Source organism: Adiantum capillus-veneris, chromosome 22, assembly GCF_014529385.1.
Source record: "Adiantum capillus-veneris isolate H3 chromosome 22, ASM1452938v2, whole genome shotgun sequence".
Classification (NCBI taxonomy): Eukaryota; Viridiplantae; Streptophyta; class Polypodiopsida; order Polypodiales; family Pteridaceae; genus Adiantum; species Adiantum capillus-veneris.
This window is the reverse complement of record NC_140952.1, coordinates 48,152,988-48,225,076: the sequence shown is the minus strand read 5'-3', so window position 1 is coordinate 48,225,076 and position 72,089 is coordinate 48,152,988. Positions and strand designations below refer to the sequence as shown.

Genomic DNA, 72,089 nt, shown 5'->3' with positions numbered 1-72,089 from the left:
TTAGTTTGAATGAAGCACCATAAACTCTTGCAATGGATAATAAATCATCTCATTCAAGAAATTAGTCCCGTGATTGCTCACTATCTCAATCCGAAGCCCATATCTTGTGAAGGTGTCCTCATACAAGAACTGCGCTGTCATTTTGGCATCGTTATTTTGTGTTGTCTTTGCTTCTATCCATTTCGTCAAATAATTTGTGGCCACTTTGATGTATTGGGCATGCGTTAAATATAGTGGTGGTGGTGAGATAGGCCCAACAAAGTCTATTCCCCATTTGGCAAAAACCCTTGCTCCCATCATTGGTCGCAACAGCATCTCATCACGTCGCATTGGTACTTTTGTTCATTGGCAAGCATCACATTGTTTGACATAGTGCTCTGCCTCCATGAACAAAGTAGGCCACCAGATTCCTACAAGGAATATTGCTTTTGCGTTTTTATCGCCCAAAAAGTGGCCTCCTGCTGGTCCGCGGCATATATTCTCAAATTTTCATTTCTCTTCAATACAGGTTATTTTCAATGATAACATAGTTCTCCGCTTCTCATTGGATTGAGCATAGTTTGGCTCTACTCAAGTTTGTTGGCAAAACTCCTTATATATAATCCACAATGTACTTTCCCCATTTGGGTGCTTCTACTATCCAAAACAGTATAGTATGTTTGATTGGTATCTGAATTGCACAAGTATTACGTAACTAACAAAGTCATGGATGCTTTTCTACATATGAGGCCAACAAACCACAAGTCTCATCACCCTCTAGTATATTGGTGTTTTTGCATTGTGAAACCCCGTTGTTTTTACGTGAGCTTTCCTCAAATAAAATTCTCTCTTGGATGGCTCTATGCATAGCCTAAACATTCCATCATTTTTTTTCTTATATAGCCGTCCGGCTAGTAGCACCAATGAGAGAGATTTCTCAATGATTAAAGGTTGATGTTCAATCTGTAGAGAACCAATGGTGAGCAATGGTAGCACATGTTCTCTCCACCTCGGTACCATCTAAATGTTGAAAAGATACAAATCAGGCAAGTCTTCATCAACCCCCAAAGACGCTTCTCCGTGTATCATTTGTGGTAAATGGTCTTCCCTCTTATGTGAGTAGTCCCTTTCTTGACCACTACACTGAAATCAAACTCTAGCAATATTATGAACCATCGAACGATGCAGCATGTAATGCATGGTTTGTTCACTAAATACAATAGTGCCTGTTGACCTTTAAAGAATACAAATTTGTTTGCGAGAAGGTAATGTCTAAACTTTTTGACTAAATAGATCATTCCCAACCTTTTGGTTCTGTGGTTGTGTAATTTTGCTCCGCACTATTCAGCTATCTATTGGAGTAACAGATTGGGAAATCCATATTGTTCTTTCCACGTTGAGCTAAGATGTATCCAATAGCGTAGGTCGACGCATCTATATGAACATGGAAGATCTTGTTCCAATCAAGAGCCTTCAAAATTGGATCGAAAACAAATCTCTGCGTCAATTGTTGAAATGCTTTCTCACATTCCTCATTCCACTTGAATTTTTTGATGAGAGCATAGAGAGGTTTTGCAACAATCGTGTACATGTAAATAAACCTTTGATAATAGTTGCAATGGCCCATAAAGGCTTGTACCTCTCTAACTTTGGTTGGTTTTGGAAGAGAAACAATCACTTAAATCTTTTCAAGATCTGTAGAAATGTCATTTTTGGACACAATATACCCCAGAATCTTGCCTTGTCTTACCATGAAGACACATTTTTCAGGATTTAGGTAGATGCAATAAGTTTTGCAATTCTCAAAGATCTTTTTCAAGTGTTCTGCATGTTCGTCCCTTCAAAAAGAATGCACACACAGGTCATCCATATAAATCTCTAAGAATTATCTTGTGTCACTCATCAATCTTTGGAATGTGGTAGGTGCATTGGTTAGCCAAATGGCATCAACCCGATAAGCAAATATGTCCCACTCTATGGCAAAAATTGTTTTGTGTTACTCCTCTAGCTTAATGGCAAGCTGGTTATAGCCAAAAAAAAAGCCATCAAGAAAGCTATAAGCTTCCTTACCCGTGACTCTCTCTCAATCATATGATCTGTGACGGGTAAGGGATACTTTTCTCTGATTGTGGTTTCTTGCATTGGTTGCTCAACCACAATACGTCAGTCTTGAATTGTGTATTTTTTGAAAAGAGAGGGTGCATCACACTTTTCAGTATGAAACCCTCTTACTCTCCATTTCTGTTCTCTAGACCTCTTTCAGTGTTCATTTCAACTTTTGGTATTCGCATTTTTGTTTGGTTTTGGATATCTTCATTGATGTTTCGATCGTGTCCTTTGTTTTCTTCTGCTCAGCTTTTTTGAATTTGCTTGTAAAGTTGTCTGTGTCAAAGGTTTTTTGGTTATTTTGTCTTGAACACGGTCATCTACTCCCATGAGCATATGATATCTCTTTTATCTCCTTATTTTTTGGTTCGGGGAAATCATAGAAGATCCGTTCATCCGGTTTGGTGCATTTTTATATTTTGAGACACTCGAAAGCTCGTCAACATCGTTTCCAAAATCATCACTTCTTGAATCGTGGAATTTTCCCTCGTTGTCATCACTTAGATCTTGAACAAAAACTTCTTCCACTATTCGTTTACAATCAATTGTTTCAATGGTCCCTGTTGTTTTTGTCTTATCTTCTGGTTATTTTTGTCTTGCCTTCTGGAGTCAAGATAGCATTCACCACCTAGAAGGGCATGATGTCGGAACCGTATTTGTTGCAAAATGTTGTGGTGGTCACCTCATTTACACAAACATCTAGAGTCGCCAGTACTTTCTCCCATCCAAGGGTTAAGACGGCTCCTTTGGAAAAATGGCTCTTTCACGTAATAGTTATCTTATGTTGAGCGCTCTAGAACGCAATCCTCCCTTTTCAGGCTTCTGCACTTCGACACTTCGCACATCCAAATATGTGCATCTTTCATTAACCAAGCATGCAACTGTCCTCCTGAATTTGTAGTTACACCAATGTCTTCTATAGGGGTTCGGTTTACATCTCTATAACTATGATCTTTCATGCTAACTTTGGTTGTGATACCCTTATGCCACAAATGGACAAGGTCGTAGCCCCAATCCTGCACCATTTTGGGTTGACGCATAAATGGTCACCTCAAAATAACTTCAAAGTTGTTGCCTTTTTCAAAATCAACCGCAACAAAGATATGTTCGTACTCTATTCCACAAGAGGACACAATGACTTGTTCCAACATTCCTAAGGGTCTCTCCACATACCCGTCTGCTAGCTGCAACTTCATGTGCGTTTTCCTGAGAGCTAGTCTTTCCCATTTCTCCCAGATTCCCTTTGTAGCAATGGCTACTTCGGCTCCACTGTCAAGTATTTCTATTTTCTTCACCCCCTTGTACTCTAGCGGTAAGGTGGTGTTCCCTTCCTCACCTTTGCAATAATTACCCACCTTATTCACTAGTACAAGCTCTGCTTTGGGCTTCTCTAGTTGATTTGTTTCCATAATTTCACTTACAAGCCTATCTTTCGAGTGGATTTTTAGCCCCATTTTTCTAAGTTTCTGTTCATTTGTCTCCACAAATGTGGTTTGAGTTTTAAAATCTTAGTGAGAGTAATGGTGCATCTTAGAGGAGAAAACAATCAAATCATGTAGTCTCTTTGTCTCCGTCGTCTATGGAATTAGATTCCTTGAGAAGGTACGATTCTCACTTCAAATTTTATCTCATGTTCCCCTATAAAGGATGGTAAAGTCGTTATGGTTGCTGGTTTACTCTCCAAAGATACTTTTGTCCCTACATCACCATACAATGGGTAAATATCCCCTAGGTAAATTTCATGATTCATGTTTACCTCAGGGATTGGTGGTGACAACAACGTAGCACTTTTGTCCTTTCTGTTTCTGATTGTCCCACATAGTGATTCTGGCCACGGCTCGTCCACTTCAGGAATTGGCGGCATCTCAAGAAATTTAGTCTCATACATTGCAATCTTTGTTCCAAAGTTTGGTGGCTCTTCATCTTCGCCTCGTAGGCTTGCAACATAGCATCTAAATGCTCGTTTACCTTTTCCACTAAGACTAATCCACCTGATACAATCTTTGACACTTTTGACCCCCTTGCATTTTCTTTGCTATCATGTTCACGTATGAGCTGTTCCTTTGTTTGGTTAATTTTGTTTCCAAGGTTGTCTTTTCCCTTAGCCTCTTTGCTTTCATTTTGTTTCGTTTGGCTTTCCAAGATTTTTGATGAGTCGCAACTGACCCATTTTCAAATTTGGTTTGTTTTGGAAGTTTCAACTCATTCGGCACTTGCTGATTTTTTGTTGCTCCCTGATCTTGAGTTCTAGTCACAACCTTGACTGGAATGGCTCTAACTTGGATCCACTTGAGCACGGTAAAATTCCAATGACATTGACGGTTGCTTTTCCCAGATTGTCAGGATTCTTAGCACAATGTTGAAGTAAGTGATCCTTCCCACACCCCTCACAGAATCCAAAGATTTTTTTTCATTGATCCTTGTTAGGACAGCCTCGTGCTCAATGGTCATCTCCATATTCAAAGCATGGGCCTTTCGGCTGGGCAGTTAGGGGTGCCCCATTGGCTAGCCTGTCCTAGGTGGGTATCCTCTAAGCTTATATTTTTTATTTCTATGAACATAAGCGTATTTTAATCCATCGTGAATTGATTTCTAGCAGTTTGATTCACATATGAAGGTTCAATATCTTCGTTGTGGCGCTAGCCCAAAATGAACTATCTTTAGTAGCATAAGCTACACCCTCCGGTAGTTTTGCATCGGTAGTTTCGCATGGGTTTCTGTAGGTTCCTTATAGTCAATAGTTGGTAGCATCATTGGCTGACTTATGAGTGACTTTGTCGGCTGTGCATACCGCACAATGATCCTATTTTCATGAGGCAAGGGTGGCTACTGGCCCAACATAGGTTGCGGTTTTTTCCCTCCTTGTACTCCGTTATTGGGTCCAATCTGATATCTTGAAGGTAGGTGCAATTTTTGAACCGTTGGAGGTCCATATGGCCTTTCCCTCACATGATTTTGGTTGTAAAAGCACTCAATAGTATCATGATTGGTGTATTTCTATTCAATGGCACACCACTTTAACACTCTTGGAGCATTGACTGTTGGTGGTTTTTGTAGTCTCAAATTGGGATTTTGTCGGTATGTTTAATTCATTCTTCGGATCACTTGTTCAATGACTTAATCCCCGTTCTGTGTGATTGAAGTAGGAGCACTACGTTTTGTGGTTGACTCACTGGCTGTAGAAAAGACACTGCTTGTGTTTGTATCTATGTCCTCTGTTACCTCTCCGTACGTCTTACAGTTATCAACTAGATACAATGCTTCCTTAGTGACCAGTTCAAATGTTGTGCATACTTGAGGGGTAAGTCTTTTTTCAGAGTTTTGTTTCTCAAGCCCTCCATAAAGAGAACTGATAAGCTATCATCTTGTGGTAACTCTTGCACTGGACATCTTTCGATATATTACTTGAAGCAAAGCAAAGCTTCCTTCACATTTTCATTCTTCTAGTCTTCTTCTTCTCTTTGATCAGCTTTTCACTTCAAAACGTCATGGATCTTTTGCATGAATGATCCTGCAAAATCTGTCTCAGCAACTGCTTTTTTGAAATTTTTATTGATTAATCTTTTCAAGCCGGTCCTCCTTGAGTTTTTTGAGCTTTCTATCAAGCTCTGTATCATCTTCATCTTTTGATAGAGCTTACGAGGGCCGCTTTTCAAAAAAATTCTGAGTTTTTTCTACACCTCTCTTGGTATGCACCTGATGGCAAGGCTTCAAGGCTTCGCAGAGGAGGAGGGACCTGATGCATGAGAATCACACAAAAAAAATATATGAATAGTTTGTACATAGCTATGGTTTTGACACATCTGGATATCAAAAATAAGGAGAGGTAGGAACAAGCCGTATGAAAACAAAGCAAAATCACTAGATGTTGATTATACCTAACGGTCACTACCTGACGATCACTACAGGTGAAGAATAAGAGTCAATAGTGAAAGAGAGGAGAATCTATGCATTATTGAGTTGGAGTCAACAAAATGTTATTAAATTCAAGCATAATTCACTTGTGAACACAAGGCTTGCACATAGAGTCGAGAGGGGACCACTTGGAAGACTTTTGGAAGGGAAAAGACGTACACTTATTTTTGTGGGTTTTTTCTCTATTTTGTCCATTCTGATTGAAAAAAGTTTTCAACAGCAAAGTTGTAGGCGTTGAGCTGTTTTTTTTTCCCTATTTTTTATATAATTTTTGCAGCTACGGTTTGGGAGATATGGCCGAAATGGTGGAGCCTATCTGTCCACATGGGAAGAAGTCATGATTATCCAACTCTACACACACAATTTCTTATAGGTTTCTCACCATTATTGCTCTATTTTCTCGTATTTAATCAAGATTCTATCAAATATTATAAGGAAGCTCTTGGACTCAAGCTATGGAAGGTGGCATGGAGACAAAGCTCGCCATGATGAAGGCGATTAGGAGGAAATTGATCAATAAGCAGGGCACACAGATCTCTCTCATTGGGAGAATGCCTCTAGCTGAGTTTACTTTGGATAACTTCTCTTTCTCATAATCTCTTTCCTAATCACTCTCTTGGACTATAAAAGCAAGCAATCAACACACTCAATCTTGGTGACATACCTTGTGTCGTTTGGGATACACTTCATTGTGAGTATGATTTATGCTTGTTCTTTCCATTTTGCTTATGTTAAGGTGTGCGGATTCACCACCATACACACACTCTCTCTCCCTCTCAAATTCATCATCTTGCTACTTGCATCTTAAAGTGTGTGGATTCGCCACCTCTGGTATGAGAAGTGAGAATACTTGCATGTCTCCCTTACCTCACTATCTTCCTTACTACATGCACGAATAGCAAACCCATTCTCACTCACTCACCATTCCTCTCATCTTGTTTTCAGACCACCCCATCCCACACTTGGGTGTGGATCTGGAAATTGTTTTCCATGGCATGTTTGATTGTGTATATTGATAGCCATTTTTTGGCTCTTCGTAATTACTATAGTGAGCTACCTCACCCTACCAAAATCACCCAAACATTGTGGCTATCCGTACCTTTTCATTGTACATAGGCGTGTATGAGTTAGGGAACTTTTTCCATATCTCCTTAAAAAACCCTCACTTAGGTAATCACTGCACTAGTTGAACCAAAAAAATAAAATATATTATGACACATTTGTGTGTAAATATTTCATTGTATATATGTAATGAATTTTTATAACTATTTTGGTATTTATTTAAATATTTCTACTTAGGTGTGCGTTATTTGCTTATGTATGCTATGTACATTGATTCACCGCGTTACCACAATTTTTCTTACCATTATGCATACTCTTTATTCCATATAGATATATTTTCATGCAAGCTTCTCTTATTTTTGGTGTGAATCCACTCCAAGGAAAAACCTCAAAAATACCTTCCACCATCAGTCATTGCCTTTCACTAAATTCCTATTTCCTACAGGTATTCTTTTTTACCTCCTATAAATAGATATACATCGATAAAAACAAATGAGGACCCTCCTCATTTGGTTCCTTATATTTTCATATATTTATTATATATATATATATAACTTACACTATTTTAAATTCCATAAATTATTTATATATACTAGCCTGTTTGTTTTCATCATATCTTTATATTATATTTATTCATAATCCAGAACCATGCATATTTTCAAACCCCTAAGAATCAATTACGTCATGCTCTAATACAAGGAGGGGCTCACCTTTGGAGCCATATGCAAATTCAACAAAAGAGGAGTCACTGAAGACTTTTTTGTGAAGAAAAGTAGGCATTTTGGTGAGATTTTTTATATCCATCTCCACTCCGAATTTGAAGCGGTGATTAGAAGACAAACTATGTACCAACATCTGAATAATCACCTCAAAATTTTTGATAATTTTTGGAGCTACCATCAGTGAGGTATGATTTTTTTATTGGACCTTAGTCTGCCCAGTTTTCTCACAAGTAGTCCATAGTCTTCTCTCACCTCTTTCTCCACACACACACGCACTCATTCCTCTTTCTCCACACACACACACACGTACTCATTCCTCTCAATCCCTCACTCAAACCTCCACCTTCCATGGTTTCTCTCACCTTCACCATTAACCTCCCCTCTTACTTTCATAGCACCCTTATAAGCTCTACATGTACGTATACCATCTCTATGCCTCTCTCTATTACTTTGAAAGTACAATTCCATCTTACCCCTTCTCTATATACATAAAATTCAGTATGTAAACCATGCTCAACCTCTGCAAATTGAGAGATCTCATTTTCATCGCGATAATCAACCTTGGCGACGGTGGCATAAAGAAGAGAAGAAGAAGAAGAGGATCGATAAGTCATTTTGAGAACCTACACAACTCCAAAACTTCTTCAAGCTTCACCAACACAAGGATTTCCTCACTTCATTCAATCATCTTACTTCAACCATCCATCTCATTCTACCCATTGTAAATATATCATTAACGTTTTAGTGATTACTAACACTAACTACTAACATAGTAACATAGTAACACAAAATAGCCATTGACCTAACCATAAAAGACACCTCACCTCAAGACGTGTGCATAGTAACTCACTCTCTCTCTCTCTCTCTCTCTCTCTCTCTCTCTCTCTCTCTCTCTCTCTCTCTCTCTCTCTCTCTCTCTCTCTCTTAAAACTCTACTTTCACCTTATCTACTATCAATAATGCTCTCTTTTGAATCCACATCCATGACTCAAACAGACAAAGAAGGCCCGCAATGTTTTGATATTCAGAAAAAATCATAATCCTGATTTGTTAGCTTGTAAATTAGGATTTTCAATAATCTTAATGAGAGGTCTCCAACCTATAAATAGACCCCTCTCCTTCTTGTAAACAACCTCCAATATCTCACATAGCACCCCAACACTCTATACGTGAGGAGAGACTTACACGTAGCAACCACTTTGTGAGCTTCACTTTTGGTGTGAGAGAAGCTTTCAAGCTACACGTTGCAAGGGAGAGAGTGTGAGTTCAAAATCTCAAAACCACTATTGTATATGTTCCTCCATCATTAATAAATTGAGATTCGGTGCATCAAAGGCATGATTCGATGTTCAAATCTTCGTCCTTCCACTTGTGCAATACGGTTTGGTAAATCCAAGGTGACTTGTGTATTTTAAGTTTCTATCATTTGGTCTTGTTTGAGAAAATGTTTAAGTGTGTTTTCATTGTCAATTTTGTGTCCATTGTAAGAGGGTATTGTGGTGTCCATTGTAAGAGGGTATTGTGGTGAAGGTCTCCCACCCCTAAGACTGTGTGTGTGTGTGTTGGCAATGTTTAGCATTCACTAAGCATTGAGTAGTTTTGTACAAGCTCTACGATAGCATCATAACGAACCATCTCCATTTGCAAGTCATAAACAAGGTATTACGCAAGTTTCATCCCTCTCTTTCTCTTCCCTTTGTTATAGCTCTCTCTGCTCCATTTGGTGTGTGTTTTGATGTGAGATTGCTTGTGTATGTTTTGTGTCGCATCTTCTTGGTTGTGACAAAATCTCTTTTGCGTCCTAGTTTGCATCCCATAACTAGGTGGTGCCCCTATCTTGTTTGGGTTTGGCTGTGGGTTTGTTGTTGTGTTGTGCTTGTGGTTGTCCCAACCCCAATTGAGCAGCACGGGAGCCTTGAGAGGTGTTTAGAGGTCGCCTCTCTTGTTGCTCGCCTCGGACCACCTCAATATGTATGCGTCCTAGCCACATATCTTGCTAGGTGGTGCCCCTATTGTGTACCTCCCATGATGAGCCTATCGTGCATAGTATTGTTGTAGAGGCCATCGGGTCTGTTTTTCACTTCCGCCTCTCATTTGGTGCCCCCACTGATGAGGTCTTTCCAAAGACCTTTAGTCAACAAAGAGTAGTGATGCATGCCATCAATCATGGACGAGTGGCTACAAGATTTTTCAAATTGGAGGACTGAAGAAGAGGAGAGTAGAAGCACTCAAGGGGCGCTCAAGGCCTTCATCGAAGTGCTACTGCCAGGTTATAGCATCGTCGATATCCAAGAGGTAAGCTCCCCATCTCGCATTGCTAGTGCTAATCGCAAATCAAGAGCATCAAGAGAGAGGGCTATGAAATGTCATCACTACTGTCAGCCAAAGCATGATGTCAATGAGTGCCGACAGGGAAGGTGAAGAAAGAACCAGAAGAGTCGTTAACTACATCAACCACAAAGTCCAAGCCACAAAGCTTAAAGCAAGTGGGTCTACGCTCTCTCTAGGCCTAGAGAGTTCAAGTCAAGTACGACCACCCAAGCGTCGTTGCCGCAAGCATTTGGTGGAAGCAAGTGGGTCTACGCTCTCTCTAGGCCTAGAGAGTTCAAGTCAAGTACGACCACCCAAGCGTCGTTGCCGCATGCAAAATGGAAAGCCGATTGAGGTAAACTCTTCTCGCCCAGTCTGTTTTGAGCCCAATATAGAGGATTATGTAGACTTCAAAAAGAGATAGAGGCTTGAAGGTGTAACCTTGTCAACACTTAAGGTATGCAACTCTAGTGGTCAAAGTCTTGCCCTACACCCAACATGGATAATAACAATAGGCCAAAAGTCTTTCCTTTCTGTTTCTTGCAACACATGCATGTAAACCTGTACATTGATAGGAAGATATTCTACTAGCAAAAGATTGTTTTCCTATTTGGAGAAGAGATGCTTGATGAAATCTTTAGATCCCCACGTCCCATCATCTTGCCCATTTTTTATTACCACCACTCTTTTGATGTAAGCATCTTTATTCTATTCTAGCCTTGTGCTCTTCTTAGCTCCTACTCAAGTTTTTCACCCATGTATAAACATTTATAAATCACTACGTCATTCCCAAAAAAACAAAAAAAAGTAATTGTCTGCTCATTGATTTACTACTATGGCAAGTGTCTCTTTTCCCACATTCAGTGGCAAGAAGGGAGAAGACATCACCACTCATTTTTTGGATAACTTTGACATCGCTTGTGTGGTTTCCACAACAAGGATGAAGACGCCTCACGGCTACAAATCTTTCCTCTATTGATGAAAGTAGAGGCCAAGTTTTTCTACAATGCTTTGTCCCAAGCTACCAAGGATGCATGGGACTTACTAGTGCTGCCTTTGTGGAGAGGTTTAGTGGAGGCACAACCTCAGAAAAGTTATGGCAACTGCTGACAGAGTTATAGTAGAGTATGCCGCTTATGAATCCAATTTTGTGGATTTGTGGGAGCGATGGGTTGCCTCACTGGAGGAAGGTGAAGGAGCGCCTAATTTCTTTTAAAAAGACCATTTCATTGTTGGCATGTGGTCGCCGCTTAAAGAGAAGGTGAAGGGGAGATTCCCTGCAACGTATGAGTTGGCAGTGGAAGTAGCCCGCCTTAAAGACAAGAAGCTGTGCATGCAAGCAAGAGTCAACGAGTCAGAGGAATCAAGCTCAGTCCGACTAACCCCAGTGACTGCAACAGTCGCTCAGAGAACCCAATAACAAGAGGCATCAGAAGAGCAGCAAGACCTGTTGAGTCTCATCACTACTCAACTTGAGAATCTATATGTTCATTTGGTGCAACAAGGGCATGCACACAACCGCAATCAAGAGCAAGGGAGAGGACAACAAAGGCAAAACCATGAACATCACTGCTACAATTGTGGGGAGGATGGCCATGGTATGTATTACTGTCCATATCCAAGGAGGCAGAATTTCAACGGAGGAGCCAGACAAAACCAGGTTTCACCACCGAGGGCAAGACCACCACCAACGAGGACACCACAACAAGCACCACCCGTGCAAATCCTACAACCACCCATTCAACCACATCCACCACCACCACCATAACCTCTCATTCCACCCTTACCCCCACCACCAATCGGCAACCAGGCAGTAAGTGCCATCAGTCTTGAAGGTAAGTGAAAGGAGAAAGTGGAGGAGGATATCAAGGGAGTGGCGAAAGGTAAGACCAAGGTTAAAGGAGTAGATGCCATGGGGGTAAAGCGCACTAGGTAGGGTGAATCTTCCCAAAAGGAAGAAAATATGAAAACTAAAGGGAGATCTAGCAAAAAGCTGTCCCAAGTCACAAAGTAAAATTGACATTGTAGATTTCTCTTTGGGTGAATGTTCTAAACCATATGATTTGGTTCAAGATGTTTCTGTGCAGGGCCCAAAAATCACCTGGCCCCAGTTACTCCACCTAGCACCTAGGGTGAGGAGACAATGGACAAAGATGGTTAGCACGAGACAACCAAAGCCAAAGATAGTTGGGGCTATCTCGGGAGGAATCTAGATGACATTCTACCAGTGATGGATGCTCACATCAAAGGGTAGCACACCTCCAATATCTACATCGATGGTGGCGCACAAGTATGCGTCATGAGTGAAAAAATGATGCACCGTTTGGGTTTAGAGGTGAGTAGGCTGGCACCATGCCGAGCCAAAATAGAAAATAATGTAAAAGTTCAATGTGTTGGTGTTATAAATGCAGTTAGGATAAAGACGTTCAACACTGAGGTAGAAGTGGACATTTTTGTCATGCCACACAAGGGGGAGGGATATCCTATCATTCTAGGGAGGCCTTGGCTTATGGATATAAGAGATAATAAAGACTGGGACACCGGCATAATCTAGATGAAGGATGCAAAAGGGAAGCCAATACTTTATGACATAGAGGCAGGTGGGCAACGCGACATGGATCTAGAAACTTCCGGGGATGAGTTTTCTGGTAGTGACTCTTCAACCGCTTCAGAGAAGGAGTCAACAGTGGCTAAAGAAAGTGACAGTAGCATTGAGCTGATGGGGGTCATTCTCAAGGACCCTAAGAGGATGGAGCAATCTGATGCATCATCATCAAACCAAGGGGAGACACCAGGTATACAACCTCTAGTAGAAGCAAGTAAGCTACATCGAATGCTCTCTAATGAATTGTGTGGGAAGGAGTGTGAAGATTATATTTTGATGCTAAGTAATTTTACCACATTGTTCATTGATGAATATGATAAAATCATTGGCATGACAGTAGTTCAGCATCACATTAAGCTCAAGAAGGGAAGTAAACCTGTAGTGCACAAGATCGGGCGGCTAGGAGTAATTCAACAAGACACCCTGCTCAAAGAGGTGAGGAAACTACTAGAAGTAGGTTTCATCTATCCTGTTGAAGACTCAGAGTGGGTTTCTCCAGTGGTAGTCACACCAAAGAAAAATGATAAGTGGAGGGTTTGTGTTTATTACAAGCCCCTTAATGCAGTCACAAAGAGGGACCATTTTCCTCTTGATTTCCAAGATGAAATTCTCAATGAGGTAGCAAGACATGAGCGCTACACGGTATGTGATGGCTACTCAGGCTACTTCCAAATTAGCATCATTGAAGAAGATCAAAAGAAGACAACCTTTATCACACCATGAGGATGTTTTCTTACAGAGTTGTGCCTTTTGGTCTCACTAATGCTCTGGCCACTTTTCAGTGCAATGTGACATTTGTTTTTCAGCCATTCTTTGGAATATCAATCCGTGTTGTTATTGATGACTTTTGTATCTCTAGCTCCCGCTGTCTTCATTTGGAGAAATTTTATGAAGGTCTAGCTAGGCTGCAAGCTTTGGGTGGACAACTCAACATGGAGAAATGTCACATTGTGAAAGAAAGGTTACTCTTCTTGGCCATGTGAGCTCTGCCAAGGGCATTGAAGCTGACCCAAGCAAGGTTCAAGCCTTGGTGGCTTTTCCCTCTCCCACCACAACAAAGCAGTTGGTCTCTTTTCTTCAAAAGGTGAGGTATTTGAGTAGGTTCATTCACCTGCTCTCTCAAGTGGTTGTCCCTTTACAACAAGTTACCCATCAAGAGATCTTCACTTGGAGTGAATAAAATGAACAGCAGTTCAATGAGGTAAAACAAATTCTAGTCTCACTTCCCACCATTGCACCTCCAAAGTGGAATGAGCCGTTTTATGTAAACCCTAGTGTGGGCAATGACACACTTGGGGCGGTATTGATGCAAAAGGATCCTCAAACTTCTTTCATGCGTCCTATCTACTTCTCTAGTCACAAGATGACTCCATCAAAAAAAGGATACATGGTAGTGGAGCACATGGTGCTGGCATTAGTGTTTGCTACCACCAAATTTCTCTCTTATTTATTGTTTAGACCATTCATAATCTTAACAATGGAAGAAGTATTTCCTTATGTAATGCAGCACATGGATGTTTCTTCTAGGATTTCCAAATGGCTCACAAGGTTGCAAGAGTTTGACTACAAAATGCAAGTGGAGAGCTCCACAAGAGCCAGTCTAAGAGGCATTCTCACTCATCATCGCCACTATGAAAATAAGCTGCAAAACAAGACCAATGACAAGGAAGTAACACCTGTGTTGGAATTCCCTAAGATAAGAGAGGGCTCACTCTCTTTTCTTTGATGGAGCCTATTAGAGGACAGTGAACAAAGTTGCAATGGGCATTGTCATCTTCAATGAACAAAGGGAAAAGGTATTATCCATTGGGCATCTCTTGGATTCCCACTCCAACAATGAGGCAAAATATGCAGCCTTAACTCTTGGGTTAGAGTGGTGTGTGACACAAGGTATTCAACGGTTAAATGTATTTGGTGATGCCATGCTTTTAATAGAACAAATACAACGAGATTGGGCTTGTAAAAAATCATAGCGTGCTAGGCCATTTGCGCAAGGTTAAGAAACTTTTAGGGAAGTTTCAAGTTGTACAATTACATCATGTCCCTCGAGCAAAAAATCAAGAAGCAAATGCTCTAGCTAGAGAGAATCTACAAGATGTTCCAGTGGTGGGTGCATCAAGTTAAAGTTGTCTCTCTTCCAAGGTAGAGATGTTATGCCTGACATCATGAGTTTCTTGGACACAAGAGACTGTCCTAAAGATCTTACTAAGGGCCAAAAGCAGTGTCTTGTATGCAAGGCAACAAAATAGTGCTTTATCAATGATGACCTCTACTGCAAGGGTAAGGATCAAATTCTTAGGCGTGTACCTCTCTCTAGAGAAACCACAGAAATAATTTCAAGTTGCCATGATGGTGTTTGTGGAGGGCACTTTGCACTTGACATCACCAGTAGGAAGGTTCTACAAGGTGCGTTTGTGTGGCCTAGTTCACAGAGAGATGTGCATCACTGGTGCAAAACATGCAAAGAGTGTCAGAAGGTTGGGGATAGGAGGCTCACATATGAGCCACAGACTCCTATAATCTCTTTATGGACCATTCGAGAAATGGGAAATTGGTGTCATTGGGCCTTCGCCAAGGAGCCAATCAGGTAAATTGTATATCATCATGGGTGTGGACTACATGACCAGATGGGCTGAAGCAGTTGCTACCACTCGGATTACAGCTAAGGAAGTGGCTACCACTCGGATTACAGCAATTGCTACCACTCGGATTACAGCTAAGGAAGTGGCTAAGTTTGTATTTGAAAACATTTGTTGTCGTTTTTGGTACTCCTCTTGAAATAATTTCTGACAAGGGACCAGATTTTAGAGGAGACCTAGTAGGAGAGTTGATGGAGAAGCTGGGTATCTCACAACGACACTCAACTCCCTACTACACACAATGCAACGGTTTGGTGGAGAAGGTAAATGGCATGATCTGCAAGATCATCACTAAACATATAAACAATCACAAAAGTGATTGGGACAAGCATCTTATGGCTGTACTTTGGGCTAATCGCACTTCATTTCGCACATCCATTGGGTTCACGCCATATCACTTGGTGTATGGTAAGGAGACCATTTTACCCATTGAAGTACAATTGGCTAGTCTGAGGGTGCTAGCTAGGCAGATGGAACGCCCTAATGCTCATCTTCACAACCACATTCTTGATCTAGAGAGGCTTCAACTAGACAGAGAAGATGCTATCAACTATTATGCAGCACAGGCAGAGTAACGTTGACTTACCTTCAACAAGGGACTTAGGGCAAAAGGTCTCAAGAAAGGTATGTTGGTCCGAAGGTATGATAACAGGTTTGACACTAGGAAGGATAAAAAGTTTTCACCCAGATGGGAGGGGCCATTCGTCATTAGAAAGCACTACAACAATGGCAATTACCGATTGGTGGATGCAGATGGTAGGCTCCACAAAACACGTGTCAATGGATGGAGGCTGAAGAAGTAATTTTTGAGGTTTGATCAAGCACCCATAATGGAAATCCTTGAGGAGAGAGACTCCTCCACCTCAACTGAAGAAGAATCAAGTACAGAGCTACAAACAAAAATGCATCTAGTTTCAAGGAGAGGGCTAATGAGGGCTGCTTTTCAAATTTTTTCTCCACCTCTTTCTTCATAAGCACTTGATGGCAAGGCTTTAAGGCTTCACAGAGGAGGAGGGACGTGATGCATGAAAATCACCAAAAAAAAAATGTATATTTTGTACATAGTTATGGTTTTCACACATTTGGATCTCGAAAATAAGGAGAGGTAGGAACAAACCCTATGAAAAAAAAAACACTGGATACTGATTCTACCTAACAGTCACTACCTAACATCACTATAGGTGAAGAACAAGAGTCAATAGTGAAAGGGAGGAGAATCTTATGCATTATTGAGTCGGAGTCAACAAAATGTTATCAAATTCAAGCATAATTCACTTGTGGACACAAGGCTTGCACATAGAGTCAAGAGGGGACCACCTGGAAGACTTTTGGAAGGAAAAAGATGAACACATGTTTTTGTGGGATTTTTCTCTATTTTTTTCATTCCAAATTGGAAAAAATTTTCAACAGCAAAGTTGTAGGCGTTGAGCTGTTCTTTCTGCCCATATTTTTTATATAATTTTTGCAGCTACGGTTTGGGAGATATGGCCAAAATGGTGGAGCCTATCTGTCCACATGGGAAGAAGTCATTATCCAACTCCACACACACATTTTCTTATAGGTTTCTCACCATTATTGCTCTATTTTTTGTACTTTATCAAGATTTTATCAAATATTATAAGGAAGCTCTTGGACTCAACCTATGGAAGGTGGCATGGAGACAAAGCTCGCCATGATGAAAGCGATTAGGAGGAAATTGGTCAATAAGCAGGGCACACGGAGCTCTCTCATTGGGAGAATGCCTCTAGCTTAGTTTACTTTGGATAACTCCTCTTGCTCATAATCTATTTCCTAATCACTCTCGTGGACTATAAAAGAAGGCCTCCTCTTTTGTAAACGGATACCACACACACACACACACACACACACACACACTACCGCATATGCACACTATCCCATACCCACACACACACACACCCTTGTGCTATATGCTAGTAGCATGAACCCTAATCACATAATCACAACACCATCACCATCACCATGCACAAAATGAGCACCATATCTCCACACACTTGTAATGACAGATTGAAGACACGATTTCAAGAAGAAGAATGATGGCTACACTCATGATATTCCCTTGCCATCAACTCCCATCCCTCCATTATGCTTCATACGGTCTTGTCCCCTTCTCATCTTCTTTCCCTATGCTACCTATTGTATTCATCTTTTGCAAGCAATCAACGCACTCCATCTTGGTGCCATACCTTGTGTCATTTAGGATACACTTCATTGTGAGTATGGTTTATGCTTGTTCTTTCCATTTTGATTATGTTAAGGTATGCGGATTTGTCACCATACACACACTCTCTCTCCCTCTCATATTCCTATCATCTTGCTACTTGCATCTTAAGGTGTGTGGATTTTCCACCTCTAGTATGATAAGTGAGCATACTTGCATGTCTCCCTTACCTCATTATCTTCCTTACTACATGCACGAGTAGCAAACCCATTCTCACTCACTCACCATTCCTCTCATCTTGTTTTTTTACCACCCCATCCCACACTTGGGCGTGGATCTTGAAATTGTTTTCCATGGCATGTTATATGTATGCGTCCTAGCCACATATCTTGCTAGGTGGTGCCCCTATTGTGTACCTCCCATGATGAGACCATCGTGCATAGTCTTGGTGTAGAGGCCACCGGGTCTGTTTTGCACTTCCGTCTCACTTCCTCCACTTTCTTATTTTTGTCGGCTAGCTTTGTCAATCGTTCCTCTTAGAGTCCCTATGCTTCTTCCGTTGATCTTTGAAATTGTGTCTTGGAAATGTGTTTCGTTGGTTGTGTTTTCCTTCGGACCAAGGGGACGGTAATATCTTCCTCGTCTTCAGTAGATTGATATTCTAAAGGTATGTCAAATGTCACATGAAGCAACTCCTTCGTGGGGGCGTCAAAACACCGTTGGGCAAAAGAAAAAGTGGGACACGTCTAAAGCTTTATAGCCCAAAAGCATTAAAAAACTTCAACCTTAGCACGAAAATGTAAGACAAGGGGAACTAGAACCTAAGAGTCCACCACCCAACCACCCACTATATAGCATAGCCCCTGGCCCTTTGCCCTAGCTGGACTCCCTTTCCACACTGCCTAGCCCAGCCCTTCCCTTGTCTAGTCCGTCGGCCTTGCCGGTGTCCTGACATTACTCCCCCCTTGGAGAAACCTTTAACCTGTTGGAGTTTTTCGGTTGCCAACCCCACCATAACTGGTGACCTAGGTTGAAACCCATACATGAGCATGAAAGGACTAAAGCCTGTTGTGACATGCTTAGCACTGTTGTAAGCAAACTTGAGAATAGGTAAGTATTCTTCCCAGTTTGACTGTTTTTTGCTGACGTATGCTCTTAGCATATCCTCTAGCACCCGGTTAACTCGTTCCGTCTGACCATCTGTTTCTGGACGATCAGCTGTACGGAGGTTCAGTTGTGTACCCAATCGTTTAAACATAGCTCTCCAAAAGTGGCTATTTAAACTTGGCATCATGATCACTGACAATGTTACTTGAAAAACCATACAGTTTGTATAGATTGTCCACAAATAACTTGTCTAGTTCTGGTGTCTTAACCGTTGATTTGGTCGGAATAAACTTACATAGTTTAGTCAACCTGTCTACGACCACCCATACCAAGTCATGACCTCGTACAGTGGTTGGTAAACCTACAATAAAATCCATAGAGATGCTTTCCCATTTTCCATTGGAAATCTCCAAAGGATGTAAGAGTCCTCCTGCTTTCAGGCGCTCTGCTTTGTTAACTTGACATTTGTTGTGGGTTAGGTCAACACATGAACATCATACACAGCAAGAATAACCATCTACTCCACCATACTTCATTAACAACAATTCAGACACAGTAAACATGACTACTCAAAAATATCAGAGTAAGCAGAGACAATACACTGAATAGTTGTTGCACTACACCATCATCATCACATTCATATCAGAGAACAGATACCTCTTGCGCAGATACATTCCCCACTTATATAGATAAATCCGACTTAACTACCCAGTCACAAGACATTCAGCAGACTGCAACTGAAAGACAGTTACATCCGACTTAGCAAAATACAGCTCAGTAAATATCCGATAAGTCAAAATCCGACTTAGCTATTCAGAGTCAGTTTCTAACATGTGCCTCTCAACACATGGCACGCCCCGGTGGTAGATTTCGCAGAAATCTGACCCGGATCCACAGATCCCTTGATCAGGAATCCACCCTCTGCTGCACAGCTTCTTCCTTACTCTGGTCCTCAGCATTCACTTTATGATCCACCAGCTCTGCTTCCTTTACTGCATCTGACTCTACTGCATCAGCTTTTCCCATTTCCACCTCTTGTGCTCTATCTGCAATCACAGTATCAATCTGCTCTTCTGCCACTTTCTCCTCAGCTACATCCTGCATCAAAAAACTATTAGTAAAATTCTCCTCTTTCTTTTCTGCCTCTGCAAGCTGCTGTCTCTTATTCTCTTCCATCTGCTGAACCTGCTGCTTCAAACAGTCTCTCTCCTTTTGCAATTCCTCCACTTCCTTCAACAATTGTGCTTCTACCTCATGCACTAACCCTGCCTTTAGCACCTCATATGGATACTTAATGACAAATCTCATTCTTTCCTTGGTCTTTTGCCACATCTCCTGTGCAACCAAAGCTAACTGCTGCTTGAGAATAGACACTTCTCCTTCTTTCATTAATACTGCACTCAAGCTAATTTCCTCCGGTGCCAACATCTGTTGCTCTAGTATCTGCAAAGGTTCCAATCTCAACCTCTGCATCTCCACAGTGACCTGTAACTCTGCATTCCTCTTTGCCATGTCTTCCAACTCCAAAGCAACCGCTGCCTCCACTTTCTCAGTCCATTGCTTAAACTCCCCCAATGATCTCTTCACTTTTGCTAACTCCATCTTCTGTTTCCCCACTGTTTCCTCCATATCCTGCTCATATTTTACTTTCATCATAGCTATCTGCTCTTCAAACTCTTTCACCTGTGACACCTGTCCTTTAAACTCCATCAACTTTTCTGCATTCCTTTCAGCTTGCATACTCTGAACCTTCAGCATATTATTCTGCTGCCTCACAAATTCCTGCACCTGCTGCAGCATCTGAACTACTTTGTCACTGTCCAATTTCCCAGTATCTACTGATACTCCAGAGACTTCCTCAGCACTAAAGTCTAATCTGGAAAACACTCTGCTGACTGGTTCAGACTTCTTCCTCTTGTTGGATAATGTGAAAGCCTTACCAAGCTTTATTGGTGTTTCCTCTGCTTTTACCTGCATTGGTGAATCAACATCCATGGTGCCAAATTCTGCAAACTGCATTTTTGCTGTGATTTCTTCAAAGGCCTCTCCTGGAGTATATTTGGCTTTCACCAAATCCTCATAAGCCTCCATATGCTTAGCATTAAACTTCACAAATCCTGTCTTTTCAGAATGCACCATGATGGGATGCTCAATCTGAACTGGCTGCTGCTTCTCCTGCACCAGTTTTTCTGCTTTCACAGGCCACCTTGCTTCACCATTCTGTACTCTCTGTGCAAAAAAAAACAATGCTGACAAGTAACCACATAACCTACTATTTGCCTGTGTCTTCCTCTTGTCTGAAGAATGAATCTCTGCTGCCAACTTTTCATACACCCAGTGAGCCCAGCTCACTTCTCCTCCCTGCTCTGCATAGCTTAATGGTGCAAAGTTTTCTTTTGACATATAATCAAACTTCACAATAAAGCATAGCCTCTCCAAGTACCACTTAAGCTGCTCTCTCCTAGCATATGCCACATTCTTTAACATGTAATACTGCCTGCCTCCTTCTCTTGGACCAAACTCCTTTTTCAGTGCTTCCTCTGAACACTTTGGAATAGGTGTATTAGGATGCAAAGGCAGCTTGAACACCTCAGACACCAACTCCACATTGAGTACCACATGCGGTGACACTCTCCCCTTAGTCTTCCTAAGTATTTCCAACTGAGACTTTGCATATACGTTATTTCTACATTCTTCCCAAGGCAGAATCGCAAACTCATACAATCCTACCTGCTGCAACCATATGGCGTTGCGCTCTGCCTGACAATCTATGTCAACTTTGAAGTCCATAAAAGGGTCCATTAATGCTTGCATCACCTTACCTTCTGACACAGGAGTCGGCGTTGGCGTTTCCTCTTCTGCAGAGTCACTGTTTTCGTCTGCACTGCTAACGTCAAGCCGCATAGGCAAAGCTTTGCTTCTCAACCGTCGCCCCGAACCTTCGGTCTGCTCCTCATCAGGCTGTGGTTGCATGGCCATCAATTGCTTTGCTTTCGGCATGGCAGGACTGAATAAAGCTTCTTCAAGCGAAAACCCGAATGCTCCGCGCTGCTGCATGTGTACTGAACTTTTGTTGCATGTATGATTATACTCGCTGCACCATGCACACATATCTCCACCCAGTATCCTTGAAGTGCTACGAAACTTCTTTTCAGCACATTCTCCGAAGTTATTAATCGGGCCTAATAATTTCTTATTAAAAATTCCGACTTGGTCAGTTCCGACACAGGTACTCTTCCAACATCTACAATGTTGAATCGGATGTGCACTTTGGAACTGCCTACTTCCTCCAACCTGTGAATTATATGGGATACTATGAAAAGACCTCCTCAAATCCATGCAAGCCAGCATTTTTCCTTTTCCTTTTGCTGATTCTGAATCTCCTGACTGTAGGGGTATTACAGTCATACAGGCTACACTTGGCCAGTCCAAATGAGGTGGCTTTCCCTGAAATTTCTTCATCCTGAAACCATTAACTGCCTTTTTCACTCTTGTACCAAACACATCAGCTATGATGAATGTCCCTTGTCCTTTATCCTGCACAATCTGATATGGTCCCTGATATCTCAATGACAATTTACCAGGATGTGGTCCCAGCTTAGAGTTGTACAACATTACCCAATCTCCAACCTGAAAGATCTTGAACTTCACATTCTTGGTCACCCATGCTTGTCTTCTTCTTTGTATGACTTCAGTAATGTAAGAGCTTACCAACCTATCCTCCTCCAGCTGCATCAGATATTTGTTCCTGTGTAGTACTGACCACTTTGGAGACTGCTTCTCTGCTGAGACTCTTAAACTTGGTACCACAAACTCCATAGGCACCACAGCTTCCAGCCCATACACCAGCTTGAATGGTGTCATACCAGTAGTGACTTTGAAAGCTGTTCTAAAGGACCATAAGGCAGAATCCAACTTATCATCCCAATCCTTCTGATTCTCTGTCACAATCTTTTTCAAAATCCTTACCAGTGTTTTGTTGGAGCTCTCAGCCTGACCATTAGCCTGTGGATGATATGTTGTAGACTTCTTGTGCATAATCATATGTGTCCTTGTTAGCTCTGAAATTACTTCATTCAGAAAATGAGTTCCTCTGTCACTTACCAGCTCCACTGGACACCCAAACCTGGTCATAATGTTATGATAAAGAAATCTGGCCACACTTGAAGCTTTATTATCCTTCAATGCTACTGCTTCTACCCACTTAGTGCAATAATCTGTAGCCACTAAAATGTATCTGCATCCCCTCTTGGAAGTTGGTTTGACAGGTCCTACAAAGTCCAAACCCCACTTTTGAAAAGGTTCCAAAGGCAAAATAGGATGATCCCCCATCCTATCCCTGTTTGAATCAGGTTGACCTGTTTTCTGACAAATTACACATCTTTTGGCATAATCATGTGCATCCTTTAAAACTGTGGGCCACCATAATCCAGCCTGCAAAATCTTCTTCCCTGTAATATCTCCAGAGAAATGCCCTCCTGCTGTGCCTGAATGTGCTTCCTGCAAGACTGCACTTTGCTCAAATTCTGGCACACATCTTCTTATCACTTGATCAATGCCTTTCTTATATAGTGCCCCTGCAATAACTAAATAGGGTCTGGTTTTCAGTGCAAATTTTCTTCTCTGATCAGCATTGAACTCCCTTGGTATAGTTCCATCAGTCAAAAACATCAGCAATTGATCATACCAAGACTCAGTCACAGTAGTCTGCACATCAAACAGCTGAGCATCAGGAAGTGCATCATCTACCCCAATAGGTGCTTCACCTGTTTCAATCCTGCTTAGATAATCTGCAATTACATGCTCCTTCCCAGGAGTATGCTCAATCTGAAAGTCAAACTCCTGCAACAACAACATCCATCTTGCAAGCCTTCCAGTAAGAAGTGGCTTCTTGATCAAATACAACAAGGCCTGATGATCAACATGAAAAACTATCTTGTTCCCCAACAAGTAATGCCTGAACTTATTCAATGCATATACCATCCCTAAAGCTTCTCTTTCTGTCACAGGATAGTTTCTTTCTGCACCTGTGAGAACCCTGCTTGCATAATACACAGGTCTGAACCATCCCTTCTCCTTCTCCTGCATCAGTACAGCTCCTATTGCTATATCCGACGCATCAACAAACACATGAAAAGGCAATGACCAATCAGGTGGCTGCAAAATTGGTGCTACTGATATCATTTTCTTCAACATCTGAAATGATTTCTGCTGAGGTTCATCCCATACAAATGCCACATCCTTCTTTGTTAATTGAGTTAATGGCAAGCATACATTAGACAAATACCTCAAATATCTGGAGTGCCACTTTGTCTGTCCAACAAACCTCATTAACTCTTTAACATTGGTAGGAACTGGTGCTGCTTGAATGGCTTCTATTTTCTTGACATCTATAGCCATTCCTGCTTCTGACACCACATGTCCTAAAAGTATTCCACTCCTCACAGCAATTACACTTTTATAAGGATTCAGAGCCATCCTGAATTGTCTGCATCTTTCAAAACAGAGCTTCAGATGTAGCAGATGTTTATCCTTCTTTCCAAACACTGAGAAATCATCCACAAAGACTCTCATAAAGTCCTGTAAGTAAGGTTCAAACACCTTATGAGCAACAAAATTAAATGAAGGTGGTCCATTGGTTAACCCAAAACTCATCACTGTGTATGCAAAGGCTCCCCATTCAGTTATAAAAGCTGTTTTATGCTGATCCGACTCAGCAACACTAATCTGATTATAACCAGAAAAACCATCCAAAAAGCTGTACATTTCATGACCAGCTACTGCATCCAACACAGCATCACAAAATGGCATAGGAAAGGGATCAGTAATGGTTGCTGCATTCAATTTTCTATAATCCACACATACTCTTAAAGCTCCATTTTTCTTTGGCACAACCAGTATAGGAGACAACCATGATACTTCATGTACAGGTTTAATGAATCCTACTGCCAGGAGCTTATCAAGCTCCTCCTTCACCTGTTTGGCAAAGTTAGGATTCATTCTATATCTTTGCTGCACAATTGGTTTTGCACCCTCTTTCAAATTAATCCTATGCTGATGTAGTGCTGGGTCAATGCCTCTCACCTGAGAATAATCCCAAGCAAACACATCCTTATAATCAACCAATAATTGCAACAGCTGTGCCAGAAATTCCCCTTGAATGTGTGCACTCACTCTGACCATTCTTGGTTCTGCCTCTGTTCCGAAATTCAGCTCCTGAAGCTCCTCCTTTTCTACCTTGCTTGATGCCCCAAACTTCTTTTCATAAATTTTCTCAGCCATATCCCTGGCCTCCTTTTCTTCCTGCTGAATCTGTTCCTTATCAGACATAGCATATTTCTGGTCCACCAACTGTAACAGTTCCTTACCCTGCACTGTCTGTCCTGGTGCTAAACCTGTATCTGGCTCATCCTGTTCCTTACCTTGCTGTAACATGCTTTCCACATCTACTTCAAACACAGGTACAACAGTTGGATTGGCCTTCAAGAACTCTTCCTCTTGGTCATCTGTGACCTCATCAGCAAAATTAATAGTCTGAGCAAACAGTGGTTTCTCACTTAATGGAACCATCTTCCTTCCCCTCATAGGTATGGTTACTTTCTTTTTCCCTTTTTTCAATATGACAACATTTTCTCCCCAGTCCTGTCTTACTTTAGCCAATCTGAACCAAGGCCTTCCTAATAGCATTTCATATGCAGCTGCTGAGTCTGACATTCTGAGTACCACAAAATTAACAAAAAAGGATAATCCTGACACCTGAATTTCCTGTGCTTTGAGAATTCCCAAAGGTTGTACCCTAGATTGGTCTGCCATTTTCACCTGAAAAGGTGCTGGAGCCATAGCTCCCAACTCCATTCTTTTGTACACTGCCTCTGGTAAAATATTCACCCCAGAGCCTCCATCCAATAACACATCATCAAAATTTTCTCCAAGAAAGTGTACTTTAATAACTGGTACCACAAAGTCCACATCTGCTGGATCAATTCTATTTGCTGCTGCTGGAGAAAACTGCCTGTCCATTATGCCAAGTCCATTCAGGTTCTGCAGCTTTCTGAACAATCTGTCTTTGAAAGCTGGAACCAATTGCAACAACTGATCCAAAGATAATTGAAGAGGTGAGCTAATAAGTATTTCAAACCAATCCTTATCCTGTTTATTTTCCACCTCCTTGCTCCCATTATTCTGCTCTTCCTTTTCTTTTGGGTCATCCTCAATATCCACCTGCTTTGCCTGGTGTTTGGCAATCCTTTTTGTAACCTGGTCTCTTACCCCTTTTTGCTCCTTCCAATCCAAAGGTGCTTTATCCTTAGACCTAGTCACTGCTAGAACTTCAACATGATCCTCCTGCACACATTGGTTACAGTCACAAGCCCATTGATGTTCCTCTTCATTCCTTTGCTGCTCCTGTTCTTGGTCAGTATCTTGAATCTGCTTATCCTGAGAAAACACATCAAACAAGATTACATTTGCCTGAGCTGCTGGCTGATTTTGTTGCTGCTGCTGTTGCTGATTTTCAGGTTGATTGGGCTAATTATATCTCACAATGGGCATTCCCCTTTCTTCCCTATGCTTCACCCATAAAGCACAATTGGGACCTACCCAGTGATCTGGTGCACCACAGTACACACAAGGTCTCCTATTATTATTGTTCTCCTGCTCTCTCCAAGGAGGTCTAGGAGGTCTTGCCCTCTGAAATGGTGGTCTTCCCCTAAATGGTACTGCTTGATTTGCTCCAATTTCTGGTCTTCCTCTTCCTATGTTAGGTGCTGTCTGCCCTCTATTCTTTGGATTATACCAACAGCTAGCAGTACTATGTCCATCCCTTTCACAAATGTGACAATACACTTTTTCTTTAGGTGCTACAACAGAATAACCAAACTTTTTAAGTTTGCCTACCAAATCTTGCTCAATACTCTGCTTTTGCTTGACTTTCTTCTTCTTACTGCTCTGTTTCTTCTTTCTTTTTTCTGTTTCCTCATCACTGTCTGATGGTGAATCTGAATCTGAGTTCCCACTGGAATCTGTGTCTTCAGATGCTTCTTCTGAATCTGAGTCACTGTCTTCTTTTCGTTTTGCTTTGGTCATGCCAAGTCTCTTCTCCACCCTTGCAGCAGCAGTAACAAGGTCATCCAGACCTCTAGCAATATCAATGCTAGCTACTGCTCCCTTTAAGCTGCTTCTCAATCCTTTCAAAAAATAACCTGCTAACATTTCATTAGTGGGTCTTTCATTCCCCTGCAATCTTTCTACTAAAATTCTGAACTTCTGTGCATAGTCTTCAACCAGCATCTTATTTTGCTTAATGTCTCTGAGTTTTCTCAGGACATCAGTCGGAGTCTTCTCCTTTCTAAATCTCTGCAGAAATGCCTGCTTCAAAGCATTATAAGTAGCAAAATGTGCAATGCCATATTGGCTGAACCAACTCATGGCCTTTCCTTCCAATGTGGCAGCAAACTGTTCCATCTTCACTCCATCAGCATACATCACCTGATAGCCACTTGCCTGCCACTTAGTTTCAAACTGTGCCACATGACAGTCAGCATCTTCCTTACTCCCTGCTCTAAACTTGGCTGCCTTGACCTTTGGGTTGGGTGGTGGTTGAGCCATTGGAATGGGTTGTGGTGGTCTCCTAGGTCTTTGCCTGGTAGCCCCCTGAAGTGGGTCAAACTGGATCCTTCTCCTGGTGGTTCTTCTTGCCAGGAATAAAGCTCCAATAAATTGCCTCACTCTCTCTTCTCCTGCTGCTCCTGATCCTACCCCTCCTTGGTCTACAGGTTGCTGCCCCTGAGCATCGGGTGATTGCTGATTGTCATGATCATAGTTAAATGGATCAATGTTTCCAGCCTGTGCTTGAGCCCTTGTGTAGTACACTCTTCCTACTCTCCTGTCTCCCTCTGACATGCATCATTACTTGAAAATAAACGTTAACCCAGCAGGATCGCCAAATGTGTTGTGGGTTAGGTCAACACATGAACATCATACACAGCAAGAATAACCATCTACTCCACCATACTTCATTAACAACAATTCAGACACAGTAAACATGACTACTCAAAAATATCAGAGTAAGCAGAGACAATACACTGAATAGTTGTTGCACTGCACCATCATCATCACATTCATATCAGAGAACAGATACCTCTTGCGCAGATACATTCCCCACTTATATAGATAAATCCGACTTAACTACCCAGTCACAAGACATTCAGCAGACTGCAACTGAAAGACAGTTACATCCGACTTAGCAAAATACAGCTCAGTAAATATCCGATAAGTCAAAATCCGACTTAGCTATTCAGAGTCAGTTTCTAACATGTGCCTCTCAACAACATTTTTGGCAATGCAAGACATAAGCTTGAACAAAGCCATGTATACCTGGCCAGTAAAAAATATCGTCGTACGAGAGCATAAGTTTTTCTAATCCTTGGGTGCCCTGCACTTGGACTATCATGACATTCATAAAGAATTTGGCACAGAATGTCTGTGTCCATCGGTACACAAACTCTCCCCTTATGGAGTAGGTACCCATTGTCAATGGTGAAATGCTTCCATCGCTCTAGTTCATCACTTGATAAAGGAGAACTAGGTGTGGAGGTTAAATGTACACTATCATCATTGGAGTGAGAAGGATCTCTCTTTTGAACATGGCTCCACACTTTGGAATATGCTTCATCCTGCTCATATTTGCCTTTGAGAGAATCTAAAAATTCACTACGAAGTTCGTGAACAAGAGCGAATTGATCTCTGGCATTCGACTTAGAGCGTCCGCCACTACATTGTACTGGCCTTTGCGATACCTTAACTTGGTGTCATATTCCTGAAGAATCTCGGCCCACCTGGCTTTTCGACCCTTCAAATCCGTTTGTTGTGTAAACCATTTGATGCTTTCATGGTCAAACACAATCTCAAATTGATCACGATATAGATAATGCCGCCATGTTTTTAAGGCAGACACTATTGCATAGAGTTCGCGTTTGTAAGCAGAATAGTTCTGTTGAGCTGCATCAAGCTTCTTGCTTTCAAATGCAATCGGTCGTCCGTCTTGTAACAGGACTGCTCCAATAGCACGGTCACTGGCATCCGTTTCCAAAACGAATGGTTTCAAAGGATCTACAATAGCCAGTATAGGAGTTGTAGCTAATGCATCCTTGAGCGTATCGAAACTGTGCTGTTGAGCGGATCCCCACTGAAAAGCTTTACCTTTGCCTTTTAGTTGATCCGTCATGGGAACAGCAATTTGAGCATAGTTTTTAACGAACCTTCGATAAAAACCTGCAAATCCCCAAAAAAATCTGTAATTCTTCTGGTATCCACTTTGGATTGATCCATATATAACCCGTTAGCTGAAATAACATGCCCTAAATAGTGAATTTCATCTTTTAGAAAATCACATTTAGATTCCTTGGCATATAATTTGTTTGTGCGTAACAACTCAAACACATGCCTAAGATGTTGTAAGTGTTCTTCTTCGGAAGCACTATAGACTAGGATGTCATCAAGGAAAACAATGACAAATTTGCCCAAATATGGATTCAAGACACTATCCATAAGTGTCATGAATGTTGCGGGTGCATTGGTTAACCCAAAGGGCATCACCAAGAACTCGTAGTATCCAAACCGTGTTCAGAATGTAGTTTTGGGTATATCGGCAAGTCGAATACAAACTTGGTGATATCCTAACCACAAGTCTATTTTCGTAAAAATGCGAGCATGAGTGAGCTTGTCAAACAACTCATATACTCTGGGCAATGGATATTTGTTCTTAACTGTAACCGCATTTAAGCCACAGTAGTCTACGCACATGCGCATACTGCCGTCTTTTTTCTTCACTAAAAGGATAGGCGAAGCCCATGGTGAAGAACTGGGTTGTATAAACCCTCTACTAAGGTAGTCAACAAGCTGACATTCCACCTCAGCAACTTCTGAATAACTCATACGATAAGGTGGTTTACTAACAGGTTTACAGCCTGCAGCCACGTCAATGCTATGTTGCACGGATCATGTCGACAGTAATCCAAATGGCAAATCATTAGGAAATACATCTTGAAATTCCTTTAATAATTTCTGTTGACTAGCAACGTTTACTTGTTTAGAATTAGCACTTGGTGGAACAAAGAAGAGAGAAGCATGCGGCGTTGAGGAATGTTCAACAGACTCAATGTTAGAAACAAAATGAGACAGTGAGTAACACAAGAAAACCTGATCTATTTCATTATCAAAAACGAGCTGCATAAGCTCAGCGGTACAAATCAGTGGTGATGAAGGTATATCTTTTTCTCCTAACAACAACACATGTGCGCCATGGGATTCAAACATCAAGCTGTTATGCTCATAGCTACGCTTCAGTGATGGTCCTAAGCTATGCAGCCACTCCCTACCAAGAACCACATCAACCTTTTCCATATTCATAACCTGAAAATCCAAGCATGTGGAGTACCCTTGTATTTCCAATGGAGCAGCTCAGCATTGAGTATCCCAGATTTCAGTATCATGTCCATTCATCATTGCTACCTTGTAGCGGTGGGTACTCAGAGTTTAAGGCAATTTGTGTCACAAAGTGATGACGTGACGGACAACACAAACCCTAATTTCTGCCAAAAACCCTAAAATTCTTGGAAACCCTAATTTATGCCAAAAACAATAATTTTCGAAAATCGCGGAGGCTGAAAAAAAAAATTTGGAAAATGATGAGCGACGCGAATTTTGCTTTTTTTATAAAAAAAAGAGAAAAGACTCTCTAAGAGAGAGAGAGAACTGATGCTTTTTATTTTAAAATCTTTTGGGGCTCTGCTTTTGGGCATCCCTTGTAATCTTTAAATTAGTGGTGAGGGCCTCACTTCTCAGAGCATCTGGACGCAGTCTGAGAGTGAAACCCTAGCCACTCTCTTGTACTTTGATTTGATTAATATAATAAGAAATACCGAAAGGGGCGCCAGTCTTTGGGGCCAATATCTCTAGGCACGGAACTCCGCCAGGCCAGTGCAAATCTATTGTGATCTCTGAATTGTTTTGAAGTGGTTATTTGGTGCTGTCGCGGCTGATTCTTGACTTGGAGTGTCCAAGTCTGTTACAGTGGTATCAGAGCACGGCCGATTTCTCTTCTATGGGAAATCCGATCCCCGAATTTTTTTTCCACGGCACCTATGGCTTCAGGCAATGATCAGTCGACTCCCTCTGCATCTGGAGATGCCGGCTAGGATCACAACGAAGATTCAGACAGAGAGTATGGCCCGCCTCGGCCTACTCAGGCGGAGCAAAGAGAGATGGAGCGTCGTCGATTGATCGGCGATGCAACAAAGATGATGCTCAATTTTGCCAAGGACCCAAAGATGGCAAAATATATGAACCAGACCTCTTTGGAAGAGGTACAGATGGAGTGGCAAAGAACCACAACACCACTCCCGAAACCCGCTCTCAAGAAACCTTCTGCCTCCAAGAAATATACGGAGAAGGAACTAGAGAACGTGGTTAATGCACGGATTGCTCAGCTTTTCGACGTGTAAAAGAAAGGCAAAAAGCAGAAGAAAGGCACTGACTTTCCGGGATATTTGGGTCGTCGGTTGACATTCGACAAGGCAAAGAAACAGAAGAAGCGTGTTCGATTTGAAGGAGTATCCAGTTCTTCTTCTTCTTCTTCTTCTGACAGTTCTTCTAGCTCTTCAGATTCGAGCGAAGAAGACAGAAAAAGCAAAAAGCGAAGCAAGACACAAAGCTTCGGAAAGGGCAAGAAAAAGGCACAGAAGGCTACATCTCGCCCAGAGACTGACAGTTCTACTGAGGACTTGTCTACAGACAGCTCAAATTCTGATCATGGAAACTTTTATGCGAACAAGAAGAATTTTACAAAGCCAACCAGTATGACTTTCTCAAAGATGAAAGCAAGAAAGTCCGAGAGTTTAAGGAAGGTGACCACTCGATCAAGTTTGATACTTTTCAGGATACTCAGATGCTTCGAAGGCTTTGTCTTTTATACAGCAGTTTGACATCGCTTTCGCGGGAGGAGGCTATTCAGAGAACTCCAAGATTCGGAGAGCTATCTCTTACCTTAAGGAGAATGCTCGTACTTGGTGGTCCACGCTTCTTTTAAACAAGAGTGCGCCAGTTAAATGGCTGAAATTTGAAAAGCTTTTTATTTCTTCTTAGTTGACTCAAGAGTTTGAGCGAGATATACGAGCTGCTTGGAACCATCTCCAGATGACCAAGAGCGATACAGTGAATTCTTATTGTGAAAGATTCTTGAGCTCTTTTCTACCCGCCTCTTCATTCAAGAAGATCTCGTTCAGAGAACAGATTGAGCGGTTTACCTTGGGTCTACCTACAGAGATCCGAGATCACTGCTTGGAACAGAAGTCAGCTTCTATTCAGGTGTTGACGAGTCATGCGAAGCGGGGCTTTGCCATTCACTCTAGCAGTCTGACCTACCTCACAGATGAGGCCATGACACAACGAGCCGAACAGACTTCTGGGAATAAAAGTAGAAAGACAAAGAGCAACCCAGAGAAAAAGGATGCACGACCCAAGCTTACTCCTGAGGAGAGAGCTCGCTTCATCAGAGAGGGGAAGTGCTTTGGATGCGGGGAACATGCACATATCTCCGCGAAGTGTCCTAAAAAGGCACAGAAAGAACAAAATGATAAAGACGACGACAGGTCTGAGAGTTAGAGAGCAGCTGAGGAATGTGGTAGAAAAGGCAGATAGAAAAGCAGAATTGGTACCACATGGCGTGGGACTTGCACCGAATCAAATGAATGAAAGTACAAACTTTGCCGCTTTTTAAGGAAAAGTGAAGGATCAGGAAGCTCTTTTGAAGGAGCCAAGGCCAACTTCTTTTCACTTGGAATTGGCAGCTCGATTTGGAATTACGCTCGACAGACTGACGCCACAGGTAGAGGTAGTTCGACTGGCACCCGGATGGGATGTTGCCATTACACCGAGCATTGGCAAACTTTGTTTACAATGACAGGGGTGTTCAGGGCACGCAGGTGACGTTCTACTCAGGATCCCTTGGTACCACAAGAACTACGCCGTGGTTGACTACCGGGCCGAGAAAGCGACTTTGATAAATGAAGGGCTTAGAGATTGTACTTGATGAACTTCAGTTTCTTACTCATTCTTTTGGGAGAGAACTGAACGTTGGATAAAGGTTGAATATGTTTTGACCTGATCAAAAGAACGCCAAGATTTTTCTCCACACTCATGCCGATTGCTTTTCAAAGGGCCTGAAGATCACACCATTGATCTGATACCTGGAAGGACGCCACCGAATCGGCCAACTTGTCGTGTAAGCCAAGTACAGAATGAAAAGATTATGAACCCAGTGAAAGACCTCTTGGAAAAGGGTCTTGTCCAGCATAGTACTTCACCATATTGCTCTCCAGTGTTGTTGGTTTTGAAGAAAGACGGATCTTGGAGAATGTGCATCGATTATAGCGCTCTCAACGAAATCACCATCAAGAACAGATTTTCGATTCCTAGGAACGATGATATACTCGACAGGTTACAGGGATCCTCGTGCTTTAGCAGGATTGACTTGAAGAGTGGATATCATTAGATCAGGATAGCACCAGGAGATGTCTACAAGACACATTTTCGGACGACTTTTGGGTTATTTGAGTTTTTGGTGATGCCTTTCGGCTTAACCAATGCTCTTGCGACATTTAACCAGATGATGGACAGGATTTTTCGAGAGTACAGGCTATTTGTTGGCACTTTCTTTGACGACATCATTGTTTTCTCCAAGAATGAGGCAGAACACAGAGATTATCTGCTTCAAGTCTTTCAGGCATTACGAGATCACACGTTAGTGATTAATGCAAAGAAAAGTGAATTTTTCCTACCAGAGATACATTTTTGGGACACATTGTGTCAAGAGTAGCAGGAGTGCAAATGGACCCGGCCAAGATAGAGACTATCCGTGATTGGCCCGATTTGAGGAATGTCCATGGAGTTAGAAGCTTCTTGGAGCTGTGTTCGTACTACAGGCGGTTCATACAAAAGTTTTCAGAGGTTGCTTTCCCTTTGCATACCTTGACACAGAAAGGAGTACCTTTTTCGTGGGGACCCACAGAGGTGACTGCCTTTTGGACATTGAAAGAGAAATTGACTACGATACCTATTTTGACTTTGCCGGACTTGCAGAAGTCATTTGAAGTATATTGTGATGCTTGTGGTCGTAGTCTGCGTGCGGTCTTGATGCAAGAAGGCCATGTCATAGCTTACGAGAGCCGTTTGTTCTCTAGGCCGGAGATGACAGCACAGATCTATGAGAAAGAGCTTTTGGCAGTTATCCATGCTCTTACTCAGTGGCGGCATTACCTACTCGGAGCGGATTTTACTGTCTTTACAGACCATCAGAGTTTGCGCTACTTCTTGTCACAGAAGTAGCTTTCGGAAAAGCAGATGCGGTGGGCGAACATCTTGTCACAGTTCCACTTCCAGATTGTCCATGTGAGGGACATAAGAATGTGGTGGCAGATGCTTTGTCTCGGTAGCCGTTGGTTCTGGCTATTTCCGCGATACATCATAGGAGCTTCCAGGATATGGTCGATCAGTATGCCACAGATACAGATTTTGCAGACATTTTCACATGGATACGGGATGGGGAGACAGTAGCTGGATACTCCCCTTCGGGAAGGCTACTTGATGAAAAAGACTATGTTGTGCGTTACACAGCCGTTGAGGGATGAGGTTATGACTGAATGCCATTGTCCACCTTTTACGGGTCACCGCGGCATTGCTACCACCATGAAGGGGGTAGAGAGATACTTCTTTGGGCCGAGACTCACAAAGGATGTGGAAGAGTTTGTGCGCAGTTGCTTGGTATGCTAGAAGGTCAAGTTTGACAGGCATAAGGCACAGGGATTGTTACAGCCTTTACCCATACCCACCCACCCCTTGGAAAGTATTGCAATGGATTTCATTTTTGATCTCCCAAGAACACAGAATGATCACGATGATTTTCCGATTACATGGCACTTCTGAGACGATTGTCTCCGACAGAGACCCCAGATTTATGAGTTTGTTTTGGAGGGCAATTTGGGAGAACATTGGCACGTAGTTGCAGTTCTCGTCATCGTTCCACTTGCAGACTGACGCGCAATTTGAAATTGCCAATTCAGTGATTTTAGATTTATTGAAGTCTTGTATCTCGGATCAAAAGACTCAATGGGAAAATAACTTACATCTGATGGAATTTGCCTACAATAACACGATACACTCTTCGACGGGGAAGACGCCATGTGAGATTGTTGAAAGTGCTGCGAAGGTTCCATCCTTCCTAAGCACGAAAGATTAGATATTTGAAGCGGATGAATATTCGCGAGATTTGGATACGGCTTTTGCCAAGGTTCGCAAGACTTTGCAGAGTCTCAAGAACGACAGAAAAAGGCAACGGATCGCCATCGTCGCGACTTGAAATTGAACGAGGATGATTGGGTGCTCTTACTTTTGAGAAGGCACGCCTACGAAAGAAAAAGGGAAAGGAGAGGCTTTTTCCAAAGCTTAGTATGCGATACTACGGACCTTTCCAGATCACTGACAAGATAAATGATGTCTCCTTCCGATTGAAACTGCCAGATACTTGGAGGATTCATAATGCATTGCATGTGAGTCTCTTGAAACTTGTTAAGGGTGATGTGTCTGATGATGGGGAGCCTGATGAGCAACCCAAAGTGGAAGAAAACGAGGAGATCCTTGTTCCTGAACAGATTTTGGCACATAACGATACGAAGAAAGGTAAAGTCCGAAGGCGGTTCTTGGTTAAGTTCAAGAACTTTCCTGCATTTGATGCGAAGTGGATGGAGGAGGAGAACCTAGCAGATACTCCTCGGATTGTGAAACTTTACCTCGATGTTTTGGTTTAGCATAGTCTACTCCAAACCGAACCCAGAAACTCAGCTTGGCCGGAGATCTGGTGCAGTGGGATGCACAAGAGGGGAGTCACTCCGCTCCCTTGTCAACAGATGCCTCGATTTTGATACTAAAGTCACTGATGTCTCTTTGAGCTTTAGGGATATTGAGAGCTGACAGTATTCTGCTGGATGACTTTATGAAATGGAATTCCTCATAATGATACTGATTTGTTCTTGACTTCTTGTGAGTGCAGGAACTGATAGCCGAAATGACTGCAGCATTTTGGTCTGATTGATCTCGAATAGACATGGTTGCAATAGGGGTTAGTCAATCAGACATCGTTGAGGTCCCGATTGGACCTAGATGTGATTGCTAGCTACATTGCCGATAAATCATGGTCTAAGATCCGAATGAATGTTGAATGTCGTGTGATGTCCTGTGATGTCTGGTGATGTCTTGTGATGTCGTGTGATGTGACTGTCAATTTTGTACATGTGCTAGATGTGTGTTCCTAGTACGTAGGTACTAACAATCAGTGTCTGCTAAGACGGTTTATGGCTTTTGTCGGTTTTGCAGGCGTAATCGCGGTCGATTACAATGCTTTCACGAGGGGGTATGTCACAAAGTGATGACGTGGCAAACAGCAAAAACCCTAATTTCTACCAGAAACCCTAAAATTCTTGCAAACCCTAATTTCTGCCAAAAACCCTAATTTTCGAAAATCGCGGAGTCTGAAAAAAAATTATTTATTGTTTTTGAAAAATGATGAGCGATTTTTTTGGAATGTTGCTTTTTTTTATTAAAAAATGAGAAAAGACTCTGAGAGAGAGAGAGAGAGAGAGAGAGAGAGAGAGAGAGAGAGAGAGAGAGAACTGATGCTTTTTATTTTAAAAGCTTTTGGGGCTCTGCTTTTGGGCATCCCTTGTAATCTTTAAGTGGTGAGGGTCTCACTTCTCAGAGCATCTGGACGCAGAGTCTGAGAGTGAAACCCTAGCCACTCTCTTGTACTTTGATTTGATTAATATAAAAAGAAATACCGAAAGGGGCGCCAGTCTTTGGGGCCAATATCTCTAGGCACGGAACTCCGCCGAGCCAGTGCAAATCTATTGTGATCTGTGAATTGTTTTGAAGTGGTTATTTGGTGTTGTCGCGGTTGATTCTCGACTTGGAGTGTCCAAGTCTGTTACAATTTGAGTTTTTTCACCAATCCGTAATTGATGAAATTGTGAGTAGCATCATCATCTACCAAGATACGCACCTTATGCCCTTGCAGATATCCGTGCATACGTACTAACTCATGTGGTCCAAAGGTTGGTTGCCGCATGGAAGCTGTAAGACAACATTCATGCACCACCTCAATGTATGTTACTTCCACTGTAGAGAATCGTGAGGAAGATTCAAGAGGCAGTTGCACCGTGTGCACTACTTTCTCCTTGCCCTGAGCAGCAGATTTCCGCTTGGGACAATCCTTTTTGCCATGGCCTCTTCCTAAACATTGAAAACATAATTTTTCTTTCTTGGCTTTATCAAAGTCCTCAGAGGAGAGAGGACCCTTGGACCCCTTGGGTTTTTTAGATGCATCCGAATTGGCAACTATAAATTTTCTTTTATTGTGCCCATACTGAGTGCGTGTATTACCATGTGTATTAGCAAGCACGTGACTATATGTGTTTTCTTTTCATCTGGATCATCATGAATATGTGCTTTCACTATGGCTTCCTCAAGTGTTTTAGGGTCTTGGGTCTTGACATACTTCTTAAGCCCGGGTGTCCGACCTCATCATGAATATGTGCTTTCACTATGGCTTCCTGAAGTGTTTTAGGGTCTTGGGTCTTGACATACTTCTTAAGCTCGGGTGTCAGACCTCGTACGAACCCCCGTACTTGTTAAAAGGTATCTAAGCCTTCCAACTTGAGGATAACATCCCGATAGTGAAAGATATATTCAAGTAGTGATGGGTATTGTCGCATGGAACATGTGTCCCAAGCCGTCCAATTCTGATCGACCTCGTTTGTAAGCAAAAATTCTTTGCTAAATATTGCTTCAAAAACTGTCTAACTCTGTGGTATGATGTTCTTCTCCTTGAGAGACATCTACCATTTGTAGACCTTGCCTTCCAGAGTTAAGCTCGTTTGAAGAGTTCTGACTGCGTCCGGAGTACGCCGTAAGGTGTGAATTCCATCCCACTTGCTGAGAAAGATATTCACTGCATCCTTATTGCGGTCTCGATCTTCTCCCTTAAAAATCGATGGTTTGGTGTTTTTCAACAATTCATCCACCTCTTATGCAGTGAGAGTATGTAACGTATCAGCATTTGGGCCTTGCCCTAGATTAGAAGTGCCCTGCCCTTGTGTAGAAACATGCTCATGCATGTGCGTGTCAGTAGGACTCTTGGACTGCTGTTGGATTATTTGAATTTCTAATGTGGATAGTTTAGTAACATTTTCATTTAAAGCTTTAAAATTTTCATCCAAGATTGTCATGCGTGTTTGAAGTGCACGAAATTCTTGAATATTGAGCAATTCGTAAGTATCATCACTTGCCGTAGCGTCGCGGGTACTCTCCTCGAGAGGACCTGACCACGGACCATCATTGGCAAGATCAAGCGTACTTTGCCCAAAATCGAATGTCATATTGATATCCGAATCCATGGCGACAGTGCGGCGCAAGTAGTAGTCAGAAAAAATACCTGATATTGAGAGCACTCCCAAAGTGTAATTAGCCTTGCTAATTCCGTCAAAATCGATAGTATCCCGATGGAGAGTGATTCGAATTGTCCTCCGTATATAGAATTCCACAAGTTCTTGATAGTCGAATCAATTAGACTTGAAAGCGTTAATTGATTTTTCCAAAAAAAAAAAATTGTACTTGAACTCCGTCGAAGTGTTCTTGAAATCTCTGAGTTTCTACGTAACACGCAGAAAATTTGGCTCGAAATTTGTGTCGGCCTTGTCGATGCTATGCCGCACCTTCCAGCCTTGCCGAATCCGCACGTGGAGTAGGGGGGTGGGGTACCCCACTGTGGGTACCGCCCCTTATGTTTTAAATTTTGTGTATGGCCACTAACCCCTAAGGGGGTTGGGCGCCCTCAAATGGGAAAAAGAATGCCACAGTTGGCTATGGCCGCTTCAAAGCAGCGCGGAGAAGGTCGCCCCCGCCGTGGAGCTCATTGTGTTGAGGTACGAACTCCGGCCCAGTGACGTGAAGTCCTACCCTGCTCAGCGCGCAGCCACAGAGCCCGCAAACAGTGCTTTTGGTGCAAGTCCGCGTCGGCGGCTCCTCTATGCAAGGGGGGTTGCCCACGGCGTGCTTGCATTGTCGTCGTCCTCACAGGAGGGATGCTCCACGCGCCCTTGACCCCGACATGCACAAAAGCATGCACAATTGTGTGGCTCCCCTCCTCCACGGCTTGAAGCGATGGCTAGTCCACAAGGCTTGTAGCCATCGCTTTTCATTTTCATTCAATAAAGCTCTTGAGCAAGCTACTGCATCGACCACGACAACACCACCACCAATGATGATGTGGGTAGCAAAGTCAGAAGACGAAGAAGTAGGAGTGGAGAAGGACAAACAATAAAGTTGTGGCAATGAAGGTTTTTTACAGACTCTTAGACTAGAGCTGTGTGCTGGACTCCTAGATTGGAGTTGTGCTCTTGGGTTGGAGTGTGTATCATCAATTGTCTCTTGGAGTGGAGATGGTCCCTAGATTGGAGATAGTCTTCTTGATTGAGAATAGTGGTCAACTATTTTTTATTTTCATAGTTCAAACCCCAAGGAGAGGTTTGTTGGGGATTGTGAGCTTTGTCCTATCTTGGTGTGTATCTCGTGTTTCCTACCAAGATGCATATGTGGCACAAAACCATGTGGTAGGGTGTGAAAAAGGTATTGAAGGGTGTAGGTACCCATGGGGGTCATTACTAGTGGTTGTGGACTTACCTAACGTTGGTTAATGGTCTCTTAAAGTGGCATGATAAGTCACTCACGAGTTTGCAACTTGCATGGGTTGATTTGGAGCCTTTGTATGGTATCATCAACGATGCCAAATGAGATGCTTAGGCCAACTCTATATAATGAACCCTTTGTACACACTCTCAGGTTAAATCAATCATTCTAGATTTGCACCTACATTTTACTCTATCTCCATTGTGTAATAAACTGTCATTGGCATGTTAACACCATGAATGCTAGTCTTAACGATCCACCCTAACTCTACAACATGATGTGTGTATGTATATGCAACCATCTACAAGAGTGTGGACAAGTTACTACATAGGTTACACCGACACCCGGTTGAACCCAAAACCTTGGGCCAAATACATCCACCCATCTTGAGAAATTGATGTTCTTCCAGCAATCACTGACCACACTGGCCAAGCTCAAAGCCGTGGACAAGTTACTACATAGGTTACACCGACACCCGGTTGAACCCAAAACCTTGGGCCAAATACATCCACCCATCTTGAGAAATTGATGTTCTTCCAGCAATCACTGACCACACTGGCCAAGCTCAAGGCCAAACATAAAGGGGTGTGGCACACCGTCATACAAACCATCTTGTTCTCAGCCAATACACCAAACATGAAGTAAAACGGTAGACAATGCTCTTCACACGGGGCAAAAGAGATTGTTTCATAAGCAACAGAATGCAATCATAATATCATACAATAAATGTGTCATGCACCGTCAATTTCCCAAGGTGGTAGTTGTTACTAAAGTACAAAAGGGCAGGTCTCTCAAGACAGTCGAAGAGCATGTTGTGCGAATGCCAAGAAGACCCCACATGCCATAGACACAACACAAGGCTGATTCTGTAGCTCGATAACCCCATCATTCCACAATATCATAAGATAGAGAGAAGAAGAGGCAAGGCAACAACAATGAAGTTGTACTTCTACTCATCCTCGTCAGATTCGTCTGATTCCGGAAGGTGTAGCAACGCACATGTGCCATTCACATGGCCGTTCAGGCAAACAGAATAGTCTATGTTTTCATTGTAAGCAGCCAGCCTTGTACTTGCACTCTTGGGAATCATCTGCGCACGCTTCATGTTCCATACCCCTGCTTTGCAATAAGGACAGTTCTCACCCTCGCTTATTGGCACTCTCTCTATAATGAGAAGCTTCTTGGTTTCAGATTTGTCAAAACTTCTGAATACTCCTCGGAACAAACCGACGTCCTCTGGACTATTATCATGTTCACATGGATCAGACACATACAGAATATCTCTTCGACACTCTGGTATCAGAAAAAAACGACCTGATGTGCGCGAAAATCTGGTCTTACGCACAAAATGACCGGCAACTGCCTGCATTGGGTAGTTGCAGGATAAAGCCAATTGATAGCAGCCAGTACAATAAAGGAAAAGCTTACCAAGTGCCCGCCATCCACCATCAATCTGCCTGTTTTTGGCGCCAGCAAGAAGGTCAGACACCATCCTTGGCGCACGAGATCGACAGAACTCCCGCCAAAGATGGCGATCGGAAATTGCCCCGGTCTTCTTGCATAAACATGACAAGAAACTGATGGAAAAAGGGTTCCAGTTGGCGTGTCTAGCAACTAATGAAAGCACACGTTCATCACACAGATCTGTGTAACCTGCAGACGAGTTACCATTGCTGCAGCCAATGCGATTATCTATCACAGGGGCCTCTGTGTAGGTCTTCTTATTACCGCCATTGCAGTGATAAACAGCATTAGGCACATCCTCCACCATTTTAATACAACACAAAGCTTGAATTCTGCTGGCTAATGATTCTAGTGTATAAACTTCCACCCTTTTGATGCAAAAGTTTTGCACTATTGTGATAAGGTCAGATGAGAAAAAACCTGCCTGCAGTTTTATCGATGAAGCACCAACTTTTGGTGTACAATGTCATGTACACAAGGCAAGCTAGAGTACCAACGTGCTCAAACCTCCTATTGGCAGCAATGCCAAATGCAATAACCAAAGATGTTAAATTCTGATGCCAATCCAAGGTATAAAATAAGGGTCAATTCTGACAGAAGAAATTCTGTTAGAGCCAAAACACCTCAACTATCTTAACCTTTGTTCCGCCATGGCTGCTACGATTCACGGAAACTCCGATGATGACACAACTAAAATATAGATACCTGCAACAACAAGAAAATATCCTTTAATGCTCTGCCTGGAAAGAATTCAACAGAAACACCAATTCTACATCCACACTTTATACTACAGCAGATGGAGGCTAAATAAACAAGTCGATGACACATGCAAGCTTCGTACAAAAGCATAGACTCAATAGCTATAGCTCACTGCATAGACCTTAAACAAGCAAGTTCTGCGTCATTTATGGCACATTCATCATGAATTACAACAAAGCATCTTAAGCCCACCAGTAATCCATCAGTAGATTTGTACCTAAAAATAGTTAAACCTACAAAACATACTTCGCAAATGTTCGTAACATAGAAAAACCACAATTGTACTCTCAAACAAAAGCATTTTGCACCATTAAACACTTTGCATCATATATTACGCTTCAAAAAACCCAAAAAAGATAATTTGTTATAGCAACATGAATCCACAAACGATTCTGAATCATGGAGTGCACCTCAGAAACCCTAAACAAAGCAGTTTGCATCAATTCATGAGCAAAACCCCAAAACAATGGTTTCTGCTGTGGAAATGAAACCCTTTCTTTACAGAATCTTTTGCACTTACGCTTGTTCTGCAAGTCCTTTCAGAAGTTCTGAATTGCCCCGAGAAGCTGCTACACACAGATTATTTCACTCACCATGCGGCTTGTTGGAGAGACCTCTTCCTGCCCAGAAACCTCTCTTGTGATTATGTTCATGTTCATATTGTTTCATGGGTGCAGATTTGCGAATCACGGCACCATCAGAGATTAATACATTGGGAGCAAGATCCTTCAGATGCCTTCTTCATCCATTGCGGATGTTAGCCATATGGGAAAAGGGGTTGTTTTGGGCCAATACTCAGCAGAGGGATGTATGTGCGTCTTGCACTTTTGCAAAAGAGAGAGATGCCAACCCGTACATGACCAGGAAAAATCGTGAGGCGGCATCTGGTTATAACTCTCCATGTAATTCTCTCATAATAGGTTATGTCGAGAACAAGATGTTCCAGGAGGCGATCTTATCATACGCAACAGTGAGAAAAGATGAGTCTCATTTCCTTGGTGAACTTACTTTCATGGCCCTATTCATAGCTTGCACTCTCACTAAGGACTTTGCGGGAAACAAACATTTTCATTGGATGTGCGTTACTTCACATGTATGCCAAGATTGGCTTGCTTGCAGAGGTGTTTGTAAATCTTCCAGATCCTAATTCAGTGTCCTGGAACACACTTATTGCAGGTTACGTTGAACATGGGCATGCTGAAAAAGCACTTCATTGCTTTCATAAATGCAGATGTTGGGTGTACTCCAAATGCAGTAACGTTTGTTTGTACAATAATAGCATGTTGTTGTATGGGAGCCATAGACAAGGGCAAAGAGATACATGCTGAAGTTGCCAAACATGGGTTTGGACAAAATCTCTTTACTGGGAACACCTTGATTGACATGTATGCTAAACGTGGCATACTTGTAAAAGCAAAAAAGGTGTTTGACAATCTTCCAAATAGAGACACAGTCTCCTGGAAAGCACTGATTGCAGGTTATGCTGAACATGGGCTTCATGAGGTAGCCTTGAGCTCTTTCAAGCAAATGAAAACAGAGTATTCTGTTAAACATTTTTACTTATGCTTGTGCTTTGAAAGCATGTGCTGCCTCAGGATCCATGCATAAGTGTGAAGAAACTTATTGTGATGTTGCAAGAAGAGGCTTACAAAATGGCCTTCATGTTGGCAGCATCTTGGTCATATGTATGCCTAGTGTAATTTCCTTTCAAAAGCGCAGGAAGTATTTGCTTCCAACTTGGGACACAATTTCATGGAATGCTCTTATAGGAGGATATGCAGAACATGAATGTGGCCAGAAAGCTTTGGATCGCTTTGAACAAATGCAACTGGAAAATGTCCAGCTTTACACATGGACTCTCTCATTACACAAGAGTGCCTTGATGTGTTATTCACTGTTCAGCAAGCTTCCTTCCATAAAAGATTTGTTGTGTCTTCTCTCTCAAGATGTGATATGATTTTGGGCATTCGATGGTTTCATGAACATAACCCTCTCATTGATTGGGCAGAGAATACGCTCACTCTAAATTCCAAAAGTGACTCTCCCATGATCATTCGTGGTGAGGATGATCTTCATTCTTTACCTCTCATTTCACATGTGCAGGCGAAGCATGAATTACAAAGAGGAGTCCAAGCGGCATTCATTTATGCCTCTCCAGTCACTCAGAACCTCAAGGAGACAGAAAGGTATTCATGTTTGTTTACCAAGTATGAGCACCTCTTTTTGCAAGATGATCTTCCACCCCGGCTCCCTCCTCAGCGGCCGGAGGACCATTGCATAGAACTCACGGAGGGGGCACAGCCAGTCAGCCGTTTGAAGAAGACTCAAGAAGAAGAGTTAGAGCGGCAACTTACGGAGTTGGTGGCCAGAGGATTCATACGCCCTAGTGTAAGTCCTTTTGCTGCTCCTATTTTTATTTGTCCGCAAGAAGGATGGTTCGTCACGTTGAATAAGATGACCGTCAAGAACAAGTTTCCGATGCCTCACATTGAGTATATCCTCGGGCTCAACGGGGCAAAGGTTTTCAACAACATCGATCTCAAAAGTGGATACCACCAGGTAAGGATATTTAAAGGCGATATCTACAAGACCGCCTTTCGCACAGAGTGAGGGCTATGGGAGTATGTGATTATGCCTTTTGGATTGACAGGTGTCGTGGGCACATTCAACCGTCTCATGGTAGGCCGTTTTGGTGATATGATAGGCGTGTCTGTGTTTATCTTTCATGATGACATTTTCATACTCTCTGCATCGTGGCAACAACATGAAATGGATGTAGAAAAGGTTTTGGCCCGTTTGGATAAGTGTCAGCTGTACATTGCAGCTAAGAAGTCTGAATATTTTCTCACTGAAGTTACTTGTCTGGGTTATATCATTTCTGCAGAAGGTGTCAAGCTTGATCCAGCAAAGGTAGAAGGGTTCGTAATTGAGATTTGCCCAAAACTGCATATGATGTGCGTTCTTTTCTTGGTTTATGTCAAGCAAATAGTTCGTACATAAAGAATTTTGCACGCATTGCCGCATCCATGACTGATGTTTTGAAAGGGGTGAAAACTCGCCGACAACGCGTTGTTCTATCCGAGGTAGTCCTTGAGGCTTTTGCAGCTCTCAAGGTTGCGGTGACAGAAGCGCAGTGTCTCATCCTTGCCTCTTGGGACGACCCCTTTGAGGTATGGACGGATGAGAGCAATGTCGCCATAGGTGTTGTGCTTCAACAACATGGCCGTCCAGTTGCATTTCTCAATCAGAAGTTAAATAGTGCCGAAAAGAATTAATTAGTTTATGACAAAGAACTTCTGTCTGTTATTCACTCTCTCAAGCATTGGAAGCATTTTCTTTATGGTAGAGAGTTCACAGTTCGCATAGATCATCAAGCCCTCAAGTGGCTCCAGTCTATGCATATTGCACACTAGAGTGATCGCCAAGCACGGTGGTCACAATTTTTTGAGCAATTTGGTGGTATGATTGAGTATGTGCCTGGTAAAGCTAACCCTATTTTGCAGATGCATTAAGTCGCAAAGGACAGATCTTGGCTCTTGAGTCAAGATCCACAGTTTCTATTCAAGGTGTCTCTTTCGACAGCATGAAGAATCAGTATGCAGATTCCGACTTTGGTAAGCAATGGTTGCAAGCTCTTGCTGCCCAAGGGCCCAGCAACTATCTCATTCGTGAAGGTTTGTTGAATTTTCGTCACCATCTATATGTGTTGCCCTTTCTCAGGAAAGCCATATTGCACGATGCTCATGACTCTCTCACGGGTGGGCACAAGGGAATGAACACCACTTTGGAAAAAATAGAAAGATTCTTTTATTGGCCTAAAATGCGAAAAGATGTGTTTTGTTATGTCACACAATGTACCATTTGTCAAAAAGTAAAAGCCCCTAGGGGTAAGCAACAGGGTCTCTTGATGCCCTTGACTATTCCCGAAGGACCTTTTCAAGATATCTCTATGGATTTTGTGACTAATCTTCCACCTAGTTTGCTTGCACAGATTCACGAGTTTGTTTTGGAGGGCTATTGGGTGGGAATGGGTAAAGGCTGTAGTAATCCTTGTACCTTATGCCTGTCAAACTTGACCTTTTGGCATACTAAACAACTACAAACAAAGTCGTCCACATCTTTCTTGAGTGACGACCAAAAGAAATAACGCTCCACCCCATTCAAGGTGGTGTCAATGCCGCGGTGACTCGTAAATGGTGGGCAGTGGCACTAGTCAAAACCTTCTCCCTCAAGGGTTGTGTAACACACAATATTGTTTTCTTCATCAAGTAGCCATCCCATATGGCATATCCTGGCACTATCTCCCCATTCTATATCCAAGTGAAAAAATCGGTAAAGTCCGGATCCATGGCATATTGGTCAAGCATATCCTCGAAGCTTCTATGATGGATCACAGAAATAGCCAAGACAAGGGGCTTCCGAGACAATGCATCTGCCACTAAGTTTTTATGTCCTTGAACATGGACAATTTCAAAGTGAAACTGTGACAAGATGTTAGCCCACCGCATGTGCTTTTCCGAAAGCTGCTTCTGTGACAAGAAGTAGTGTAGACTCTAATGATCAATAAAGACCGTGAAATCCGCTCCGAGTAGATAATGTCGCCACTCTGCAAGAGCATGGATCACTGCCAATAGCTTTTCTCATAAATCTGTGCTACCAATTCTGACCTTGAAAACATTCTGCTTCCATTAGCGATCACACAGCCTTCTTGCATCAAGACCGCTCCCAGACTACGACCACAAGCATCACAATAAACGTCGAATTGCTTTTGCAAGTCTGGCAAAGCAAACACTCGTCCAGTAGTCAATTTTTCCTTAAGTTTGTGAAAAGCAGTCACCACGAGAAAGGGACTCCTTTCTGAGTCAAGAAGTGCAAAGGCGAAGCTATCTCTGCAAACTTTCGAATGAACCGCCAGTAGTAAGAACACAAGCCCAAAAAGCTTCCAACTTCATGAACATTCTTCAAGTCATGCCAATCGCAGATAGTTTCAATTTTGGCCAGGTCCATCTGTACTTCTGCTACTAAGATGATGTGTCCCAAGAAATGTATCTTCGGTAAGAAGAACGCATTAATAATCAATCTGTGATCACGCAATGCCTGAAAGACCTGTAGCAGATGGTGTCGATGCTCTGCTTCCTTGGAGAAAACTATAATATCATCAAAGAAAGTGCCCATAAAAGATCGATGCTCTCAAAAAATCCTATCCATCATTCGGTTGAAAGTTGCTAGAGCATTGGTAAGTTTAAAAGGCATCGCCAAAAATTCGTATAAACCAAAAGCTTGTCCGAAAGGCTGTCTTGTAGACATCTCCAGGAGCGATTCTGATATGATGAAATCCGCTTATAATTTCTTTATTCCCGGCCCGGCTAACACTGTAAGGTGACCAATTCGATGGTGTGGTTCCAGGAATAAGATTAATAGTGTGTTCCTAAGGACGAGATGGAGGTGACTCACCTGGCAAGCCTTCTGAGGAACAATCAGCATGTGTGTGCAGAAATTCTTGTCATTCTTTGTTCAATTCAGACATGTTCATTCTTTGTTCATCATTCAATTCTTTCAAAAAGATCAAGTAAACAAAAAGACTAGATTTCGTTAATTTTAAAATGGCCAAAGCCGATACAATAGGAACGGACTCGCTCTTCAATTTTACATCAAGCACGATTTTCCTGCCTTCTCATTGGTCAAAGTTGCTTTCTTGGCCCGATAGTCAACCACCGCATTGTTCTTATGGTACCAAGGGATTCCTAGAAGGACATCACACCCTTCCAAAGGCATGATGTAAAAGTTCTTGTGCCCTAAATACCCCTGACAATGCAAAATGAAGTTTGCCAATGACAGATGTAATGGCTACAACCCGACAAGTATAATGGCTACATCTCGTCCGACGCCGCTGGAACTACCTCCGCCGGTGGTCCCCTCCTGTCGAGAGTAATCTCAAGTCAAGCCGCCAATTCAAGTGAAATGAAGTGGACGTTGGCTCCTCCATCAAAGAAGATAAGGGCTTCCTGATCTTTTATTTTTCCCCATGCGCGGCAAAGTTCCGTTGATAGGTGCAGCGGAATGAATGTTTGCGCTTTGCTCAAGCTGAGTGCTCCGAACTGTGTTCAAGGTTCCTTTTGTTCTTATGGAAGGGAGAGCCTTCCGTTCTTAATGAGAGAGTGCTATGATCACAAACAAAGTGAGTGGATACAGTGCGTGCAAGTGTATGAGACTGAGAGATAGAGAGAGAAGAGAATACGACACCAGAGGCGTTGTAAAACCCTCCTCCGAAGGCCCCACTCTCGTCGGCGAGAGTGGTCTACTATTGATTGCACAAACTGGTACAAACTGGATGCATGTGAATGATGCAAGTCTAGGCTATGTCTGCGATGACGACGGGGATGGCGAAACCGACCTAAGGGCTGAAATCTGCAAGTGTGTATCTGCTGTCCAAAAACTCTATGGGCTGAAATCTGCTGTTGCCGAAAATGCTAAGGAAAACGCTGATTTTGCTGGTCTTTAGGGCTGAAAATCTGCATCTACTGTAGGGCTGAAAACTGAGGTTCTTTGGGCTGAATCTTCTGGTCCTTTAGGGCTGAATTTGCAGTTTCTTCATTGCTGAAAACGCTGCATGGCTGAGGTCTGATCTGCTGAAAACGCTAGGCCAGAAGGGAGGGCGATCTGGCTTTTTACTAACGCTATGGTTGAGGGTTCTTTGCGGTGAAGATCTGGGATCAAAAACGCTAAGCCTGAGGTCTGTTGGCGATGAGGGAGAGGGAAAACGCCAAGTGCTTGGGGTGTATGGCGAGGATCACCTTGATGAAAAACACTAAGGATGGGATCTTGCTTGGAGGGGAAACCACCAAGGTTCTTGCTTGAGAAGTTGCCTGTTGAGCTAAGCTCCTGTTGCCTCTTCTGCCATTTAGTGCTAGTTTAGGTTTGCTTATATACAAACTTACTCAATTTGCCCTACCTACTTTCCAACAAAAGTCACTTAAAAATAATAAGTGAAAAATATCAAAAATAGGTAAAATAGGCTAAATGCACAGCAAAATTGCCCTGAAGGATTCTGATGGGAATGCTTATGATCATGCTGTGTGCAACCAGAGGATATGCATCTACACTAAGTGACTGGGCATGCACGGTCTACGAATAGACTCACAAAAGTGCCAGATCACTTCTAATCTAGACTGAGATCACTTCTAATCTAGACTGACTGGACTGATTGAACCCTTGTCGTGCTGTAGCTTGTCCACAGACACATAGAGTTGGATGTGACACGTGACATCCGTACTTTCATTTATCTGGCTTGGGTCGGTTCCCATGCAATCCGATCATAGTCACATGGGGACGGGGACAGGTCTCAGGGACGTGACAGGTCCCGGGGACGTGGGGATGGGAGAAAGGCCAAGGGACGCGTGTTAAAAAACACTTGTTCTATACTAGACAACACTAAGAGCACAAGTTTGCAAAGAAAAAGTGGGTTTTGCACTCATAAATACCAAAATTTGACATGCGGTAAGCATTCACCGCACACGGTGACGTGATGATCAATCATCATACTCAAAGGGAAAAAAGTAACGATGTACAAGGGAAGATTGGATTAGTAGAGTCTAGTGAGCAACATTGGCATATAGCTCAAGACTTTGAAAGCCCTAGAGAAAAGGTGTGGGGACCCCTGTTCGCGTCCCCCCTGCATGTGTCATCGGCAACCCGCGCCCCTGTGCGTCCCATGTGAGAACCCCTCTGTGTCACATCCCCCTATCCCGTCTCGCGTCTCCTGTTTCATCCCTGCCAAAAAGGGCCACGTCCCCGGGTCCCCTCTTTCTATGATTTCAACCCCTCTGCACATGCCAAAGATAACATGTTGGCAAGTATGAAAGCATAAGCAAGTGGAGATAATTCAAAACATGATTGCTATTCAACAGCAAAATGTCAACATAATGTTTAAAAAACTAGGTTGGCGGCAACTGATGTCATAGTTTATGTGATATGACATGATGGGAAACCATTGTTTGGAATGTGTTACATTTCTCCCACTGCTGCTGCTCTTAGCATCGAGTTGTTGATTTACAAAGTTATATGACAGAAGGACACCTACGAATGATGTGCAAAATGGACTACTTTGCTTAGCGAAAATGTAGCTCTTATTTGTGTCTGTATCAAGAGAGGACCCCTTTTGCCCATCAAATTGAAGAAACAAACAGCATTTGGTGGGGCTCACCAAAATTTTATAAACTTTTGATATTTTTTTTAAAACACAAATCATTTTAAACTTAAGAACGGGTCTTGCCAAAAGCATTTTTTCCTAACCAAAGAAATTAAGGGCACACTTGAAAGTTTGCCAGTTTTTAGGTCAAAAATATTAAAGATTTGTCGATAGCATTTTTTCCTAACCAAAGAAATTAAGACACACTTGAAAGTTTGTCGGTTTTTAGTCAAAATATTAAAGATCTATCGGTTTTTACTTTAAAACTTGTGGATATTTACAAGTTTTTGTCAAGGCTATCTGATACTCTATCCAAGGTTTTGCAAAGTTAGCCGGTTAAAAATACATTAAACCCTAGGTTTTTTCGAACACTGCTTAAGAAGTAAACTAAATTCCACAAACTTTACATTAAGGACTAATAAAAGGTTTCTTTCAAACACTACTCTCTCTCTCTCTCTCTCTCTCTCTTTCTCTCTCTGTGTGTGCGTGTGGCGGATGTCATTATAAGCTTTTACCTTTTTAAAATAGACTTTTAACTTTCATGACCCCTCAATAGTCACCTTTATGCCTTTTGAAGACCTATGCCTTTTGAAGACCTATGTAAAGACTTAACCTTGTTTGAACAAAGAAAAAATTGACACATAACTTTCCTTTAAAATTTGTTGGTTTTCTTAAAGGCAAGATTGGAACCTAACCAAGATTTTGCAATTTTAGACAACACTTAGGGCCAATTTTTTGTTGACATTGGCTTTTAGCATTCAATTGTTACTTGCATACATTTACCAAGTATGAAGATATGAGTCAAGTGTGAACCACACACAAATTTCTTCTCTCATTGCATCGTTCTTTTCATGTGAACGGTTGAAATCTTCTCCAGGTTTTAGTTTGTCAATGGGTCTCCTCATTTCTTTTCAGAGCCATATATAGGTACATGCATTGATTTCCCAATTGTTTCAAATGTTTTAGAATGCCAATGTGAACTTCCACCTTGTTTTCTCAAGATTCTCTTGGCATTTTAGAGCAATTAGTGCAAGAACATCTCTCAAATGTGAGAGAGAATTTTAGGTGACGTGTTGGGAATTGTGGGCTTTGTTTTATGTTGGTGTGTATCTCCTCTATCCTATTGGGATGTATATGTGGCATAGAACCATGTGGTAGCAAGGTGGAAAAAGTACTCAAAGAGTATGGGTACCCATAGGGGTCATTACTAGTGGGTGTGGACTCACCTAAAGTTAGTTAATGAACTCCTAAAGTGACTTGAAATCACCATTTGCAACTGAATGGACTGATTTGGAACCTTTGTATGTTGTCATCAATGATGCCAGATGAGATGCCTAAGCCAACTCTATATAATGAGCCCATTGTATACACTTTCAAGTTAAATCAAGAAAAATTTACCAATATATCCCTATATTTTGTGAAAATTTCCAAAATACCCTTGAAACTTCACAAATTCTCAATGTACGCTTCATATTTGGCCAAAAATTGCCCTTCGATGTTGCCAAAGTTCCCAAAATACCCAAATTTAAAACATCTCAAATTTATTTATTTTTGCAACTCTTCATAGAAAGATTGGTTCTCCTCAAAAGAAGACAATAGAAAGAATTTTAGTTGGTATTGAGGGCTCTTCAAATCGTTCATCAGTTTTTAGCACAGATACGTCCTTTTGTGAGCTCATTGGTGAATAAATTTGTCTAAGATGCTAAAACATAGATCTCCATCGTCATAAGCATTAGACTGTGCAAAAAATTATGGCAAATCCATCCCAAAATGATACAAGAGTATATTGGGAATTTTCTACAAATTACAGGGGTATTTTGGTATTTTCCTTAAATCAATCAATCTAGTTTTGCACCTACATTCTACTCTTATCTCTATTGTGTAATAATTTTTTGGATTGGCATGTGAACACAATGAAGGCTAGTCTTAACGATCCACAACATGATGTGTGTGTGTGACCATCTACAAGAGCGGGGGCAAGTTTTTACATGTGTAGAAGGTATACGATGATACCTCATTCTCGTTACACCGACACCGGGTTGAACCCAAAACCTTGGGTCAAATACATCCACTTCTTATGAAGTTAATGTTCTTAAAGCAATCACTGACCACACTAGCCAAGCTCCAAGCCAAACATAAAGGGGGTGCGGCACACAGCCATACAAACCATCTTGTTCTCAGCCAATACGCCAAACATGCAGTAAAACGGTAGACAATGCTCTTCGCAGATGGCAAAAGAAATTGTTTCATATATAGCAGAATGCAGAGTCATAATATCTGTCACAAACGGGAGCGCATAACAATATAAAATATACTCGGATAAATAGAATTTATCACTTAATACTGAAGCCAAAGAATATAGAGAGAAATAGAGAGAGAGAGAGAGAGAGTGAGAAGATTGACACAGTACTGGGGACCAGAAGATGGGTTGGTCCCCCCCCTTAAAGAGAATCCTTTATTAGGGAGAATCTTTTTACAAGCACAAGAACCGAAGAAAACCCCTCCGTTCTAAATCTCTGACTCGATGGTCGTTCTTTCCCGTAAGGGAAATCCGAGAGACGAGCTCTCAATCCTTTTTTCGTCTGTACTCGGAGTTGAGACTCCGCAGACAATTTCCGAATTCCGTTCCCGGAATTCCCAAGCGTAGACCGAAGCCTTCTCGCTTCTCCTTCGCGATGAAGTACCTGCAAACACACACGCAAACACGCGACAACAATTCGTATGGCGAATCCACAATAGATACTTATCACTCTTGCGCGAGAAAAGAGACTTCCGTGCTTCGTAGTCTCGCGATCTCTTGCGTTATCTGACGACAGAGTCTTCTCTTGCTGACGTTGGTAACCTCCTTTCAATGAGGGCATGTGGTGCTTTTATAGCTCCTTCACCACGGCACAAATAGCTGCTCACGTAGAGATCGCGGCCGTTTTTTAAATTTTTTTATTCAATTCGTTTTTTTTTTTTTTCCTGTTCTACCCGAAATAGGGAGAGAGAATTCGCTGGCTGGTTTTGTTGCTTTCTTTTCTAAGTGGCTGCCCACTTATTAAGTGGACGGCCAACATATTGTAAAATTGGTCTGAACCTGTCCAAAAACTCAATAAAACCTTATAAGTTTTAAACAATGATTTTCACAACACTTCCCAGGCGTCCCTGGATGCAACCACATGCACAAATGCAATGCAGACATAGATTCCTCGCGGGAAAGCATTTGCTCTTCCCGGAAAACTCGTTAAAATTTTCCGCTTTTTAAGAAAAGCTTCTCAGAACCCATCTTTATTCTTGTGCTTGCGTCTTTATGCGTATTCTTCTTTCCAGTTCGGATTTCCTCTCGACTATGGATATCCCCTTTCCGATGCACCCGTCACCCGCCTTGTGACGCATCAGGAATACCCATCACCTAGTCCTTTCCTACCGAACTTACGGTACAATCTCCTTCACGATGCTCTATGTCACCCATCCTATGACGCATCAGAGATGTCCGTTATCGGATAGTCGCATACTTCTTTACTGATGCTCCCTCTCACCCATCCGTTGTGACGCATCAGAAGTACCCGTTCCTGGTGGCCTTACAGATATTCCCGTTCTCAGTGCTCCCGTCATTACTTTCAATGACGCACTAGGAATACTCTGTACTCAAATGTCTCCAGTGAGAAAAACACTCTGACTTAAAATTCCAATAATTCATTTAGAATTATTTTTCCTGGTGTTCCAAGCGAGAAAACCCTCACTTATAAATCCAATAATTCATTTAGAAAAAATTTTTTGTCAGATAAAGCCAACTTAGCAACATCCCTCTCACTTATAAACGGTTGTCCTCAACTATAGAGGTGTCACAAACGGGAGCGCATAACAATATAAAATATACTCGGATAAATAGAATTTATCACTTAATATTGAAGCCAAAGATATAGAGAGAAATAGATAGAGGGAGAGATAGAGAGTGAGAAGATCGACACAGTACTGGGGACCAGAAGATGGGCTAGTCCCCCCCCCCCTTAAAGAGAATCCTTTATTAGGGAGAATCTTTTTACAAGCACGAAAACCCCTCCGTTCTAAATCTTTGACTCGATGGTCGTTCCTTCCCATAAGGGAAATCCGAGAGACGAGCTCTCAATCCTTTTTCCGTCTATACTCGGAGACGAGACTCCGCAGACAATTTCCGAATTCCATTCTCGGAATTCCAAAGCGTAGGACGAAGTCTTCTCGCTTCTCCTTCGTGATGAAGTACCTGCAAACACGCACGCAAACATGCGACAACAATTCGTCTGGCGAATCCACAATAGATACCTGTCGCTCTTGCGCGGAAAAAGCGACTTCCGTGCTTTGTAGTCTCGCGATCTCTCGCGTCTTCTGGCGGCAAAGTCTTCTCTTGCTGGCGTTGGTGACCCCCTTTTCAGTGAGGGCATGTGGTGCTTTTATAGCTCGGCACGAATAGCTGCTCACGTAGAGATCGCTCCGTGTTTTTTTTTTTCAATTTTTTTTTCTTTTTTTTCTGTCCTACCCAAAATAGGGAAAGAGAATTCGCTGGCTGGTTTTGTTGCTTTATTTGGCTGCCCACTTATTAAGTGGACGGCCGGCATATTTTAGAATTGGTCTGAACCTGCCCAAAAATTCAATAAAACCTTATAAGTTAAAAACAATGCCTTTCACAACACTTCCCAGGCGTCCCTTGATCCAACCACATGCACAAATGCAATGCAGACATAGATTCCTCGCGGGAAAGCGTTTGCTCTTCCCGGAAAACTCGTTAAAATTTTCCGCCTTTTAAGAAAAGCTTCTCAGAACCCATCTTTATTCTTGTGCTTGCGTCTTTACGTGTATTCCTCTTTTCCAGTTCGGATTTCCTCTCGACTATGGATATCCCCTTTCCGATGCACCCGTCACCCACCTTGTGACGCATCAAGAATACCCATCACCTAGTCCTTTCCTACCGAACTTACGGTACAATCCCCTTCACAATGCTCTCTGTCACCCATCCTATGATGCATCAGAGATGTCCATTCCCCGATGGTCGGATACTTCTTACTGATGCTCCCTGTCACCCATCCGTTGTGACGCATCAGAAGTACCCGTTCCTGGTGGCCTTACAGATATTCCCTTTCACAGTGCTCCTGTCATTACTTTGAATGACGCACTAGGGATGTCTCTAGTGAGAAAAACCCTCTCACTTAAAATTCCAATAATTCATTTAGAATTATTTTCTTGGTGTTCCAAGCGAGAAAACCCTCTCACTTATAAATCCAATAATTCATTTAGAATTATTTTTTGTTAGATAAAGCCAATTTAGCAACAAGAGGTCCAACTGAACTGCCGAGGAGAAACCGGAAAGATTCCAAATCTTGCTCAATGGTGAGTTGAACTAATCCTTTCTCAAAAGAGAACTTAAAAATTAAATTAAACAATAATTCAATACTCACCTTACCGGTTTATGTCTTTCCTCTAGTACCTCGAGGATATCCTTCACCTTTTATTAAAGTTACGAGCCATGTAAGAACTCGTCATTCGCGTCTTTCCAACAAATTGGAAGTTTCCTCATCCGAGAATCTGTGAACTCAATTCCACCTTCTCAATTCCGACAAGAATAATCCTTCTAGAAATCAATCTAGGTCTATGTCCTTGCGCATAACCTTGCGCTATTAGTCCTGAGGATATTAAACCTCTTCTGTCCTCCCGCATAGGGCATGTCGAGAGCATTAAGCTCATGTGAATCTTCCTGTGGTGGCAGACAAAGTGTGCCATCTTACCAAAGTAAGTTCTTATTCCGGAGCCTTTGCTTCGGTTAGGCCAATTGTTCTGATCCAAAGTTTCCTTATGGAAGACTCTCTTAACTTGATTCCGTCTTCTCAAATTCGAGAAGAATAATCTTTCTAGAAATCAATCTAGGTATCTGTCCTTGCGCATAAGCCTGCGCTGTTAGTCCATAGGGTATTAAACCTCTTGTGTCCTCCCACATAGGGAATGCCAAAGTCATAGAGCATTAAGCTCGATGTCTTTCTTTCACAAATAGAGTTTGCAATCACCTTAAAGAAGGTTCTCCATCGCTCAACGTAGGCGGACGGTTCCAATCCGAAGATTCTGTGTGCACGGCGGCACTTCCTTCCAATCTTTTCCTCCTGCGAGTTATTACCACGAGTAGTGTTTTCGCGACGCCCATCAGCGTCTCTTCCTTACAAAATCATAAAAAATGATTCACCTTGCTAGCATCAATGACGACTTGCAAAATCTCAGGAAAATAGGATTCTAGTCATAGCATTTTCTGAATGTAGTTCAAACCTGGTTCACAATAGAGTGAACCCTCTTTAATTCTCAGGGATGTTCTCCCATATGTAATTCTTACCATTTTGAAACGGTTCGCGAACTATTTTCTTACGAACATAATAATTCGAATTTATTCCAGCATCGTGTAAATGCTACTTGACCTGCTCATGGAGAAACATATACCGCAACCAAAAGTTGCTACTGTAATGGTAAAAGCACATAGCGTACTCAATGATCAAACGACCATCAGAAAACCTCTTCTCCGTAGAGAAACTTAAATTCCTTCTACCGAACACATCTCAAATAGAGATTCTCGTGTCGAAATATCCTTGCGCGCAAAAGGGCGCTCAAGAGAGTATAACAAACTCTCGTCCAGTTCCTTGGCATAGGTCTGCATCTTCGTGTGTTATCCATGTACTCAAAAGTATACATAATTCTTAAGCTGTATTAGAGTTTCGGTGAACCTGGGTTACCTTCCCTTCGTAAGATCCTTAGAGCGAAGACGCTCAACTTGACGATCCCTTGGCTCGATCTTAGAGCAAAACCCGCTCATCAAATAATCTAGGATTTTAATCCTTGGATTCCTCAAGCACAGGCCGTAGTCATCGCTTGTTCCTTCCCTCGTAAAGAGAGTGTTCATTCACTTGTGCGAAAAGCACTACCATATCTTTCTTTACCGGGTAGGGGGTGTGGGCTTAAAGAGTATTCAAGCTTAATGAAAGCTTTTCTTTGTTGGAAAGCTCAGAATGGTTCCTTCATAATTTCCTACCCGGAGTAGCAGGTAATCTGTTCGAGAATTACGGAGTACCAGATCAATAGTTGACCTTCCGGCTAGTTAAGCAAAACAATTCATCTCAGAAAACAATGTTTCAATTTGATCCTGCTCTTATAAACACTCAAGAGTGAGTAGTCCCGGTTAGACATAACCATACCTCGTGCAAAAGAGCAAACAAGCACAATGCACTTTATGATTTCCGCAAAGATGTAACTTTGATCGAAAACCTGCCCTCTCACTTAAAGTTCAAGGGTCTTTTATGCAAGAACTCAGGAGTTAGATTGAAATCCCTTACTCCAAACTTTCTATGTTCAATGGTTTCCGTCCTACTACGGGGATTGGATTCTATGTACACTAAGGTGTACACTTTCAGCTTTTATTGTTGACCTACCATCTGCTGCAAAGTATTTTGCAGATGCATCTACAAAATTCGGGCAAAAATTCTTTGTTGAATTTCGTCATCTTTCCTCCCTCAGAGAGGGTCGAGAGTGGAGCTAGCTTGACAAGAGTGAACCACTACTTGCTTTGACTCACTCGTGTTCCTATTGGGCAAACCGATCCCAATCTTCTTGGATGCCTTCCTCAAAGCGTAGAGGAAATAAATTTGTCCAAAAATTCAGCCTTGAATTGAATCCAAGTCTTGTTGTAAGTTCCTTGCAGAGCCTTGGTATACCACCAAGTACTTGCAATCCCCTTGAGGTGTTTCGTCACATGCCTCACCTTCGACGCGTCTCAGAAATTGCCGTTTGCAAAGGCAGCTTCATACTGTCGAATGAAAGCGGTAGCTTTTGGGACATCTTCCCTTCCGTCAAAAGTATCAAACTTGACCGGAGGGTTCTGAGGTCTAAAGACCTTCATACCCTTCCTGAAATGACAGGATTTCGTGGCTATGGTTCTCGATTGATGCTCATGGATATTTTCTAGATTCTGAAGGATCTTGAGCATTCGGCTCCTTGGATTCTTTAGATTCTTGAGCATCATGCTCTTGTCGCCTTCTCAAAGAATCCCAAGTCTTGTGTCGACTTCTGCAGAGAGAAAAAAAAATTCCAGCTCTGCGAGCTTTTCCTGCAGGACTTAGGTTTCTGCCTGCTTACTTCTCTCTTGGCTTGTCATGGCTTCTTCCCGTATCTTCCCAGAGTCATCCTCCTTTACAGAGAAAGAGAGAAGACCATGCTTTGATACCACTGTCACAAACGGGAGCACATAACAATATAAAATATACTCGGATAAATAGAATTTATCACTTAATACTGAAGCCAAAGAATATAGAGAGAAATAGATAGAGAGAGAGAGAGAGTGAGAAGATCGACACAGTACTGGGGACCATAAGATGGCCTGGTCCCCCCTCTTAAAGAGAATCCTTTATTAGAGAGAATCTTTTTACAAACACAAGAACCGGAGAAAACCCCTTCGTTCTAAATCTCTGACTCGATGGTCGTTCTTTCCCGTAAGGGAAATCCGAGAGACGAGCTCTCAATCATTTTTCCGCCTGTACTCGGAGTCGAGACTCCGCAGACAATTTCCGAATTCCGTTCCCGAAATTCCCAAGCGTAGACCGAAGCCTTCTCGCTTCTCCTTCACGATGACGTACTTGCAAACACACATGCAAACACGCAATAACAATTCGTATGGTGAATCCACAATAGATACCTGTCGCTCTTGCGCGAGAAAAGCGACTTCCGTGCTTCGTAGTCTCGCGATCTCTTGCGTTATCTGGCGGCAGAGTCTTCTCTTGCTGACGTTGGTAACCTCCTTTCAATGAGGGCATGTGGTGCTTTTATAGCTCCTTCACCACGGCACAAATAGCTGCTCGCGTAGAGATCGCGACCGTTTTTTTATTTAAAATTTTTCAAAAAAAAAAGTTTTTTTTTTTCTGTTCTACCCGAAATAGGGAGAGAGAATTCGCTGGTTGGTTTTGTTGCTTTCTTTTCTAAGTGGCTGCCCACTTATTAAGTGGACGGTCGGCATATTGTAAAATTGGTCTGAACCTGCCCAAAAACTCAATAAAACCTTATAAGTTTAAAACAATGCTTTTCACAACACTTCGCACGCGTCCCTGGATGCAACCACATGCACAAATGCAATGCAGACATAGATTCCTCGCGGGAAAGCATTTGCTCTTCCCGAAAAACTCGTTAAAATTTTCTGCTTTTTAAGAAAAGCTTCTCAGAACCCATCTTTATTCTTGTGCTTGCGTCTTTACGCGTATTCTTCTTTCCAGTTCGGATTTCCTCTCGACTATGGATATCCCCTTTCCGATGCACCCGTCACCACCTTGTGACGCATCAGGAATACCCATCACCTAGTCCTTTCCTACCGAACTTACGGTACAATCTCTTTCACGATGCTCTATGTCACCCATCCTATGACGCATCAGAGATGTTTGTTCCCGGATGGTCGGATACTTCTTTACGAATGCTCCCTGTCACCCATCCGTTGTGACGCATCAGAAGTACCCGTTCCTGGTGGCCTTACAGATATTCCAGTTCTCAGTTCTCCCGTCATTACTTTCAATGACGCACTAGGAATACTCTGTACTCGGATGTCTCCAGTGAGAAAACCCTGTAACAGACTTGGACACTACAAGTCAAGAATCAACCGCGACAGCACCAAATAACCACTTCAAAACAATTCATAGATCACAACAGATTTGCACTGGCCCGGCGGAGTTCCGTGCCTAGAGATATTGGCCCCAAAGACTGGCACCCCTTTTGGTATTTGTTTTTGTATTAATCAATCATCAAAGTACAAGAGAGCGGTTAGGGTTTCACTCTCAGACTCTGTGTCCATATGCTCTGAGAAGTGAGGCCCTCACCACTAATTTAAAGGTTACAAGGGATGCCCAAAAGCAAAGCCCCAAAAGCTTTTAAAATAAAAAGCATCAGTTCTCTCTCTCTCTTAGAGAGTCGTTTTCTCTTTTTTTTATAAAAAAAGAGCAAAATTCGCGTCGCTCATCATTTTCCCAAAAAAACAAAAAAACAAAATTTAGCCTCCGCGGTTTTCGAAATATTAGGGTTTCTGGCAGAAATTAGGGTTTCTGCTATTCGCCACGTCATCACTTTGTGACATATCCCCCTTTTGAAAGCATTGTAATCGACCGCGATTACGCTTGTAAAACCGACAAAAGCCATAAACCGTCTTAGCAGACACTGACTGTTAGTACCTACGTACTAGGAACACACATCTAGCACATGTACAAAATCGACAGGCACATCACACGACATCACAGGACATCACCAGACATCACAAGACACCACATGACATTCAACATTCATTCGGATCTTAGACCATGATTTATCGGCAATGTAGCTAGCAATCACATCTAGGTCCAATCGGGACCTCATTGATGTCCGATTGACTAACCCCTATTGCAACCATGTCTATTCGAGATCAATCAGACCAAAATGCTGCGGTCATTTCGTCTATCAGTTCCTGCACTCACAAGAAGTCAAGAACAAATCAGTATCATTATCAAGAATTCCATTTCATAAAGTCATCCAGTAGAATACTGTCAGCTCTCAGTATCCCTGAAGCTCAAAGAGACATTAGTGACTTTAGTATCAAAATCGAGGCATTTGTTGACAAAGAAGCGGAGTAACTCCCCACTTGTGCATCCCACTGCACCAGATCTTCGGCCAATGGGTTTCGTTTGGAGTAGACTATGCTAAACCAAAACATCGAGGTAAAGTTTAACAATCCGAGTATCTGCTAGGTCCTCCTCCTCCATTCACTTCGCATCAAATGCAGGAAAGTTCTTGAACTAAACCAAGAACCGCCTTCGAACTTTACCTTTATTCGTATCATTATGTGCCAAAATCTGTTCAGGAACAAGGATCTTCTCGTTTTCTTCCACTGCGGGTTGCTCATCAAGCTCCCCATCATCAGGCACATCACCCTTAACGAGGTTCAAGAGACTCATATGCAATGCATTGTGAATCCTCCAAGTATCTGGCAGTTTCAATCGGAAGGAGACATCATTTATCTTTTCAGTTATCTGGAAAGGTCCGTAGTATCGTATACTAAGCTTTGGAAAAAGCCTCTCCTTTCCCTTTTTCTTTCTTAGGCGTGCCTTCTCAAAAGTAAGAGCACCCAATTTCAAGTCGCGACAATGGCGATCCGCTGCCTTTTTCTGTCGTTCTTGAGACTCCTGCAAAGTCTCGCGAACCTTGACAAAAGCCGTATCCAAATCTCGCGAATATTCATCCGCTTCCAATATCTAATATTTCGTGCTCAGGAAGCATGGAACCTTCGCAGCACTTTCAACAATCTCACATGGCGTCTTCCCCGTCGAAGAGTGTATCGTGTTATTGTAGGCAAATTCAACCAAAGATAGGTTCTTTTCCCATTGAGACTTCTGATCCGAGATACAAGACTTCAATAAATCTAAAATCACGGAATTGGCAATCTCAAATTGCCCGTCAGTCTGCAAGTGGAACGATGACGAGAACTGCAACTACGTGCCAATGTTCTCCCAAATTGCCTTCCAAAACAAACTCATAAATCTGGGGTCTCTGTCGGAGACAATCGTCTCAGACGTGCCATGTAATCGGAAAATCATCGTGATCATTCTGTGTTCTTGGGAGATAAAAAATGAAATTCATTGCAATACTTTCCTAGGGGTGGGTGGGTACGGGTAAAGGCTATAACAATCCCTGTGCCTTATGCCTGTCAAACTTGACCTTCAGGCATACCAAGCAACCGCACACAAACTCTTCCACATCCTTTTTGAGTCTCGGCCCAAAGAAGTATCTCTCTACCCCCTTCACGGTGGTAGCAATGCCGCGGTGACCAGTAAAAGGTGGACAGTGGCATTCAATCATAACCTTATCCCTCAACGGCTGTGTAACGCACAACATAGTCTTTTTCATCAAGTAGCCTTCCCGAAGGGAGTATCCAGCTACTATCTCCCCATCCCGTATCCGTGTGAAAATATCTGCAAAATCTGTATCTGTGGCATACTAATCGACCATATCCTCGAAGCTCCTATGATGTATCACGGAAATAGCCAGAACCAACGATTTCCGAGACAAAGTATCTGCCACCACATTCTTATGTCCCTCACATGGACAATCTGGAAGTGGAACTGTGACAAGATGTTCGCCCACCGCATCTGCTTTTCCGAAAGCTGCTTCTGTGACAAGAAGTAGCGCAAACTCTGATGATCTGTAAAGACAGTAAAATCCGCTCCGAGTAGGTAATGCCGCCACTGAGTAAGAGCGTGGATAACCGCCAAAAGCTCTTTCTCATAGATCTGTGCTGTCATCTCCGGCCTAGAGAACAAACGGCTCTCGTAATCTATGACATGGCCTTCTTGCATCAAGACCGCACCCAGGCTACGACCACAAGCATCACAATATACTTCAAATGACTTCTGCAAGTCCGGCAAAGTCAAAATATGTCCCGTAGTCGATTTCTCTTTCAATGTCCGAAAGGCAGTCACCTCTTTGGGTCCCCACGAGAAAGGTACTCCTTTCTGAGTCAAGGTATGCAAAGGGGAAGCAACCTCTGCAAACTTTCGTATGAACCGCCTGTAGTACGAACAGAGTCCCAAGAAGCTTCTAAGTTTATGGACATTCCTCAAATCGGGCCTAATCACGAATAGTCTCTATCTTGGTCGGGTCCATTTGCACTCCTGCTACTGCTGACACAATGTGTCCCAAAAAGTGTATCTCTGGTAGGAAAAATTCACTTTTCTTTGCATTAATCACTAACGTGTGATCTCGTAATGCCTGAAAGACTTGAAGCAGATGATCTCTGTGTTCTGCCTCATTCTTGGAGAAAAGAATGATGTCGTCAAAGAAAGTGCCAACAAATAGCCTGTACTCTCGAAAAATCATGTCCATCATCCGGTTAAATGTCGCAGGAGCATTGGTTAAGCGAAAAGGCATCACCAAAAACTCAAATAACCCAAAAGTCGTCCGAATAGTTATCTTGTAGACATCTCTTGGCGCTATCCTGATCTGATGATATCCACTCTTCAAGTCAATCCTGCTAAAGCACGAGGATCCCTGTAACCTGTCGAGTATATCATCGATCCTAGGAATCGAAAATCTGTTCTTGATGGTGATTTCGTTGAGAGTGCTATAATCGAAGCACATTCTCCAAGATCCGTCTTTCTTCAAAACCAACAACACTGGAGAGCAATACGGTGAAGTACTAGGCTGGACAAGACCCTTTTCCAAGAGGTCTTTCATTGGGTTCATAATCTTTTCATTCTGTACTCGGCTCACATGATAAGGTGGCCGATTCGGTGGCGTGCTTCCAGGTATCAGATCAATGGTTTGATCTTCAGGCCCTCTGAAAAGCAATCGGCATGAGTGTAGAGAAAAATCTTGGCGTTCTTTTGATCAGGTCAAAACATATTCAACCTTTATCCATCGTTCAGTTCTCTTCCAAAAGAATGAGTAAGAAACTGAAGTTCATCAAGTACAATCTCTAAGCCTTTCATTTATCAAAGTCGCTTTCTCGGCCCGGTAGTCAACCACGGCATAGTTCTTGTGATACCAAGGGATCCTGAGTAGAACGTCACTCGCGTGCCCTGAACACCCCTGTCATTGCAAACGAAGTTTGCCAATGCTCGGTGTAATGGCAACATCCCATCCGGGTGCCAGTCGAACTACCTCCGTCTGTGGCGTCAGTCTGTCGGGCGTAATTCCAGATCGAGCCGCCAATTCCAAGTGAAAAGAAGTTGGCCTTGGCTCCTTCAAAAGAGCTTCCTGATCCTTCACTTTGCCCCAAAAAGCGGCAAAGTTTGTACTTTCATTCATTTGATTCGGTGCAAATCCAACGCCATGTGATACCATTTTTGCTTTTCTATCTGCCTTTTCTGCCACATTCCTCAGCTGCTCTCGAACTCTCAGACCTGTCGTCGTCTTTATCGTTCTGTTCTTCTGTGCCTTTTTAGGAAACTTTTCGCGGAGATATGTCCATGTTTCCCGCATCCAAAGCACTTCTCCTCTCTAATGAAGCGAGCTCTCTCCTCAGGAGTAAGCTTGGGTCGTGCATCCTTTTCTCTGGGTTGCTCTTTCTCTTTCTACTTTCATTCCCAGAAGTCTGTCCGGTTCGTTGTGTCGTGACCTCATCTGTGGGGTAGGTCAGACTGCCAGAGTGAATTGCAAAGCCCCGCTTCGCATGACTCATCAACTCTTGAATAGAAGCTGACTTCTGTTCCAAGCAGTGATCTCGGATCTCTGTAGGTAGACCCAAGGTAAACCGCTCAATCTGTTCTCTGAACGAGATCTTCTTGAATGAAGAGGCGGGTAGAAAAGAGCTCCAGATTCTTTCACAATAAGAATTCACTGAATCGCTCTTGGTCATCCGAAGATGGTTCCAAGCAGCTTGTATATCTTGCTCAAACTCTTGAGTCAACCAAGAAGAAATAAAAAGCTTTTCAAATTTCAACCATTTAACTGGCGCAGTCTTGTTTAATAGAAGCGTGGACCACCAAGTGCGAGCATTCCCCTTAAAATAAGAGACAGCTCTCAGAATCTTGGAGTGCTCTGAATAGCGTCCTCCCGCGAAAGCGATGTCAAACTGCTGTATAAAAGACAAAGCCTTTGAAGCATTAGAGTATCCTGAAAAAGTATCAAACTTGATCGAGTGGCCACCTTCCTTAAACTCTCGGACTTTCTTGCTTTTATCTTCGAGAAAGTCATACTGGTTTGCTTTAGAAAAATTCTTCTTGTTCGCATAAAAGTTTTCGTTGTCAGAGTCTGAACTGTCCGTAGACGAGTCCTCTGTAGAAGTGTCACTCACTGGGAAAGACTTAAGACTTCCTTGCCTTTTTCTTGCCCTTTCCGAAGCATTGTTTCTGGCTTCGCTTTTTGCTTTTCCTGTCTTCTTCGCTCGAGTCTAAAGAGCTAGAAGAACTGTCAGAAGAAGAAGAAGAAGAAGAAGAAGAACTGGGTAGGCCTTCAAACTTGACGCGCTTCTTCAGTTTCTTTGCCTTGTCAAATGTCGACCGCCGACGACCCAAATATCCCCGGAAGTCAATACCTTTCTTTTGCTTTTTGCCATGCTTTTGTCTTTCTTTTGTACGTCGAAAAGCTGAGTAATCCATGCATCAACCACGTTCTCCAGTTCCTTCTCCGTATATTTCTTGGAGGCAGAAGGTTTCTTGAGAGCGGGTTTCGGGAGTTGTGTTGTGGTTCTCTACCACTCCGTCTGTACCTCTTCCAAAGAGGCCTGGTTCATATATTTTGCCATCTTCGGGTCCTTGGCAAAATTGAGCATCATCTTTGTTACATCGCCGATCAACTGGCGACGCTCCATCTCTCGCCGCTCCGCCTGAGTAGGCCAAGGCGGGCCATACTCTCTGCCGGAATCTTCGTTGTGATCCCTGCCCACATCTCCAGATGCAGAGGGAGTCGACTGACCCACTATGCTCACAAAGTCATTTCTCAAAAGTACTCTCATTAATTTTCGCTACTCTCAAGTTAAATAGGCCCATTCCATTACATTGGTATCAGAGCATTTGATTTCTCTTTTCTTGCTTAAGAAGAGAGGTCCTTAAGTAGCCTATAAATGGTTGATTTTGTTAATTAATGGTTGATGTTGTTAATTATATTAGGGTAAGTGGAACTGGGATCTATTATCGATTTTGTTGAGCCCACTATGTGGGATATGGTGCACACCTCGTGAGCTTTGAACTTAATAATGGAGTCTCTTTTTAGACTTGCCTATGGATTTACCATTATTGAGCCATAAGAAATCCGAAAGGAGCTAGCCCTCGGCAACTCTGCTACATTAGACCTACTTCTCTACTCTCTATAATTAACCACTTTGAGCCGTGGGTGTAGATACTTAAGAGCCGATTTTCAAAGGCTAAGAAGAGTGGCAACTAAGGTAATAAATTTTGTTAACATGGCTGACAATAATCAAGAGAGTAGAATGAACATTGATAGCTTTGATTTTGCACATGAAGGTGCTAATGATGATGCTCCCATGTTTGTGAATTATCTCGTCATTACGTTGCAGCAAGCTATGGGCAACCCTGCTTTGCAAGCCGAAGTTACTCAACAACTTCGTGCTTATGGAATTTCCCTTCCTCTCCAAGAGGAGAGAGAGCTTAGGAGGCCTCTTGAAGAGACCCCCAAAATAAGACTCTCTCCCATTCGAGAGGAGGAATCCAAAGAACAAGAAAGCAATGAAAGTTTAAGTTCCTCTGAAGATGTGGCTCCACGAAGACGGCGGTCTAGACAATCGCCCACTCCTCCCAAGAGGAACACATAGTCCTTCTCCTCGTCACTCCAAAAGGGAAGAGAGGAAACAAAGGAAGAAAAGGGCTAGGAAGATGTCACCCTCTTCTCCTTCTTCTTCGCCTTCCTCCTCTTCCGACGAAAGCTATGGCTATTCTCCTAGAGAATACAACAGGGGAGGGCATCGCAAATCATTAGGAAAAATTTGGACTCACAAAGGGGCCTTATAATGAGTTCGACCTCCTCTCTCATGTCCAAAAACGGGCGTGCGGTAAATTTTTTGCAAATCAACTCTAAACTTGGTGGAGATTTGACAGTTAGAATCTACTCTTCAAGCTCTTTCTATTGATATATAGCACGCCATGAGATTCCTCATATTTTGAAAGATTATATTTTTTATTCTCTTGTGATGTGATAACTCCGTCTAGAATCACAAAGTCCTCCAAGCTATGCCATGTAGCTATGCACTTCCAAAAATCAGCTCGTCAATGGTGGGCTAGCCTTCGTGGCAATGGTGAAGCCCCAAAGACATAGAAAACTCTACGAGTTTCCATCATGAAGAAATTCCTTGCAAGTGATGCAAAGGACAAAGTGCTTATCGAATGGCGCAGCTTAAAGCTTCTCTCCCATGAGTCTATCCACAAGTATGTAGACAAGTTTTGGGATTTACATCTCAAGGCTACTGTCTTTCAAAAGATAGACTTTGCCAAGCAAAGGCAGCAATTCTGTGCGGGATTACCTGAAGAGATGGCCGAATACATCAACTCTCAACGGACTAGTACTATTAGTGAAGTAATCCATCACACCATGGTTGCTTCACGCATCAATTTCCATCAAGGGGCTAGACGTAATGTCAAGCCCATGGAAAACAAAGACAAAAATGATGCAAAGGGGAAAACCAATGTTCAAAATTCTTCCCAAGGCACTTCCAACAACAACAACAACAACAATCGGTCCAAGGAGAAGGGAGTTTACAAAGGTAAAAACAAGCTCTCTCTTGAAGAGCTTGAAGCTTTTCGCAAGGAACATAAGTGTTTCAAGTGTGGGGAGCAAGGACATGGCTATCGTTCTTGCCCCAACAAGAAGAATACTCGCAATGAGACTCCTAGGGCTTCCACCATCAAAGCTCCAAAAGAGGATGCTCATTGCAAAGGATCGTCACTTTCCTATGCTTGGGGAAAGGTAAGAGAGCATGATGCCTTCATCTTGTTTGACCCTGGCTCTACTCACAACTTCATATCAACGGAGTTGGCCACCAAGTTGGGCATTTAAGCTTTTGAGATGGGAGATATGGTAATGGCTGACGCAGCTTTCAAGGGACAGCAGGCCTCCGTTACTCCCTTGATTGAGAAGTTGAGGCTTCATGTCCAAAGCTATGTTGACAAAGAAGACTTCTTCATCTCTCCTCTCCAACATGAGTATGCTATCCTAGGGGCGCCATGGTTTGATCGCATGGCTCTACTTCACCTACAGGGAAAAGAACATGTATATAGATGCTAGTGAGCGTGGTCATACTATTCCACTTGTAAATCCTCTTGCTTTTGATAAGTCAATGAAGAGCTCAGTTTCTCCATACATGATTTTTGTCAAAGAGTCTCTAAAAGATCCTAATGTTTCATCAAATGTAAATGGTAGAAATCAAGAAGAGTTAGACTTGTCTAATTTTCTAAAAGGATTCCAAGATGTGTTCATCGATGATATCCCTATGGACTTACCTCCAAAACGAGGGTATGATGACCATCACATTGAGCTCCTTCCAGGAAGCTCACCACCTAACAAGCCTCCTTATCGAGTCTCACAAGCTCAACAAGAGGAGATCATGAGGCAAGCACAGGAATTGGTAGACAAAGGGATGGTGAGGCCTAGTTCCTCTCCCTTTTGCTCTCCAGTCCTTTTAGTGAAAAAGAAAGATGGTACATACTGTATGTGTGTGGACTATCGAGCACTAAACCATATCACTACCAAAAAAAAATTTCCCATGCCTCGGGTAGAAGATCTGTTTGATAAGCTAAAAGGCTCTACCTACTTTAGTAGGATTGACCTTAAGAGTGGCTACCATCAACTAAGGATAGTGGATGAAGATATCCTAAAGACCGCGTTTTGCACAACGTTTGGTCTTTATGAATATCTAGTCATGCCTTTTGGCTTGACTAATGCACTAGCTACGTTCAATCGTCTAATGGAGAAATTTTTTAGACCTTATCGTAAATTCACTGGAGTGTTCTTTGATGATATCATCATCTACTCCAAGTCTTTGGAGGAACATAAGCAACATCTCCAAGTAATTTTTCAAGCATTGAGGGAGAAAAAGCTTTCTCTCAACCAAAAGAAAAGTGAATTTTTCCTTCAAGAGATTCAATACTTAGGTCATATTATCTCTCAAGATGGTATCCGTATGGATCCATCGAAGTTAAAGGTAATAAAAGCATGGCCTAACCCAAGGAATCTATATGAGGTAAGAAACTTTATTGGTATGTGTGCATACTATAGACGCTTCATAGAAAAATTCTCTCAAGTAGCAAGACCACTACATGACTTAACTAAGAAGAACATTAAGTATGTATGGACTGCTAAGGAGCAAAATGCTTTTGATAAGCTCAAAGAGAAGCTTACTTCCCAACCAGTCCTCGTACTTCCGGATCTCTCAAAGCCATTTGAGGTCCAATGTGATGCTTGTGGTGATTGCCTTGGAGCAGTTTTGCTTCAAGAAGGGCATGCTTAGCATATGAGAGCCGACGGCGCAATACTGATGAACGACTCTTGGGCATTTATGAGGAAGATCTTTTAGCCGTTCTACATGCCCTAGACACATGGAAGCACTACTTATTGGGGACTCCATTCATTCTACGAACCGATCACCAAAGTCTCAAGTATTTCATGAAGCAAACCAAGCTATCCGACAAACAAATGAGGTGGGCAAATTTTCTTTTGCAATTTAATTTTCATATTACTCACATTGCTAGTAAGCACAATCAAGTGGCCGATGCACTTTCACGACGACCAAAAGTTAATGCGATGTCTATAGCTACTCACAATGATCTATCTTCAATGATAGATGAGTATGCTACTGACCCTGACTTTAGAGACATAATGTCAGCCCTTGCTTTTGGGAAGAAAGAGGAACCATTCACCTTGCAGGATGGTTATCTTCTCCACGGCAATAGGCTATGTGTTACACATTCCCTTCATGAGAAATTTATGTATGAATCCCATGCTCCTCCATATGCGGGGCATAGAGGTATTCAACCTACTCTCCGAGGAGTAGAGACATACTTCTATTGGCCTACCATCAAAGTGGACATACAAGAGTATGTTTCAAAATGTGTAGCATGACAAAAGACCAAGTATGCTAGAGCTGAGCTTGAGGCGGGAACCCGACCCAGCTTGAGGTGCTTGTCATGCTTGATGACTAAGGTACTTGAGATGCTTGATGATTGAGGTGCTTGATGATTGAGATGCTTGATATGCTTGAGATGCTAGGGTTGTACTTAAGGTGAGAACCCAACCCAAGCTTAAAGTGCTTAAGGGCCAGGCTTGTGGTGGGAACTGGGCCCATGCATGAGGGGCTTGAGGTGTCAAAAGGTCAAGATTCAATCCCTACAAGGAAGGGGCGAGCCGTACATGAGGGGGGATGAGAGAGAACACCCACACACTCACACAAGGCATGCATGGTACAAAGAAAGCAAAAGGGACATTTGTCCTCATGTTGCCCTCATGGTGTGCGTGAAGCCTATTGGTTGGCCACCCAAGGGGTCCAATGATAATTTAGGAGATTTAGTTAATTGATTTTGCATTTATCAAGTCCTCTCTCTCAAAGGGAAAAGGGGCCCACTTGTCCCAAGGCTACCCTTGCTGCTTGTAATGCCTCCTGCTTGTGATTGGCTAGGCTTGGAGGGGTCCAATGAGCTTCAAGCATGAGCTACAAGGGGGGATCGACCCAAGCAAGCAGAGGTTGAGAGCCTACACCAACACTCTTGGCTATGGAGTGCAAATCCAACCAAGAGCCATGCTTTAATGCTTAAGCTTGCCATCTCCTTCTTCTTCATTACTATGCTATTATGTATGCTAGCAAGAAGAGTTATGATAAGTGAGGAACTAATTCTTTCTCCTATGAAATGTTTCTTCTTCCTCTTCCCTACCCTCATTCCCTGCTAGCTCTCTCCACCTTCGAAGGTGTTTGAGGTCTTGGGATTGAGGCTTGGGATTAAAGTTTTCTTCAAGTTTATGTTATGCTTGTGATGCATGAAGGTTTCCATCTTCATTGCATCACCTAGGTCACAAGGAACACAAAGATTGTATTGTAACAAGTCTCTCTTGATGGGAGAAATCATAATACAAATGCCTATTGGAGGGATCAGCTCCACATAAATCTGATCCTCAACTGTTGTCATGTTCTCTAAATTTTCTCTCTTGCAAAAGTATTGTTCATGCCAAGTTAACTAATTGCTATAATTATGTTTCTATCTTCAAGTATGTTCACCCACTATGCTCACAAAGTCATTTCTCAAAAGTACTCTCATTAATTTTCGCTACTCTCAAGTTAAATAGGCCAATTCCATTACAGATGCTAACCCAATGCAAGTGTTAGTGCTGGACTCTATGATCAGCAGAGGGAACGGATTTACCTCTCTTGTTATCTATGTGCCTGTACTTGCTTCTTCTACTTCGTGTAGATGGAATCAATAGAACATATGTATGCCGACACTTGAGCCTCGCCTACTTACAATTTGACGAGATATGTTAGAGCATGGGCCATCCCATCTCTACATTCTCTCCTCCCTCTTCTTTGGCTTACTGATGCTAGCTAGGTTTATCTCGTCGTCGCATTCGTCTAGACAGGGTGTGGCTAATCTAGAGCCACCATTGGATGCAATGTCCTTCATGGATAGAGATTCCCCATCTTCAATTGTTGCACCTACTTTGCAATGACCCTAACCTTGTTGTTCCATAGGAATTCTCCATGTATTGCAGTGGTGCAGGAGGACCTATGTTCTCTTCTATTTAGTTGGCTATAGTTGTTATCTTTTGATGGAGTTTTCTTTGCTAGCAACATGGAAATGTTGCCTCTACATTGAGGAGTTTTCTGGTCCTCACTGAGCGTATTGAGTATGGAGTGTAGGTCATCAGAGGAGGTAGTTTTGAGTTGTATTTTTTGTACTCTCCATGTCCAATCCTGAGCTACAGGTAGACAAGTTATCACCACTCACAGAGGCTATTATGGAGTTTTGTTCACAAGTACGCCATATTCTCTCCTCAGTGATTATTGGTATTTAGGCTTGAACTTTGTGGTCTCATCATTATTGTCATTTCTAGGTTTATCTTATTGGGGATTCTTTTTTAGATTCCTTGGATGGAGTTTTGCTAGATGTTTGTGAAATTGTGATTTTTGTTGGGTGTGGTTTGGTTGACCAAGAGTGAGATTCTCTCTCTCATATTTTCTTTGTTTTTCTCCTTGATCATTTGATGTCTAGCTAAGAATCACCCTTTAATGAGTGAACCCAATCCATCTTGAAAAGATGTTTCCTTTTTTGGCCTACCCTTTTTCAAAATGAAAAAGAAGAGGATATTTTAAAAAATGAACAATTTTTAATTTTTTGAAAAAGATAAAGGTTACTCATTGCCAAGACACGCATGATGCAAGTAGATCTCCACAATTCTAATAAAAAGAAACATCATTCATTTAATGAACATTTAGCACTAGCTGTGGCTGCCTTGTGGATGGTTAATCTTCTCATTTTAAAATATAAGGAGATACACTACATTTTTTGGAGGCAGGCCTTGTGGTTTTATCACTTGCTTTGGAAGTGAAAAGGTCTCCTCACTTTTAGGCCTCTCCTCTCCTATCACAGCTCTCCCACGTTTCCCTTGAAAATAGAACTTTACTTTTTCTCTTTTAGGTAACAAGGGTGTGACTTTATGCATAGCTTTATCTAGCTTGCCCCCACTAGCACGTGGTGCAACCCGGCCCTAACTTTATCCCAAGTGGGCTTGACTTAGGGGTTGAATTTTGGAAGTTAGTACTAGTACATGCACC

The 72,089-nt window shown here is 42.4% G+C and overlaps 2 protein-coding genes across 2 annotated transcripts; both read right to left on the bottom strand.

Annotated features, from left to right (window-relative positions):
- Positions 1–19,530: 19,530 nt before the first annotated feature.
- On the bottom strand, positions 19,531–21,681 carry LOC147429303 (uncharacterized). Its single transcript, XM_086494922.1, has 3 exons — positions 21,457–21,681; positions 20,695–20,853; positions 19,531–20,595 (listed from the first exon to the last, which is right to left on the bottom strand). The coding sequence occupies exons 1-3, from the start codon at positions 21,679–21,681 to the stop codon at positions 19,531–19,533; spliced, it is 1,449 nt and encodes a 482-aa protein (XP_086351048.1).
- An 18,404-nt stretch (positions 21,682–40,085) lies between these two features.
- LOC147429302 (EID1-like F-box protein 2) lies at positions 40,086–42,498 on the bottom strand. Its single transcript, XM_086495004.1, has 5 exons — positions 42,491–42,498; positions 42,234–42,260; positions 41,520–41,586; positions 41,375–41,435; positions 40,086–41,301 (listed from the first exon to the last, which is right to left on the bottom strand). Exons 1-5 carry the CDS (start codon positions 42,496–42,498, stop codon positions 40,367–40,369), a joined length of 1,098 nt encoding a protein of 365 aa, XP_086351130.1. The 3' UTR covers positions 40,086–40,366.
- Positions 42,499–72,089: the final 29,591 nt, after the last annotated feature.

Coding starts and splice junctions, on each gene's coding strand:
- LOC147429303 (XM_086494922.1), bottom strand. CDS start 21,681: ATGCAGCAGCGCGGAGCATTCGGGTTTTCGCTTGAAGAAGCTTTATTC. Junction 20,854..21,456: donor AAACGCCAACGCCGACTCCT/GTGTCAGAAGGT, acceptor TTTTTTGCACAG/AGAGTACAGAATGGTGAAGC. Junction 20,596..20,694: donor TGGAGGCTTATGAGGATTTG/GTGAAAGCCAAA, acceptor TCACCAATGCAG/GTAAAAGCAGAGGAAACACC.
- LOC147429302 (XM_086495004.1), bottom strand. Junction 41,436..41,519: donor GCAGCCATGGCGGAACAAAG/GTTAAGATAGTT, acceptor GATTGGCATCAG/AATTTAACATCTTTGGTTAT. Junction 41,302..41,374: donor TAGGAGGTTTGAGCACGTTG/GTACTCTAGCTT, acceptor AACTGCAGGCAG/GTTTTTTCTCATCTGACCTT.